The sequence below is a fragment of the Aegilops tauschii genome, chromosome 2 (genome assembly GCF_002575655.3).
Source record: "Aegilops tauschii subsp. strangulata cultivar AL8/78 chromosome 2, Aet v6.0, whole genome shotgun sequence".
NCBI classification, from domain to species: Eukaryota; Viridiplantae; Streptophyta; class Magnoliopsida; order Poales; family Poaceae; genus Aegilops; species Aegilops tauschii.
This window is the reverse complement of record NC_053036.3, coordinates 86,746,968-86,819,056: the sequence shown is the minus strand read 5'-3', so window position 1 is coordinate 86,819,056 and position 72,089 is coordinate 86,746,968. Positions and strand designations below refer to the sequence as shown.

General features: G+C 46.1%; 2 protein-coding genes across 3 annotated transcripts; both read left to right on the top strand.

Annotated features, from left to right (window-relative positions):
* Nucleotides 1-43,531: 43,531 nt before the first annotated feature.
* Nucleotides 43,532-43,979, top strand: LOC141040773 (tau-cadinol synthase-like). Its single transcript, XM_073506891.1, has 2 exons — nucleotides 43,532-43,672; nucleotides 43,770-43,979. The coding sequence occupies exons 1-2, from the start codon at nucleotides 43,532-43,534 to the stop codon at nucleotides 43,977-43,979; spliced, it is 351 nt and encodes a 116-aa protein (XP_073362992.1).
* A 4,877-nt stretch (nucleotides 43,980-48,856) lies between these two features.
* On the top strand, nucleotides 48,857-53,189 carry LOC109785764 (tau-cadinol synthase-like). Of its 2 annotated transcripts, XM_073509537.1 has the most exons (8): nucleotides 48,857-48,989; nucleotides 49,149-49,164; nucleotides 50,383-50,638; nucleotides 50,891-51,263; nucleotides 51,347-51,565; nucleotides 51,669-51,804; nucleotides 51,965-52,213; nucleotides 52,302-53,189. In XM_073509537.1, the coding sequence occupies exons 1-8, from the start codon at nucleotides 48,880-48,882 to the stop codon at nucleotides 52,590-52,592; spliced, it is 1,650 nt and encodes a 549-aa protein (XP_073365638.1). In that variant the 5' UTR covers nucleotides 48,857-48,879; the 3' UTR covers nucleotides 52,593-53,189. The 2 variants fall into 2 exon arrangements, with proteins under 2 accessions (XP_073365638.1, XP_020199945.2); XM_020344356.4 differs by lacking the exons at nucleotides 48,857-48,989; nucleotides 49,149-49,164 and having other exon boundaries at nucleotides 50,302-50,638.
* The last annotated feature ends 18,900 nt before the right edge of the window (nucleotides 53,190-72,089 follow it).

Below are 72,089 nucleotides of genomic sequence, written 5' to 3'. Positions count from 1 at the left end.
GGGCTTTATTAAGTTAAAGCCAGACACATCTGGCGTCTTCGTTCTAAAAAAAATGCACCTGCTCGGGTTTTCCTCCGCCCACCCCAAGCTAATGGGCCGGGTTTTCTTGGGAAAATCCCCCGACCCGGAACGTAAAAATGCTCAGCAGATGAATTGCTATGGTGGCTGGACATTTCTGGAGAAAAAAATGTATAGGTTCAGAATTAAAGAAAATGAGGGGGGAAAGCTACTAAACTTAAGTAACAATAAGTTCGAGGATACAACTAGCGTTCGGTAAAATAGAAAGCCAAATATGACGGCCAAAAGGTAAAGTAGTTGCTGCTTTTGAAAGCTTGTGAGCTTCAAGATTCATCTCCCGCTTCTCATGGATGGAATCAACTGAAATGAAGTCTTGCATCCTTTGCTCAATATCTTGGATCGTTACTACTGAGGGTCTATTAGACAAGGGTTTTAGGGTTTGTGGCACACCTCCAACGTGGGGTGACCTTTTCATTATATAGAGAGGTACATAATAATGTACAATACAATTACACATGGGGCCCAGTATATACAGAGTCTAACACCCTCCCTCAATCTTAACCGTGCTCAGAAGAATTCACTAGGTTGAGATTGCGCCTACAGCCTTCAAACTAAGGAAGAGGCAGCGGCTTTGTGAAGATGTCAGCAAGTTGATCTTTGGAGGAGATGAACTTGATAAGAAGTTTCTAGGCAACACGTTCCCTGACAAAATGACAATCAACTTCGATGTGTTTGGTGCGAGCATGAAAGACTGGATTTGAAGACAAATATGTTGCACCAATGTTATCACACCAAAGTACCAGCGGCTGCTTCTCAGGGATCTTCAACTCTCTGAGAAAAGACTGTATCCAAATAAGCTCAGCTGTGGCATTTGCAACTGCTTTGTACTCAGCTTCAGTACTACGGCGGGGCACTGTTGCTTGTTTACGAGCACTCCAGGCGATCAAGTTAGAACCAAAGAACACTGCATATCCCCCTGTTGATTGTCTGTCATCTGGACTCCCAGCCCAGTCTGCATCAGAGAACGTAGAGAGAACTCCAGAGGGGGCCGGTTGCAGATGCAAGCCATAAGAAGAAGTGAACCGGATATAGCGCAATATGCGCTTAACCGCAGTCCAGTGAGAGTCTCGAGGAGCATGAAGAAACTAGCAGACACGATTAACAGCATAGGAGACATCAGGACGGGTGATAGTCAAGTACTACAAGCCACCAACAATACTGTGATACTCAGTAGCCTCATCAGCAGAGAGAAGAGAACCATCAAGAGCAGATAGTCGGTCAGTAGAGGACATAGGCATAGTAGCTGGCTTGCACTGGAGCATACCAGCCCGTCGAAGAATATCAAGAGAGTACTTCTGCTGAGTAAGTGTCAAACCAGAGCCAGAGAACAAAACTTCCAGCCCAAGGAAATAGTGAAGCTGCCCAAGATCCTTCACAGCAAAATCAGCGCTCAAAGCAGAAACCAAGCGATCTGCAGCATAGTCCGAGGAGCTGACGAGGATGATATCATCAACATAGACCAGTAGATACATAGTAACTGTAGGCCGCTGAAGAAGAAATAACGAGGTATCAGCCGTAGAGGGAACAAACCCATGAGCCCGAAGAGTGGTGCCAAGACATGCATGCCAAGCACGTGGAGCCTGCTTCAGACCATAGAGCGCCTTAACAAGACGACACAGATGCTGCGGACGAGCTGGATCAACAAAACCGGGAGGCTGACACATGCAAACCTCCTCCTCAAGGACACCATGAAGGAAAGCATTCTGAACATCAAGCTGACGAAGAGACCATCCACGAGTAATAGCCAGTGAGAGCAGAAGCCGAATAGTGGTAGGTTTGACCACCGGACTGAAGGTGTCCTCATAATCAAGGCCATGGTGTTGTTTGAATCCTTTAGCAACCAGTCTAGCCTTGTATCTCTCGATAGAGCCATCAGCATGTTTCTTTACCTTGAAGACCCACTTGGAATCAATGATGTTGACACCAGCCTTGGGAGGAACCAAACGCCACATGTCATTCTTAAGAAGAGCGTGGTATTCTTGTTCCATCGCAGTGCGCCAGTGAGGGATACTCGGGGCAGGCTGAAAATGTCGTGGCTCAGCAGTAGGGTCTGACTGGGCCTGCGCCATGCAAGTCGCAAGCTAGGCAACCGTGCCATCCGTGCGTTTCTTAGGACGAACCACCCCACTTTTGCTGCGTGTATGAGGACGCAACACAGGGGGCGGAGCGGGTGGCGAAACCGACGGAGATGAGGGCGCAGCATCCGTCATGACAGACGTCGATGTAGTCGAAGGCGATGATGATGTAGACGCAGCAGGGGACGCCGACCCACTGGAGGGCGACTCCGGTCCAGGCGAGCTGGGCGAGGACCGCGCAGGCGACGTGGACGGCGGTGGGCTCACAGGCGGGCATGGCCCAGGCGTCGGTCCAGAGGACAGCCCAGGCGGTGGTGTCGGGGACACCGGTGAAGACGAGACAGCCCACTGGGCCGACGGATCGGTCAGCAGGAGCGGCGGCTGGGCCGGAGCACTGGCGCGCGACGCAGAGGCCGCGGTCGTCGGCATAGGCGGGCTCGCTGCATGGGACATGCAAGGAAGCAACCAATCGACGTGATCAGGCGAGGACAACGGAGCGGTCGGGGACGAGGGAGCCGGAGAGTCACCCTCGTCCAGGAGTTCCAGCCGCGCACATCTCCCAGTACCTGCACCATGGTTAGACAACAAAGAGGGCGAATGTGCAGCGTCTACAAATTGATCAGGCAATATAGTGGATGGGTGCACCGGCGGTGTGGAACTCGTATCAGGTTGCCTGGAACTCGTATCAGACAATATGGTATCCGACCTAACAATCTAATTTCTTCCGCTCCGCCTTCACCGCCAGCCGTCGCCTCAAGCGCCGCCGACACCGCGGTTTCCTTCCCCGCCCTTCTGCCGCCGGCCTCGGTCCGCATGGATCACTCGTTCCTCCAGTCGTCCCACGTGCGTCTCCTCAATGGCGGGACTGCGCCCGACACGGTGGATGGATCGCTCGGCCCCCTGCAGACCCAATCGACGGGGTCCCTCTTCGCCTGCCCGGTATCATCGTTGTACGCCGGCGTATCGTCCTCATCGCCCGCTGCTTCGGCCTGGTCCCAGCCACCGCCGCCGCCTCCGGCTGCCACGCACTCCCTGGTGCCCGCGCCGCCGCCACTGACTGCATCACACCCGATGATGCGTGCGGTCGCACCTGCTCCGGCTGCCTCCATCTACACTGCAATCGGCCCTGTCGTTGTCGACGTTGCCCATGTGAATCATGGCGGCTCGGGTGGCTACCCGCTGTATGCGGCCCCGTACGCCCCGCCGCCACCCGCGCGTCTTTCCTACGTCGCGTACCCTAGCCAGGGCTCGTATCCAGCTCCGTCGCCCTATGGTGCATCCTACGCGTACGGTGCCCAACACATGTACGCACCGCCCGCAGCTCCGTCTGCATCGATGCCCTCTCCTGCGCCATATGTGGATGTTGAAGCTGCTCTGGCCGCGATCTCCTCGCCGCCGTTTTTGTTCTCGCACCTCCTTCCGGTGAAACTTAAATCGGACAATTATTTGTACTGGCGTGCTCAGGTGCTACCTCTCCTTTGCAGCCATTATTTGGAGGGGTTCGTCAACGGCACCCTGCCGTGTCCGCCACCACAGTATTCGATGTTCTGTGCGTGGATCGCTTAGGACCAAGCCATCCTCTCAGTCATCCAGTCTTCCCTGGGTGAGGGTGTGGCCGGACTCGTCCTCTTTGCTGCATCTTCTCACAAGGTGTGGGACATCCTGGAGTGGAGTTTTTCGTCTCAGTCTACTACTCAGTCTATGGCCATCCGTGCCAAGCTTGGTGAGACTCGCAAGGACAATGGTACGGTGACCGCCTTCTACAACAAGGTCAAGAAGTTGGCCGACACCCTTGCTACCATTGGAGAGCCCCTTCGTGACAGTGAGTTCACGTCCTTCATCCTCGCCGGCCTCGACAGCGACTACGACTCGCTTGCCGAGGTGATTAATGAACGCAAGGAGCCTATTTGTCCTCAGGAGCTCCACAACTGGCTCCTATCTACGGAGCAATGGCTCAATGCGCGCCGCCCCAATGTCTCCATCGACACCTCCGTTAACGCTGTGTACCGCGGCAAAGGCGGCGACCGTGGCTCCTCTGCAGCCTCGTCCTCGGGAGGAGGGGGCAAGTCCGGTGGCGCGTCCCCTGCCTAGCCGCAGGCCCCACGTCCTGGCGCCTCGGTGGTCGTTGTCGACGGCCGCGCCTGCGCCTGCTATACCGCTTGTGGTGCGGCTCAGCCATGTCAGCTCTGTGGCCTACCTCGCCATGTCGCCTCCCGCTGTCATCGCCGGTTCAAGACTGACTTCCTCGGCCTCGGCAATAATGGCAAGGGCAACGAGCGTCAAGTTAACATGGCACAACAGGGTCACACTCCCTCTTATCCTATCGATCCTTCTTGGTACATGGACACTGGAGCCACAACTCACGTCACGAACGAGCTGGGCAAGCTAACTGTTCAGTAGCCTTACTGTAGGCATGACAAGGTTCACACAGCTACGGGGCAGGTATGCACATTTCACATGTTGGCCAGGCATCACTTCTCACAAACACCTCTAGGACATTGCATCTTAGGAATGTTCTTCGTGTTCCCACAGTTGCACGTAACTTACTCCCTGTTCCTAAACTTACACATGATAATAATGTTTTCCGTGAATTTCACCCATTTCATATACTTGTTAAGGATCGTGCTACGAGGAACATACTTCTTAGAGGTCGCTACCGCCGTGGTTTATATGCTCTTGATGCGCCCACCGACGTTCCTGCTCCTGCTGCTGCGTTCCAAGTCTTCAGTGGCGTTCGTGTGTCTCCTTCACTATGGCGCTCTCGCCTTGGTCATCCAGCATCACCCATTGTTTGCCATGTCCTCCATCGTCATGAGCTACCGTCAGAGTCTAGTAATAAAGTTGCCGCTGTCTGTGATGCCTGTCAGGAAGGCAAGAGTCATCAGTTACCTTTTTCTGTTTCTACACATATAGTCAAAACTCCTCTTGAGCTTGTGTTTTCAGATGTATGGTGTCCTGCCCAGCTGTCCGTTAGTGGACACGAATATTATGTCAGTTTCATTGATGCTTATAGTCGCTTTACCTGGATTTATCTTCTTAAGCATAAGTCTGATGTGTTTAATGTGTTTTTAAAATTTCAAGCACATGTTGAGCGTCTCCTTAATCATAAAATCATTCATGTCCAGTCAGATTCGGGGGTGAGTACCACAATCTTAGTACTTTGTTTGAAAAACTTGGAATTGCTCATCGTGTCTCTTGCCCACATACACATCAGCAGAATGGTTCAGCTGAACGTAAGCACCGTCATATTGTTGAAACTGGGTTAACCTTGCTCGCTCATGCATCTGTTCCGTTTCGGTTTTGGAGTGATGCCTTCACTACAACCTGTTTTCTTATAAATAGGCTTCCTTCGAGGCTCCTTCACATGAAAACTCCACTTGAACTCTTGCTTGCTCAGATTCCTGATTACACGTTTCTTAAAGTGTTCGGTTGTGCGTGTTGGCCGCACCTCCGTCCGTATAATAATCGCAAGCTTGAGTTCCGCTCAAAGAAATGTGTCTTTCTTGGGTATAGTTCTGTTCACAAAGGGTATAAGTGCCTGTAACATCCCAAATTTTCAATTTGGTATGTTACACATAGATCATCATTGCATATCATATTTTATTGCATTTTGACAAATCCTTGATAAATCCTAAGCAACTCAAGGACCCTCGGAGAGAGTTGGGGATTTTCTCAAATTTTCCTATTTGATTTTTCATCAAATAATAAGACGAGGATTTTGGTTTTAATTATTTTCTCTCTGGAAAAATATTTCATTAAACAAAATAAATGAGAGGAGAAAATATGACTTCTCCAAAACAATTGAAATACTGGAGGAAAAGTGTTAAAATCATTTATTGGAATTTATTCGGATTTTATTTGCAATTTTATTGCATTATAAAAATATTGCATGTTTTCAAAACAATTATTTTGTGTTAAAAAAATGTTCACCCTATTCTAGATTTTCTAACTAGACGGGGAAAATTTATTTTATCTTTTTTGGACTTTTATTTATTTTTCTACGAATTATTTTCCGCGGAACGTATTTAAAAAAATTAAAAAAAACTGCGCTGTGCCGACTGGGCCGAGGCCCAGCCGAAGCCAGGCCGGCCCGCCCGCGGGATCTCCTTCCCCAGCACGAGCCGCCGCCGCCGCGCCGTGTCCATGGCGGACACGGGAGCCGCCCCGCCCGGCTTGCCCCTCCCCCAAGCCGCCGGAGCCCCCCTCCTATTTATACCCCGCACCTCCCCCTCTTCTCTCACCCCGCCGCCGCCCGCTCTTGCCCGCCCCATCGCCGGAGCCGAGTCCGAGCCCCGCCGCAGCTCGCCGTTCGCCGCCGCACGCCGCCCCCTCGCCGCCCCTCGCACCCCCGAGCCCCCAAGCCCCGCGGCCCTCGCCGCCCCTCGCCGGAGCACGGGAGCCCCGCCGGAGCACGCCCCCGACGAGGTAGCCGCACCTCGCCTCGTTGCCGGTTTTGTTTTTTTTTTTTTAAAACCGTTCGTTTAAAAAAAACCTAGATCGTTTTTTTCGGTTTTGTTATATTTTGAGCGTTCACCGAACGCGTTCGTCGGTTTTTCTCTGTTAACGAACGTCCGTTCTTTAACCGTTCGTCCGTTTTTCTTTTTCGTCGGATTTTTCGTGATTTTCTCAGATTCGATTTCTGATCGAATCTTCGTTTCTGTTTAACTTTTCGCTCGTTTATCGGAATCAGGCGATTCAAGCGCCTAGAGTTTTGTCTCGAAATTCTCTTTCCGTTTAACCTACTCAAACAAGTTTTTGCTACTGTAAAATTTGACCTAGATCCAGATTAGTAAACGAAGGTTGTTTCTTTCACCGTTTGACTTTCGTTGCTTCGTTCGAGTTGATTCTTTTTGCAAACCGGAGTTCTTAAGTTGAACTTTCTGGTTGGATCTTTCATTCGAGTTTTACCTGTGCATTGGATGAGTGCTGATTGTATGCTTGTTTGTTTGCGATAGAGTACCCGGAGTGTGCCGCTTGTTACTTCGAATCGCTAGGTTTCGCGGATCATCAGCAAGGCAAGTAACACTTTGATCATACTTTCCATACCCAGTTTTATTGCATTAGTTCTATTCCTCAAACATTGCATGGTTAGGATCTAATTAAACTGTGGGTATTGGGAAGTAGTTGAGGTAGTACCTATTACCTGTTCTTTTATCAAACCCTTGGGAGTTACTTCTACGTTTGCTATTATATTGCCATGCTATGCTCGTAGACGTGGATTGGGTTTGAGAGATATTCATGACAGATGTGAGACTTTTAATAATGGTTTACCTAAGGTGGCAACTAAAACTCACATCTGGGTGGATTGAGGCACCTGGAGAACCCAGTGTTGCCTGTTTGTATAAGGACCGCCACCCAGGCTCAAAGGGATCATAAGATTATTCATGCTAGAAACTTCCGTGTGCAGCCACAAGCTATTATGGGCTCTAGCATAGTTGAGTAGGTTACAGGATCTCTTGAAGAGGTGGGCTAGCAGATGTAGGGGAAAGTAGGTGTACCGGTCCATCCAGAGTAAAGAGTGATTGTTCCTGAAAGACTGTGTCTCGGTCATCCGTTTCTCAAACATCATGCAGTGCGAGGATCAAGCGGAGGCGATCGAGTCTTGTGGGGAAAAGTGCACAAACCTCTGCAGAGTGTACAAACTAATCATGATTAGCCGTGTCCCCGGTTATGGACAACTTGAGTATCTAGTACCTGGATTATCATTTGAATCTCATCGCCATGTTACTTTTAATTAATTTTGTTGGGTTAATGATGACACTTAATTGGGATTGAGTTGGAGGTACCTTCTCAATGTTTAACAACCACCATGATAGTTAAATAAAATTTATTCCTTTGAAGTAGGGAAAAATTGGCTTTTCGCATAAAACTGTAACCATAGAGCTTTCCACCAGCCATATATGCATGTAGTATAGCATTATTATTGTTCATTACTCTCTATGTGTTACATTGCCAGCATATTCCATGTGCTGACCCGTTTTCGGGCTGCAACGTTTCATGTTGCAGACTTTTCAGACGGCGAGTAAGGTGCCTTAGGTCGTGGTCTTATACTCAGTGATGCCGCTGGAGTTGATGGACTCACTTATCTTCCAAGTCTTCCACTGTTATCGATTTTAGATGGCCTTAAGCCATGATTATCATACTTAATCTCTTTGGAGATATTCGATGTAATAAGTGTGTGATTGCCACTCTGTTATAAATCCTCCATTTGTACTGTGCGTGTCAGCATTACTGATCCAGGGATGACACTGGTGCACAACAGCACAGACCATTTGAGGTCTGGTCGCTACAAAGTTGGTATCAGAGCACACGCTGACTGTAGGACATGACCACTAAGCTTAAGCCCTAGAAAGCTTCTCTCTTCTCATTTCTGACCCCTCTCCACTTTCTACTCTTTTAGGAATGGCGGATACAAGGAGCAAGTTCATGCAACCAGATGAAGACACGCCTTTTGTTTGACACTTGAAGGAAGTCACTAAGTATTTGAGCATAGGAATACCAAGCATCACCGGAACCTACAACGCCACATTACCCGAAGAGGAGAGCTGGAAGATTCAAGTTCTCATTCCAGGAAGGACGTTTGTGCCAGTTACTGAACCCATAAGATTGGTTTTCGAAGCACCAACCTGGAGTTTAGGGAAGAGCATGGCCGCACACATCGCCATGGGACGCATTGGAGAAGTCTACCACCAGGAGCTTAAGGATACAATTTATCAGATTTGTGGACGCCGAGACGCGCAATGGGAGATGATCAGAACCAAGAAGGATGGATCAATCGCAGCTTTCATCCAGGAGCAGAACCAACATATTCGTCGCCAGGAGAACCAGATGTGCACGGACAAGGAAGAACTGAAGAAGGCATTGACGAAGATCAAGGAGCTCCAAGAAGAACTCAAGGCTACACGCGAGGATTATATGGAGGAAATCATCGCACTAGTAGGGAAGAATGACGACCTGGAGAAGAAGATTGGAGTATTCATGGGAAATCCGGTGCCAAAAGCAAAAGATGACGAATGCACTTGTCTGGTTAACTACATCATCATCGACGACACCGACTCAGAACCAAGTGAAGATGACTGGGTTGACGAAGCTGGAGCAGACATCACGGAGTCTTCAACGGATTAGAATTTCTAGTAGACCACCATATCAGTAGTAGTTTTCCCCCATTTAATAGTATAGTTCAAGCACTTTGTAATGGTAGTTAGATCGATTGTTATGCCTTGTTTGAATTGATTGAGTGATATTGATTGTATTTGTCTCATGAGCATATGGGAAGTGTTTTCTCTCTAGACCTCATTCTATTCTTAACTCTCATCTTTTCTAAACCTATCAGATGCCTCCGAGACGCGACCCCGGATTTGTTTTCCCGCCAGAGATCACCCAGTTGATTCAGCAACAGAATGCCCTGATGCAAGTGTTAGTGCAGAACCAAGGCAACAACAACAACAACAACCCACCGCCACCACCACCTGTTGATCACTTAGCCCGTTTCTTAAGGCTAAATCCGCCGGTGTTTTCCAGTAGCACCGAGCCGATTGTTGCAGATGATTGGCTCCGCAAAGTTGGAAGGGAGTTGACCACTGCAGGATGCACAGATGCGGAAAGAGTGCGTTTTGCCGCACATCAGCTTGATGGACCCGCAGCATCATGGTGGGAGAATTATACAGCCACGCACCCCATTGACACTGTCACATGGGACCAGTTTCAGCAAGCTTTCTGTACAGCACATGTTTCAGCAGGAGCTATGGCTATGAAGAAGTGTGAGTTTCGTAACCTACGCCAAGGAGGACGCACCGTAGGCCAGTATGTGGAGGATTTCAGTAACTTAGCACGTTATGCACCAGATGACGTTGCTATAGATGCTGCCAAGCAGGAGAAATTTTTGGAAGGACTGAATGATGAACTGAGTATGCAGTTGATGGTAGCAACCTTCAACAACTACCAGGAGCTGGTAGATAGAGCTCTCATGATTGAAGGAAAGCAACAGCAGATTGAAAACCGTAAGAGGAAGTATGGACAAGGGAAGTACAATTCTGGAGCTCAACAGAAGCCACGATTTGCCCCGAAACCAGGAGGATAGTTTCAGCATACCCATGGAGGAGGTAGTTCGCACAACCATAATGGCTCCAAGAATGGTAATGGGAATGGAGGAAGCAACGGACAGAACCGTACCAACCCATCTACCCCAACCAAGAGGGATCTAAGTCACATTACTTGCTTCAAGTGCCAGAAGACTGGACACTATGCAACTGATTGTCCTGAAGCCCAAAATGGAAATGGCAATGGAAGCTCTGGGAAGAAGCCGAATCCGTTCAACAAAGGACATGTGAACCACGTGAGCGTGGAGGAGGTTGAAGCTCAGCCTGATGCAGTAATCGGTAAGTTTTTGGTTAAGTCATTTACTACAACCGTTCTTTTCGATACTGGTGCATCGCATTCATACATATCAAGGGGATTTGTGAATAAGTTTAAGATGTCCACCCAAGTTCTCAAAACCCCTATGCTAGTAACCTCGCCAGGAGCAGAGTATATGGCAAGCCAAGGATGTTTTCAGATACCATTGGCCATTCGAAGGCATGTTTTCCCCTCAGACCTCATAGTTTTGGAGTCGCAAGGTTTGGATGTGATTTTGGTAATGGATTGGTTATCGTTGTATGGAGGAAACATCGATTGTGCCAGCAAGACGATTTTGCTTACCACCCCAGAAGGAAAAAGGATCAAGTATGTATCCCGGCATATGCCGAAGAGGACTCAAGTGAATTCCTTATCAGGAGTTGTACAGGAGGAAGTACCAGTGCTGAAGGATTATCCGGATGTATTTCCAGAAGAGTTGCCAGGCATGCCACCAGACAGAGACATTGAATTCTTGATTGAACTTTTGCCAGGCACAGGGCCAATATCTAAGAGACCGTACAGGATGCCCGCAAAAGATTTGGAGGAAATTAAGAAGCAGATCAAGGAGTTACTGGATAAAGGCTATATTCACCCAAGTTCGTCACCTTGGGGATCACCAGTACTTCTAGTGGAGAAGAAAGATGGATCGCTGAGGATGGTTGTTGATTACCGTGGATTGAATGAAGTAACCATCAAAAACAAGTACCCACTGCCGATGATCAATGATTTGTTTGACCGCCTACAAGGAGCTAAAGTATTTTCCAAGATCGATCTACGATCAGGATACCATCAGTTAAAGATTTGAGAGCAGGATATACCTAAGACGGCTTTCACCACCAGATATGGATTGTATGAGTATACCGTTATGTCATTTGGCCTGACTAACGCACCTGCCTATTTCATGAACCTGATGAACAAGGTGTTTATGGAGTTTTTGGATAAGTTCTTCGTGGTGTTCATTGATGATATTTTAGTCTTTTCCAAGAATGAGGAAGAGCATGAGGAGCATTTGCGATTGGTACTTGAGAAGCTCAGAGAACATCAGTTATATGCCAAGTTCAGCAAATGTGAATTTTGGCTGAAGGAAGTTGGATTCCTTGGACATGTTATTTCGGGAGAAGGAATAGCAGTAGACCCTGCCAAGGTTGACACAGTGACAAGTTGGGAATCACCCACGACAGTTGGAGAAATCCGGAGTTTTCTTGGACTTGTAGGATACTACCGGAGATTCATCGAGAATTTCTCGAAGATTGCTAAGCCCATGACTGAGCTATTGAAGAAGGACACCAAATTCAATTGGACTGAGGAATGTGAAGCTAGTTTCCAAGAGTTGAAGAAACGATTGGTTACATCACCAGTGTTGATTCTGCCAAATCAACGCAAGGACTATGAAGTTTATTGCGACGCTTCTCGTCGAGGACTTGGAGCAGTGCTTATGCAGGAAGGAAGAGTTGTGTCATATGCTTCACGACAACTTAAACCCCATGATAAGAATTATGCTACGCATGATTTGGAATTAGCAGTCGTGGTGCATGCATTGAAGACATGGAGACATTTTCTCATCGGAAACCATTGTGAGGTGTACACGGATCACAAGAGTTTGAAGTATATTTTCACGCAGAAGGAGTTAAATCTCAGGCAGAGGAGATGGTTGGAGCTCATTAAGGATTATGATATGAGATTGCATTATCACCCTGGGAAGGCTAACGTAGTAGCAGACGCGTTGAGCCGCAAGAGTCATGTCAACACCCTCATGACAGGAGAGTTACCTCAGGAGTTAGCCGAGGACCTTCGCGAGCTATGTTTGGAGATAGTCCCAAGAGGCTATTTAGCGACATTAGAGATTCAGTCTACCTTGATGGAAAGGATCAGGGAAGCTCAGAAGACAGACAAGGAGATTGAAGAGATAAAGGAGAAGATGAGCAAAGGAAAAGCCAAGGGATTTCGTGAGGATGAGCACGATACCTTATGGTTTGAGGACCGCGTATATGTGCCAAATGATCCGGAGATCAGGAAGTTGATTTTGCAAGAAGCCCATGGTTCACCGTACTCGATTCACCCAGGGAATACCAAGATGTATTTGGATCTGAAAAATACTTTCTGGTGGACCGGAATGAAGAAGGATATTGCAGAATATGTAGCAGTTTGTGATGTGTGTCAGAGAGTGAAGGCAGAGCATCAGAAGCCAGCAAGATTGCTACAACCGTTGCCGATACCCGAATGGAAGTGGGATAAAATAGGCATGGATTTTATCACAAGATTACCCAGGACTCGTTCAGGCTATGACTCAATATGGGTTGTAGTCGACCGTTTGACGAAAGTGGCTCATTTCATTCCAGTAAAGACCACTTACACCATAGCTAAGTTGGCAAAGATATACATGACCAGGATCGTATGTTTGCATGGAGTTCCGAGGACCATTGTATCAGACAGAGGAACCCAATTTACCTCGAAGTTTTGGAAGCAGCTACATGAAACATTGGGAACCAGGCTAGAGTTTAGTACCGCTTTTCACCCGCAGACAGATGGACAGACCGAGAGAGTCAACCAGATTTTGGAGGACATGTTGAGAGCTTGTGCACTAGATTATGGATCTAGTTGGGACGACAATTTGCCATATGCGGAGTTTTCGTATAACAACAGTTATCAAACCAGTTTGAAGATGGCCCCTTTCGAAGCTTTGTACGGAAGGAGGTGTAGAACACCGTTGTTATGGGACGAAGTTGGAGACCGTCAGTTGTTTGGACCAGATTTGATTAAGGAGTCTGAACAGAAAGTGAGGTTGATTCGCGATAGGCTCAAGGTAGCCCAATCCAGGCAGAAGAGTTATGCTGATTCTAAACGAAAGGAGACAGTTCACGAAGTCGGAGACCGAGTTTATGTTCGAGTATCACCACTTCGAGGAGTGAAGCGCTTTGGAGTTAAGGGAAAGTTAGCGCCCCGTTTTATCGGACCATACAGAGTTTTGAAACATATGGGAGAAGTTGCCTACAAGCTGGAATTTCCCGAAGGATTGTCAGGAGTTCATGACGTATTTCACGTCTCCCAGTTGAAGAAGTGCCACGCAGAAATGGCTGAGATACCACTGAAAGATACTGTGCCGCTGGAAGCAATTCAACTGGAAAGTGATTTGACCTATGAGGAGAAACCAGTTAAGATTCTTGAGTATGCCAGCCGAGTTACCCGCAGTAAGGTTATCAAGTTTTGCAAAGTCCAGTGGAGTCACCACACGGAAGATGAAGGCACTTGGGAGCGAGAGGAAGATCTACGGAAGGACCACTCCCACCTGTTTTCTAGCCAACCCGAATCTCGAGGGCGAGATTCATCTTAAGGGGGGTAGGTTTGTAACATCCCAAATTTTCAATTTGGTATGTTATACATAGATCATCATTGCATATCATATTTTATTGCATTTTGACAAATCCTCGATAAATCCTAAGCAACTCAAGGACCCTCGGAGAGAGTTGGGGATTTTCTCAAATTTTCCTATTTGATTTTTCATCAAATAATAAGACGAGGATTTTGGTTTTAATTATTTTTTCTCCGGAAAAATATTTCATTAAACAAAATAAATGAGAGGAGAAAATATGACTTCTCGAAAACAATTGAAATACTGGAGGAAAAGTGTTAAAATCATTTATTAGAATTTATTCGGATTTTATTTGCAATTTTATTGCATTATAAAAATATTTCATGTTTTCAAAAAATTTATTTTGTGTTAAAAAAATGTTCACCCTATTCTAGATTTTCTAACTAGACGGGGAAAATTTATTTTATCTTTTTTGGACTTTTATTTATTTTTCTACGAATTATTTTCCGCGGAACGTATTTAAAAAAAAACTGCGCTGCGCCGACTGGGCCAAGGCCCAGCCGAAGCCAGGCCGGCCCGCCCGCGGGATCTCCTTCCCCAGCACGCGCCGCCGCCGCGCCGTGTCCATGGCGGACACGGGAGCCGCCCCGCCCGGCTTGCCCCTCCCCCAAGCCGCCGGAGCCCCCCCTCCTATTTATACCCCGCATCCCCCCTCTTCTCTCACCCCGCCGCCGCCCGCTCTTGCCCGCCCCGTCGCCGGAGCCGAGCCTGAGCCCCGCCGCCGCTCGCCGTTCGCCGCCGCACGCCGCCCCCTCGCCGCCCCTCGCACCCCCCGAGCCCCCAAGCCCCGCCGCCCTCGCCGCCCCTCGCCGGAGCACGGGAGCCCCGCCGGAGCACGCCTCCGACGAGGTAGCCGCACCTCGCCTCGTTGCCGGTTTTGTTTTTTGTTTTTCAATAAACCGTTCGTTTAAAAAAAAACCTAGATCGGTTTTTTTCGGTTTTGTTATTTTGTGAGCGTTCACCGAACGCGTTCGTCGGTTTTTCTCTGTTAACGAACGTCCGTTCTTTAACCGTTCGTCCGTTTTTCTTTTTCGTCGGATTTTCCGCGATTTTCTCAGATTCGATTTCTGATCGAATCTTCGTTTCTGTTTAACTTTTCGCTCGTTTATCGGAATCAGGCGATTCAAGCGCCTAGAGTTTCGTCTCGAAATTCTCTTTCCGTTTAACCTACTCAAACAAGTTTTTGCTACTGTAAAATTTGACCTAGATCCAGATTAGTAAACGAAGCTTGTTTCTTTCACCGTTTGACTTTCGTTGCTTCGTTCGAGTTGATTCTTTTTGCAAACCGGAGTTCTTAAGTTGAACTTTCTGGTTGGATCTTTCATTCGAGTTTTACCTGTGCATTGGATGAGTGCTGATTGTATGCTTGTTTGTTTGTGATAGAGTACCCGGAGTGTGCCGCTTGTTACTTCGAATCGCTAGGTTTCGCGGATCATCAGCAAGGCAAGTAACACTTTGATCATACTTTCCATACCCAGTTTTATTGCATTAGTTCTATTCCTCAAACATTGCATGGTTAGGATCTAATTAAACTGTGGGTATTGGGAAGTAGTTGAGGTAGTACCTATTACCTGTTCTTTTATCAAACCCTTGGGAGTTACTTCTACGTTTGCTATTATATTGCCATGCTATGCTCGTAGACGTGGATTGGGTTTGAGAGATATTCATGACAGATGTGAGACTTTTAATAATGGTTTACCTAAGGTGGCAACTAAAACTAACATCTGGGTGGATTGAGGCACCTGGAGAACCCAGTGTTGCCTGTTTGTATAAGGACCGCCACCCAGGCTCAAAGGGACCATAAGATTATTCATGCTAGAAACTTCCGTGTGCAGCCACAAGCTATTATGGGCTCTAGCATAGTTGAGTAGGTTACAGGATCTCTTGAAGAGGTGGGCTAGCAGATGTAGGGGAAAGTAGCTGTACCGGTCCATCCAGAGTAAAGAGTGATTGTTCCTGAAAGACTGTGTCTCGGTCATCCGTTTCTCAAACATCATGCAGTGCGAGGATCAAGCGGAGGCGATCGAGTCTTGTGGGGAAAAGTGCACAAACCTCTGCAGAGTGTACAAACTAATCATGATTAGCCGTGTCCCCGGTTATGGACAACTTGAGTATCTAGTACCTGCATTATCATTTAAATCTCATCGCCATGTTACTTTTAATTAATTTTGTTGTGTTAATGATGACACTTAATTGGGATTGAGTTGGAGGTACCTTCTCAATGTTTAACAACCACCATGATAGTTAAATAAAATTTATTCCTTTGAAGTAGGGAAAAATTGGCTTTTCGCATAAAACTGTAACCATAGAGCTTTCCACCAGCCATATATGCATGTAGTATAGCATTATTATTGTTCATTACTCTCTATGTGTTACATTGTCAGCATATTCCATGTGCTGACCCGTTTTCGGGCTGCAACGTTTCATGTTGCAGACTTTTCAGACGGCGAGTAAGGTGCCTTAGGTCGTGGTCTTATACTCAGTGATGCCGCTGGAGTTGATGGACTCACTTATCTTCCAAGTCTTCCGCTGTTATCGATTTTAGATGGCCTTAAGCCATGATTATCATACTTAATCTCTTTGGAGATATTCGATGTAATAAGTGTGTGATTGCCACTCTGTTATAAATCCTCCATTTGTACTGTGCGTGTCAGCATTACTGATCCAGGGATGACACTGGTGCACAGCAGCACAGACCATTTGAGGTCTGGTCGCTACAGTGCCTTCATGTCCCGTCTAATCGTGTGTACATCTCACGAGATGTTGTTTTTGATGAGCATGTTTTTCCTTTTTCTGCTCTCCCACACCTGATATGAGTTCCACACCGCCGGTGCACCCATCCACTATATTGCTCTGATACCATATTAGACAAGGGTTTTAGGGTTTGTGGCACACCTCCAACATGGGGTGACCTTTTCATTATATAGAGAGGTACATAATAATGTACAATACAATTACACATGGGGCCCAGTATAAACAGAGTCTAACAGGGTCCCTTATACTCACACTTCAGATGTGTGATCGTCGCCATACAATCTATAGCAACAACAATTCACTGACATCGCAAATTAGTGGCTAAAGATAAGGCCTCCAAACTCGCCATTGCTTCGAGGGTTCCGGATCGACCAATCCTGAAAAGTTATAGAAGAAGCGCCCAAATAAGCACCAAACTCGTCTCGACAGATAACTGCCAAAGCCCCCCGGCCGCTGTTTTTACCGACATCAGCATTGACATGAAGTTTAACACTCCCAGCAGGCGGAGCAATCCATTTAGGAATCTGACCGTTCACCTTGGGTCTGTGCAAAGGAATTTCATCCTTTAAAATCTGCAAATCTAGCATGTATCTTTGGATGAATAGAAAAGTGGTTAGTGGAGACTTGAAATTGCTCTTCATGGATAGCCTTCTCCGCACCCACCAAATCGACAGGGTAACAATGAGTTTCAAAAAGGTCTCATGCCCCATTGATTCCTGAAGCTCAATAAGCCAGAGCTTAGCATCACTATGATTGCAGGCTATCATGTGTTCCACCAGTTCATCATCGACTAAGGAACAGACGCTCTTTACCATGGGGCATTGAACCAGAGCATGCTTCCAAGTGTCTTCGGCTGCATTACAAATTGAACAAACATCCAATTCTGCCATATTTAGGTTATGACAAACAACTTCTGTCGGAATCGAATTCCTAGCTAAACGCCAAGCAAAATTGCGGAGCTTTGCTGGCACCTTCACATTCCATAGCTTCTTCCATTGCTGCGTATTACCTCTAGTGTCAGAATTCCCCGGAAGTTCATATAGCCAATTTCTCGGACTCTGTTTGTTTCCATTAGAAGTCAACTACTAGGACTATACTAGAAATCAGCAAAATAAAGCTTGAAGTTTGTCTGAACACAAAACACAAAGCAAATTAAAATATTTTGCTATGATGGCTGAACATTTCTGAAAGAAAAGTAGAGGATAGGTAAACTTGACAAACATTACTTTCAAATGTTGTATACAGAACTAGATAGGATAACACTGACTGTGACCCTTCAAAAATAATAAACAATAAAAATCGACATGACCTTAGGGAAACAATGATTGACTGAGCATTTCCTATTTGGCTCTACACACGGTTCACATAGTCCTACAGAGGAAAAAAAAGACTCAACTGTGTGAGCTACAGTTTCGGAGCCACAAAAAAGATGAGCAGTTTTAGTATCAAATACTAGAAAGACACAGACTGCAAAGGTGAAAAACAAAACTGCGGTTTCAGACTAAGGCCTAGCTAACAGTAATAAACGTTCTGAAACCAAAAACAAAGAAAGGAAAATCAATGGACCCGACATGGCGTGAACCAGAATGATCGAGCACGGTGGAGCCCAAGTCCAGCATGCACGCTATCTTCAAGGGGAGGAAGGTCCTCCATGTCGGCGGCGTCTTCGCAGCCGAGCCCGCCTTCATAATTTACGGCGGCGTCTTCGCAGTCGAGCATGGTTAATAGTATAGCCAGCTACTAGCTATAAGTCAGTGACATTTCATCTACAGCTCATTTTATAGTCAATATGTATAATAATAGATTAAAAGAGTGTACTACTTTTTTATTATGTGGTCCATCTTTCATTCTCACAAAATGCCTAGGAGCACGTGTTAGAGCTGGCTCAGCCCGCTTACCTTCTCTCTCCTCTTATCTTGCCTCCAACTAAGTAGAAATATATTAATTTATTTTTTATAACCCGCAGACTCAGCTTTATTGTACTTGCTCTAAGGTTTTTTCGCCGATACGCTGACCGGAACATCGCGCGCGGCTGCTATATCGCATTAATGACAAGCTAAGCCATAACTCTATGTACAAGTAGTTGACATTGTTAGTGGAGCCGGTTCGTACGCAGCCAGAGAAGGTTTCTTTTCTTACTTCATCATTATCGATCAGGTCGGTCAGCTTCAGCTATATACTGTCAAGCTTAGCGGCAGCCGGACGTCGTCGATCGGTCGGCACGGCACGCCGAGGACGAGAGCTCGGCTGCCATGCATGCATGAATGGGCCGGATTACTAGTACTACTTTTCGCGAAGCAGACTGCGGCCTGCAGCCGGCGGAAGTTTATTGGGACTTTGACAGCCGGCGGAATAGCCTTCGTGTCAAATGCAATGTCGGGGCCCTAATTTTCACGAGTGCTGACCGGGGTGGGGAAAGAAGTGACTGGACTTGCAGCTCTGAAGTAACATCCGACGGAGCTCGTGGTTTCGGCAAGGTCGTGTTCGTTGGAATTATGTCAAACGTATTGACGATTCAGCTCCTTCTCCCAGTGAAGACGCGGATTAAATTGGATCAGAAGTGTTGTTCTGGCTGACCAGGGCCGTAGTCAGGATGTGCCCAGGCCCCGGGCCCAACCAAACACCAAAAATAATTGGATCAGAGATGTGGATTATATATTTATTTATTTTTGGAAAAATTTCAATCTATTCGTCTTTAACCATGACAGTACAACAAACACACAAAATAATACTTCCTCTATAAAAAAATATAAGAGCGTTTAGATCACTAAAAATAATCCACACGCTCTTATATTTCTTTACGGATAAAGTAATAATTATATCTGGATATAATTATAAAGCGGGGGAAACCCTTTTTCTCATAATTATATCCAGATATGTAGAGTACAAACATTGAAGCGAGTGCGCTACAATCAGTGAAGAGGTTCGCTTGATGGAGCTCAAGGCTCTCTCTAGGTAACATATATTAAGATAGGCTGATCTATAGCTGATTCTAAGCTTCGACCTGAAATACACCATGTATGAGTTGTGTCTTTATGAACCCATTTACGGGAGAAGTAAACTCTCTTAATAAAAAATAAATATGCCAGCTAAAAAACCTATAGTTTGCTTGCATCTTCTTAATTTGAGAATAAAACATGATTCACAAAATTGCATTCAATGGTGTAGCTAATTAATTAGTGTGTGTGCAGATGGGAGGAGAGTGCTACTTCTCTTCTACCAGAGTACTTGCAGAAGTTCTACCTCAAGCTGATGAGCACCTTCAAGGAATTTGAGGACGAATTGAAACCGGATGAGAAGTACCGGGTCGCTTTTAGCACAAAAGTGGTACATCATTCTCATCTCAAACCAGAAGACGACTATTTTGTTTACTTTCTATATTAATTTTCCATTATCTTTCTGTAACTCCCTGTCACAAAGTTTACTCTTTTTTTCTCATAACACCTACCACACTTGAGACTTTTGTAGTGGTAAATGTATTAAAAAAAACTATCTCTACAAGTTAAGGACTTTTCACATCGGAAGATATCCAATACACATAACTTTATGCTGCATATGCAGTATGCTCTGCACAAATATGTAACACTGTTCTAGAAACCATATACTTGAATATTATTTAAGAGTTTTAGAGTATTTGACAAAAAACTACCACATTAGGGGTTACTGTCCCATATAACTACCACTTTCAAAAAAGTGACTAATAACTACCGAAAATTTCAAATTTTGTGACAAAAACTACCAAGTCGTGTTGATCACCGTTTTAGCTAGTTTAACCGTTTTCCTGATATGGCTAGCCCACATGGCAGGCCGACGCGTGCCCTAACGGCTAACGACGCCCTCCTCACAGTCGTTAGTGCCCCGGCCCGGTCGGAACCAGCTAGGCCAGATCAGAACAGCCGACCGGCTTGGCCGAACCCCATCTCTCTCTCACTCTCCCCCGAGCTCTCTCCTCTCTATCCCTAGGCGGCGGTGGTAATGGCGGCTGTGGAACCAAACTCCGGCGACGATTCGTTTGGCGGCCAACCTCCTAACGTTGTTAGGGGTCGCGGGTGACCTGTCGGAGGTCGATACCTGGCTAGGCAGCTCTAGCTTTGCGGTGCAACAACCTGAATCTGAGCCATCCCAGGAGTTGGCGGCGGCTCGGCCACCGTTGACGACAAGAAGTGCACCTCGCGGCCGGCGCAAGCTTCCTCGTGCGGGAGGCGGCAGGTACAACATCTCTTCTTCTTTTTCAATTTTATTGACTTTGGTAATTACGATGTATTTTAGGTCAGTTTCCCAGAATGTATGATAACAGAGTAATTGCAAATTGTTAGGAACTTTAACATTGTGCATTAGTTATAATAATTCATTCAATCTTTGCCCAATATTGATGACCCAAAATGGGCAATTTGGTTCCATTTCCAAGCCAGAGATTCTGTGGTTAGAAATATGTACCAGTCAGATATATCATTTGTGACTCTGTTATCTCTTATTCGGAGTGAGGGTTGCTGCTCTGATGATTATATGTACTATGTTAGTGATGATTATAAAGGAATAGAAGGCTTAGAGAAAATATCTCTGAAGATGATGTGCAGCAGATGTTGCTCCACTCTCTAAATGAAAAGATTGTGAACATAAGAGTTGTGAGCGCAAATGAGCCATGTAATGCCGATGAAAATAGAGATTATTATTTTGTTCATCATTGCATTAACACACAACAAAGTTGCACTAAGTTGGTGGATACAAGCATGGACAGAAAGGAAGAGCTTAAGAAAAGTATTCTACAGAGAGAGGCTGACCTCAATCATTTTGAAGGTGACACTGATGTGTCAGAATTTCTGTCTGATTCAGATGGCAACGATGTGGAACTGCAAGCAGTTTCTTCCTCTGATGATGAAGATAGAACAATGGCACAGAAACTGAAGCCAGTGAGAAATACTGGTCCAACAATTAGATCACACAATGAGGTTGAGAAAATAGAAAAACCAGATTGGTTGCCTGAAGCTGATGAAAAATGTTTTCCTGGTGATTATGGCATTAGTGATGAAGAAGATGAGCCTAAAGGATCCTATAAACTACCGAGTGGTAGGAAGAGAAGGAATATGAAGTTGAAGGAAAGGGTATGTGTCGTGAAATTGTCACGGCAGATGTCCTTAGTGTCAGGACTTAGTCACGAGGCCAGCGCATCTATGTGGTAGCTTGAGAGGGGTTGGGCGGAATCGAGAGACGCAACACAAGACAAGGATTTAGACAGCTTCGGGCCCCGGGAAACATCATCCGGTAATAGCCCTACATGCTGTTTGTGGCTAGGTCTCATTATGCTCGTGAGAGAGTCGCCGGTAAGCCGGCTCTTTGTGTCTAGCCCTAGAGATTGTTTCTTGCTGCTTGTCCCTCTTGGGGTGCCCTGCCCCTCCTTATATAAGTTGAAGGGGCGGGTTACATGTGGAGTCCTATTAGGATTAGGACTAGTCTATTACAATTGGAGTCCTAGTCTTGCTTCCTTTGTAAGAGAATATTCCTTATGCTTTCCTCTTAAGCCGGCCCACCATAACACGAGCCGGCCTTCTGGGCCTTGGGCCTATTCTTCTATCTGACCCGCCGTTAGGGCCATCCGTGAGTCGCCAGGCTCGTGAGTAGCCACTCCGGCAGGTTACCAATGAAAACGCCAAGCCCAGCCGGGTCATACTTCCGGCCGGGTCATACCGCGGGGTATATCCCCGACATTAGCCCCCAGTTTAATTTGGATTTATCCATGTTAAACTGATCCTGTAAAATAAACACAGGAACAAACTTGATAGGTTGTGCTCCGGGTTAAATATTTTCCTGAATCGGCACCTGATCATCCTTAAGTCCTTGTCATTCCCTCCTTCTGGAAAGTCCGGGTCAATAGACCAATTTTATAATCAATTTGCTTGTAGAAGAAATATTGTGAATAAAGAATCCATTTGAGCCGGCCTTCAATGCTCTGACTTGACAAAAATATTGGTCTTGAAATACTCATCTGATTTTTAGCCGGCTTGAAGATGTAGACACTTGCCAATTTATGATTACCAAAATTGCCGGGTTATAAACAAATGATGCCGAGTCATAATTGTTGCCGACGCCGGGTCATGATTGTTGCAGACACCGGGTCAATCTGGTCTGCTCAAACTGAGAATTTGAAGATTTTTCTCCCTTATATGCATATCACCTGTAGCCCCCAAGTGCCGGGTTGTCATGCTTGCAGCAACCTGGGACTTGTAATTGCCTTATGCTCATAAAAAACTACAACCAATGTAGCCCCCAAGGGCCGGGTCATTATGCTGGCAGTGACATGGGACTTTGCATATTCGATGTAATCTCAATTTGAATAATGTAGCCCCCAAGTGCCGGGTTGTAAGCCTGCAGCTACTCGGGACTATTCCTTTCATTGTAGAATAAATCATATCCATTGATAAAATAATAGCCATTGCGCCAAAGCGACTTTGAAAACCTCAATCATAATATTAGTTACTGATAACCATAATAAAAATCCAGCCATGTTGGCTATTAAAAATTTGAATAACCCGGTTTGTGAAATCTTCAAATTCAATATCATAGTGAAAATCCAGCCAAGTTTGGCTATTTGAAGATTCAAATACCTTATCTGTTGATAAGTAAATCCGGAGTTTTAAATACCGGGGCCCCTTGGCCGATGGCGATTTAATACGCCTCCATTGTAAGCCGAAATTTTTATAACCCAGCGGCTTATAGCCTGTGAGAAAATCCAGAACGGATAATCATTTTGAAGCATCGATTTTAATGATGAGCTTGGACTTAAACATTTATATAAGTCATAGTTCTGCAAATCCTGCACAGAGTTTAAACAACATACGCCCTGGCGACTTAATGTCAAAAGCCAGGGCGGGTAACTACCCAAATGTAGTCTTATCCTGGACACAAGTAGATCACAAGAACCCTTGGCGGTTTACTGCAGGGCGGGTCATAATATCTTACATATGACCACTGATGTGTAAAAAAGGAGTCACAGATAAGCCTGTTATGAATCATAACTTTGAAACATAACTATAATATCATACTTGTGATATTGAATTTGCATTGTCGGTTTATATGACCTGCACAATAAGGGTGATAACCCAATCTTTGATACACGCGTGATTCCAATGGCGCAATTCAAAACATACCGGCCGCTTAAAGTCCATAGCCAGGGCCGGTTTAAACATAATCATGTATAAACAATATCATACCTGTGATATTGAATTGTACTGCCGGCTTATGATACCTGTGTAGTAAGTGTGATAACCCAATCCTTAAAAGCCAATGCTTCCACATAGATGATGATTGTCATAAGCCGGCGACTTATCATCGAAAATCAAGCCGGGTTTATATAGAAACCACTCATATACACTTTAGATGTGTTCAAAAGAGCTTCAAATAAAATCCCAAAAATTATTTGCAAAAAGAGACTTCAAAAATTTTGAGGCTTCTGATTCGAATACGATCAGAAAACCGTCCCAAAGGGGTTAAGCTAAGATTCGAATACGATCATATAGCCCCCAGTGGCTTTGGCGTTGCCGATCAAGAGGGTACCGACAGCTATGTTCTCTTTGGTTCGAATACGACCTATGTTTGAACAGGAAGCCCCCAAATGACCTTGAGGGTTGTTTAACGACGCTGATTCGAATACGATCCACGTCGGTTCCCAAGAGGGGTTGAGCTATGATTCGAATACGATCAACAAGCCCCCTAGTGAGCTCGGCAGTGTGCCGATCAAGAGGGTACCGACAGCTATGTTCTCTTTGGTTAGAATACGACCTATGTTTGAACAGGAAGCCCCCTAGTGATCATGAGAACATTTAACGACTCTGATTCGAATACGATCAGGGTCACACCCAAAGGGTTAAGCTAAATTCGAATACGATCAGCTCCCAATGGTCATTAAAGCAGGGTATCTATATTTGAGTTGTGCTTTGTAACAGACTCTCTTTGGTCCCTTTAATTTTTCCTGAGAACTCAAACTTTGCGAGAGACAACTTCTTTTTGAACCGGAAATTTGTAAACCGGATATTGAGAGCTTCAAAGCTTTGTAAGATATAAATTTACCTTGAGCCGGATGTTTGAACCGGATTTGAGAGCTTCAAAACTTTTGCGGGAGAGAGATATCTCTTGAACCGGATTTTAAACCAGAATCTTTATTTTGAACCGGCAATTTTCTGATGGCCTTTAAATTTTCATTAATATGGTAGTAGCCTCCGGAACCGGGTTATCATTCCCTCCAATGACTCGGAATTCTCGAGTCATGCCATCGTAGCCCCCGAGTCTCAAGACGACTCGAGGTGTTGGCTTGAGATTCTCCATATTTGACCATAGCAGAAGGTGTATATCATTGGCATTGATAGCACGACGTGAATCCACAGAAGGTTGAGGTGACTACGACGGGTTTATAAATGATCTCGTCTGAGCCGTGTCAGCAACTCGGCCAATGGTTCCTTCCAACTGGCTGTTTGAAGTTTAACCAAACTATAGTGGCGGCGACTTGTGTGCCTGCCCATTGAGCCATCCAGTGCAGACGGCGGCTGATAATACATGATAATTTGCCTCCAATTTGTTGGAAGAAAACCGGGCTTCCCATGCAGTGACTTGCTCATACTCAATAAACAGCTCATGCACACAGGTGCGGCCCGGTGTGTTGATGTAAACCAGGCCGCGGGAGACGGACGGTAAAGACGACCGCAACATCTGAGGCGGCACAGACAGATGAACCGGCCGTGGCGTTGTAAGCCGGTGCGGACGGGCAAGTTGTCCTCCTTGTTGTAAGCCGGCGTGGTCGCGGTTGTCTGCCACGGCGTTGTAAGCCGGCGCGGCCGCGAGAGACGGCCACGGCGTTGTAAGCCGGTGCGGGAGTCCGTTGAGTAACGGCGACCACCTGTGCCAAAAGATATTGGCGTGCCTCCATCCCCGTGGTATAATATCACTTTTTGTCATAAATAATTGCCCTGCATAAACAATATTGCAGACAGGGCAAAGATAAATTTGTTCTTTGATAGAAAACAATGTACGTTAATAAACTTTAAACAGATAGACATCACCTGATTGTCCGGATGACAGATGATCCGTTCAACGCCACGACAACGGCTCAGGCAGGCCGGCGACTCAATATAACCCCGGCTTAACACAGCAGAGGCGAGTTGGTTCGACGGTCTAGTCGTGCGAGCGATGATGACGATGTTGGCGAGTTGATGCTGCAGCTCGGAGCACAACGGCGACTCCACCCGGCGGCAGAAGTGGCTGTGCGAGGCCATGGCTAGCGGGTTGGAGAGGCGCGGCTGCGGCCGGTTCAGCGGGCACAGGCGCCGGCAGGCACGGCGGATTAGAGCAGCGGCTGCGGGTCAATGATGTCAACCCAGAGGAGGTGAGGTGCGGCTGAACCGGTGACGGGTTGGAGAGGCGCGGCTGCGGCGGGTTCAGCGGGCAGCGGCCCGACGGACACAAGCCTGGAGGCGCGGGGCAGCTTCTCTGGCGGCGGTTCGACGGATGCAGGCCGGAGTCGCAGGGCAGCTCTCTGCTTGGGGCAAGAGGAGACACAGCCTGGCCGGTTTATCGCGGCAGAGGTGAAGCCGCTAGATTGCCGTGGTGACTTGACGTTGCGGTCGGTCAAAAGGCCCGTGGCTGAGTGGGTCATGGCAATGGCTCGGGGACAAAACTGTTGCATCTCGGTGACGGCGAATCCGGGTCATAGCCGAAAATATCTCTTGAATTGTGGCGCAGTTAAAGCCGCAGGAGCACGTTCCAGGTCGGTTCACCGACAGGACTGACTGGCGAGGCGGCGATTTACCGTGCGAGGAAGTGGCAGGTCAAACAGAGGAGTCCAAGTCCATCGATAACTCGCTCCCGGGTCGTGGTTGTTTCCTCCTCTCCCCTTTTTTTCTTTGATCTAGTAGTAGTGTTCACGTGGTACTGGCCCTTTTCCCAAAAAAGAACAGTTGACGATGGATCTCACGTGGCATAGTACTAGTTTAAGTAGTACTAGTCTAGCACTTTTGATTTGGTCTTGATTGGACCGTGAGTAGATGATTGCTCGTACGCGTGCTGGCTCCCCCGTATAAAACGGCAATCGGTCAGCGAAGTATTTTGAACCGGTCTTGGTTTCGTCGGATTGCACGGCCGTTCCGGCGGAAATCAATTTTACTCGGACCGGCGGATCAATAGGTCACGTGCGATGGCGCGCACGGAACCTTAGCTTCTGTCCATCTCAAACCATGTACTACGGGCTCCAAACTTAATCATGTTTCTGATCACAAAATAACAAACTTGCCGATTCTTTCTCATCAGACGAAATCGCGAGCTCGTCGATCCCTAGATGAGATCCCTTCAAGAACTCAACACCACCGTCCGTGGGCCCCACGGTGGGCGCCAACTGTGGTGGAATTGTCACGGCAGATGTCCTTAGTGTCAGGACTTAGTCGCGAGACCAGCGCATCTATGTGGTAGCTTGAGAGGGGTTGGGCGGAATCGAGAGACGCAACACAAGACAAGGATTTAGACAGCTTCGGGCCCCGGGAAACATCATCCGGTAATAGCCCTACATGATATTTGTGGCTAGGTCTCATTATGCTCGTGAGAGAGTCGCCGGTAAGCCGGCTCTTTGTGTCTAGCCCTAGAGATTGTTTCTTGCTGCTTGTCCCTCTTGGGGTGCCCTGCCCCTCCTTATATAAGTTGAAGGGGCGGGTTACATGTGGAGTCCTATTAGGATTAGGACTAGTCTATTACAATTGGAGTCCTAGTCTTGCTTCCTTTGTAAGAGAATATTCCTTATGCTTTCCTCTTAAGCCGGCCCACCATAACACGAGCCGGCCTTCTGGCCCTTGGGCCTATTCTTCTATCTGACCCGCCGTTAGGGCCATCCGTGAGTCGCCAGGCTCGTGAGTAGCCACTTCGGCAGGTTACCAATGAAAACGCCAAGCCCAGCTGGGTCATACTTCCGGCCGGGTCATACCGCAGGGTATATCCCCGACAGTATGGTTCGATGCCAAACTACCAGACCTAAAAGAACAGTTTTGTAAGGGATTGTGCTTCACCAGTGTTTATGAGTAAAGAGATGCACTTCGGGATTTTCACATTAGGACTTTGAGGAACTTTCAATATCATATAAATTCCCTAGATAGGATTATTGTTTGGTGCTCAGAGAGAGCCCGGGGATGTGACTTTTATATCACTGCCTCTAAGATAGCTCATGAGAAAACTTTATGCATCAAGAAGTGTGATATTGTGCTCACTTGTGGAGCATGTGCAGAGTCCACAAAAGTTACTATAAAGTGGTTGTCCAGATCAGTACATGAAGCATTGAGAGAAGACATTAGAGCTCATATGGATGCATTATTAAAAAGACAAAGACCAAGTTTTCAGTGGATGTGTCAAGGAGTGTGGCATATAGGGCAAGGAGGAAGGCTGTTGATGTGGTGCAAGGTGACCACAAGCATCAGTAGTTGAGGTTAAGAGATTATCTTCAAGCTGTTCTTGATACAAACCCTGGGAGCAGGTGTATAGTGGCAACATTTGAAGATCCAGAAAACCCAACACCTAGTCCTAGATTCTGAAGGAAATATGCCCTAGAGGCAATAATAAAGTTGTTATTTATATTTCCTTATATCATGATAAATGTTTATTATTCATGCTAGAATTGTATTAACCGGAAACTTGATACATGTGTGAATACATAGACAAAACAGAGTGTCCCTAGTATGCCTCTACTTGACTAGCTCGTTAATCAAAAGATGGTGAAGTTTCCTAGCCATAGACATGTGTTGTCATTTGATGAACGGGATCACATCATTACAGAATGATGTGATGGACAAGACCCATCCGTTAGCTTAGCATAATGATCATTTAGTTTTATTGCTATTGCTTTCTTCATGACTTATACATGTTCATCTGTGTAACATCCCAAATTTTCAATTTGAAATGTTATATATTAGATCATCATTGCATAGCATATTTTATTGCATTTTGGCAAAATCCTCGAAAATCCTAAGCAACTCAAGGACCCTCGGAGAGAGAGTTGGGGATTTTTCCCGGTTTTCATATTTGATTTTTATCAAATAATAAAACGAGGATTTTTTATTTTAATTATTTTTCTCTCCAAAAAATATTTCATATTAAAATAAATGAGAGGAGAAAATATGACTTCTCCAAAATAATTGAAATATTGGAGGAAAAATATTAAAATCAAATATTTGATTTTATTCGGATTTTATTTGCAATTTTAATTGCATTAGAAAAATTGCACGTTTTAAAAACTGCATTTTTGGGCCAAGAAAATGTTCATCTCGTTCTAATTATTTTAATTAGACGGTGAAAATTTGTTTTGGCATTTCTGGATTTTTATTTATTTTTCTAGGATTTTTTTTGTTCGGCGGAATTATTTAAAAAAAATCGCCCGAGCGCCGACTTGGCCGAACCCCAGCCGCGCGGCCCAGCAGCCCACCCCGAGTCGTCCCCGACCTGGAGACGGACTCCCGCCGCCGCCCGTGTCCCTCCAGGACACGTCGCCGCCACCGCCTTGCCCCCTCCCCCACGGCACCCCCTCCCCTACTATATATACTCCCCCACCCCGCCGCCTCACCCCACCCCGTTCCCGAAGCCACCACCACCGAAGGAAGCTGCCGGAGCCGCCGAGCCCCGCCGTGGCCCCGGAGCCCGTACGCCGCCGCCGACGCCGCCCCACGCCGCCCCCGACGACGCCCGAGCCCCGCCGCCCCTCGCCCGACCCGCCGGAGCCCCGCCCGACCCCGCCGGAGCCCGTCCCGACGAGGTAGCCGCAGCCGTCGCCGACCGCCCGGATTTTTTTTTAAAACTGCTCGGTTTATTTTTTTTCGAAACCCTAGGTTTATTTTTTTAGATCGGTTTATTTTTTTGGTTTAATTAATTAGTGAACGTTCACCGATCTGTTCGTTTTAACGAACGTGTTCGTCGGTTAGTCGCAGTTAACGAACGTCCGTTGGTTTAACTGTTCGTCAGTTTTCTTTTTCGTCGGTTTTTCCGCGATTATTCCAGATCGCGATTTCTGATCAGATTTTCGTTCTGGTTTATCTTTTCGCTCGTTTATCGGAATCAGGCGATTCAGGCGCCTAGAGTTTCGTCTCGAAATTCTCTTTCTGTTTAAGCAACTCAAACAAGTTTTTGCCACTGTAAAATTTGACTTAGATCCAGATTAGTACACGAAGCTTGTTTCTTTCGCCGTTTGACTTTCGTTGCTTCGTTTGATTTGATTCTTTTTGCAAACAGGAGTTCTTAAGTTGAACTTTCTGGTTAGATCTTTTATTTGAGTTTTACCTGTGCATTTGATGAGTGCTTATGGTATGCTTGTTTGTTTGCGATAGAGTACCCGGAGTGCGCCGCTTGCTACTTCGAATCTCTAGGTTTCACGGATATTCAGCAAGGCAAGTAACACTTTGATCATACCTCTTTTACTACCCAGTTTTATTGCATTAGACCAATCCTCGAACATTGCATGATTACGATCTAATTAAATTGTGGGTATTGGGAAGTAGTTGAGGTAGTACCTATTACCTGTTTTATTATCAAACCCTTGAGAGTTACTTCTACGTTTGCTTATATTGCTATACTATGCTAGTAGACGTGGATTGGGTTTGAGTGTATCAATGATAGATGTGAGATTGTTAATATATGATTAAACTTAAGGTGGCAACTAAAACTCACATCTGGGTGGATTGAGGTACCTGGGTATTCCAGGATTGCCTGTTTCTTTTGGACCGCCACCCAGGCTCAAAGGGATCATGAGATTATTCATACTAGAAACTTCCGTGTGCAGCCACAAGCTATTATGGGCTCTAGCATAGTTGATTAAGTTGTGTGAACTCTTACAGTGGTAGACTAGCAGATGTAGGGGATGTAGGTGTACCGGTCTACCCATCGTAAGGTGCTAACGTTTCTGAAAGACTGTGTCTCAGTCATCCGTTTCTCAAACATCATGTAGTGCGAGAATCAAGCGGAGGCGGTCGAGTCTTGTGGGGAAAGTGCACAAACCTCTGCAGAGTGTACAATCTAATCATGGTTAGCCGTGTCCCCGGTTATGGACATCTTGAGTATCTAGTACTTGGATTATCATGTGAATCTCATCATGTTACTTTAATTAATTTTGTTGGGTTAATGATGATACTTAATTGGGATTGAGAATGCTGTCAACCATTCTCAATGTTTAACAACCACCATGATAGTTAAATAAAATTTATTCCTTTGCAGTAGGGAAAATTGGCTTTTTGCAAAACAGTAACCATAGAGCCTTCTACCAGCCAGATATGCATGTAGTGATAGCATCATTCTGTTCATTACTCTCTATGTGTTTTTTGCCAGCATATTCCATGTGCTGACCCATTTCGGGCTGCAACGTTTCATGTTGCAGACTTTTCAGACGACGAGTAAGGTGCCTTAGGTCGTGGTCTTATACTCAGTGATGCCGTTGGAGTTGATGGACTCACTTATCTTCCAAGTCTTTCGCTGTTATCGTATTTAGATGGCCTTAAGCCATATTTATCATACTTATTTCTCTTTTGAGATACTCGTTGTAATAAGTGTGTGATTGCTACTCTGTTATAAATCCTCCATTTGTACTGTGTGTGTCAGCATTACTGATCCAGGGATGACACTGGTGCACAGCAGCACAGACTGTTTGAGGTCTGGTCGCTACAAAGGTGGTATCAGAGCACACGCTGACTGTAGGACACGACCACTAAGCTTAAACCCTAGAACACTACTCTCTTCTCATTTCTGACTCCTCTCCACTTTCTACTCTTTTAGGAATGGCGGATGCAAGGAACAAGTTCATGCAACCGGATGAAGAGACACCTTTTGGACGACACTTGAAGGAAGTCACTAAGTACCTGAACATCGGAATACCAAGCTTCACCGGAACCTACAACGCCACACTACCAGAAGAGGAGCGCTGGAAGATTCAAGTTCAAGTTCCAGGAAGGACGTTTATGCCAGTCACTGAGCCTATAGAGTTTTCCTTTGATGCACCAACCTGGAGTTTAGGGAAGAGCATGGCAGCCCACATCTCTATGGGACGCATTGGAGAACTCTACCGCAGGGTGCTTAAGGATACCATTTATCAGATTTGTGGACGCCGAGATGAGCAATGGGAGATGATCAGCACCAAGAAGGATGGATCAATTGCAGCTTTCATCCAGGAGCAAAACCAACACATTCGTCGCCAGGAGAACCAAATGTGCGCAGACATGATAGAACTGAAGAAGGCATTGACCAAGATCACGGAGTTGGAGGAAGAACTCAAGTCTACGCGCGATGGATATGAGGAGGAGATTGCCACGTTGTTGGAAAAGAACGGCGACCTGATACAGAAGATCGGAGTATTCATGGGAGACCCAGCACCAGGAGGAGAAGATGACGATTCTACTTGCCCGGATAACTACATCATCATCGACGACACCGACTCAGACCCCAGTGAAGATGACTTTGTTGATGAAGCTGGAGCAGATATCATGGAGTCTTCGACTGATCAAAATTTCTAGTAGACCACCATATCAGTAGTAGTATTCCCCCATGTAAATAGTATAGTCCGAGCACTTTTGTAACGATAGTTAGATCGATTGTATGCCTTGTTTGATTGATTGAGTGATATTGATTGTGTTTGTCTCATGAGCATATGGGTAGTGTTTCCTCTCTAGACCTCATTCTATTCTAAATTCTCATCTTTTCTAAACCTATCAGATGCCTCCGAGACACGACACCGGATTTGTTTTCCCACCGGAGATCACTCAGTTGATTCAGCAGCAGAATGCCCTGATGCAAGTGTTAGTACAGAACCAAGGCAACAACAGCAACAACAACAACAACCCACCACCACCACCTGTTGATCACTTAGCCCGTTTCTTGAGGCTAAATCCGCCGGTGTTTTCCAGCAGCACCGAGCCGATTGTTGCCGATGATTGGCTCCGCAAGGTTGGAAGGGAGTTGACCACTGCAGGATGCACAGATGCGGAGAGAGTGCGTTTTGCCGCACATCAGCTTGATGGACCCGCAGCATCATGGTGGGAGAATTACACAGCCACACACCCTATTGACACTGTCGCATGGGACCAGTTTCAGCAAGCTTTCCGTACTGCCCATGTTTCAGCAGGAGCCATGGCTATGAAGAAGCGTGAGTTTCGCAACCTACGCCAAGGAGGACGCACCGTAGGCCAGTATGTGGAGGACTTTAGTAAGTTAGCACGTTATGCTCCAGATGACGTTGCTACAGATGCAGCCAAGAAGGAGAAGTTTCTCGAAGGACTGAATGATGAGCTGAGCATGCAGTTGATGGTAGCAACCTTCAACAACTACCAGGAGTTGGTAGATAAAGCTCTCATGATTGAAGGGAAGCAGCAGCAGATTGAAAACCGTAAGAGGAAGTATGGACAAGGGAAGTACAATTCTGGAGCTCAGCAGAAGCCACGTTTTACCCCGAAATCGGGAGGACAGTTTCAGCATACCCATGGAGGAGGTAGTTCGCACAACCATAATGGCCCCAAGAATGGTAATGGGAATGGAGGAAGCAACGGCCAGAACCGTACCAACCCTTCAACACCAGCTAAGAGGGACCTGAGCCAAGTCACATGCTTTAAGTGCCTAAAGACTGGACATTATGCCAATGAATGTCCTGAAGCCTAGAATGGAAATGTCAATGGAAGCTCTGGGAAGAAGCCGAACCCTTTTAACAAAGGACATGTGAACCACGTTAGCGTGGAGGAGGTTGAAGCACAGCCTGATGCAGTAATAGGTAAGTTTTTGGTTAAGTCATTTACTGCACTCGTTCTTTTTGATACTGGTGCATCGCATTCATACATATCAAGGGGATTTGTGGATAAGTATAAACTGCCCACCAAGGTTCTTAAAACACCTATGTTAGTAAGTTCACCAGGAGCAGAGTATATGGCAAGCCAAGGATGTTTTCAGATGCCATTGGCCATAGGTAGGCATGTTTTCCCCTCAGACATAATAGTCTTGGAGTCGCAAGGTTTGGACGTAATATTGGGTATGGATTGGCTATCGATGTACGGAGGAAACATCGATTGCGCCAGTAAGACGATTTCGCTTACCACCCCAGAAGGAAGAAGGATTAAGTATGTATCCCGGCATGTGCCGAAGATGACTCAAGTGAATTCCTTATCAGGAGGAAGTACCAGTGGTGAAGGATTTCCCTGATGTATTTCCAGAAGAGTTGCCAGGCATGCCACCGGATAGAGACATTGAGTTTTTGATCGAGCTTTTGCCAGGCATAGGACCAATATCTAAAAGACCGTACAGGATGCCCGCAAAGGATTTGGAATAAATTAAGAAGCAGATTAAGGAGTTACTGGATAAAGGCTACATTCGCCCAAGTTCGTCACCTTGGGGATCACCCGTACTTCTAGTGGAGAAGAAAGATGGATCGTTGAGGATGGTTGTTGATTATCGAGGATTGAACGAAGTGACCATCAAGAACAAGTACCCACTGCCGATGATCAATGATTTGTTTGACCGCTTACAAGGAGCTAAGGTATTTTCCAAGATCGATCTACGATCAGGATACCATCAGTTGAAGATTCAAGAGCAGGATATACCTAAGACGGCTTTTACCACCAGGTATGGGCTGTATGAGTATATCATTATGTCATTTGGTCTGACTAACGCACCTGCCTATTTCATGAACCTGATGAACAAAGTGTTTATGGAGTTTTTGGATAAGTTCGTCATGGTGTTCATTGATGATATTTTGGTCTACTCAAAGAATGAAGAGGAGCATAAGGAGCATTTGCGTTTGGTACTTGAGAAGCTCAGAGAACATCAGTTATACGCCAAGTTCAGCAAATGTGAGTTTTGGCTGAAGGAAGTTGGATTCCTCGGACATGTTATATCCGGAGAAGGAATAGCAGTAGACCCCGCCAAAGTTGACACAGTAACAAGCTGGGAATCACCCACGTCAGTTGGAGAGATCCGGAGTTTTCTTGGACTTGCAGGATACTACCGGAGGTTCATTGAGAATTTCTCGAAGATTGCTAAGCCCATGACAGAGCTGTTAAAGAAGGACACCAAGTTCAATTGGACTGAGGATTGTGAAGCTAGTTTTCAGGAGTTGAAGAAACGTTTGGTTACATCACCGGTGTTGATTCTGCCAGACCAACGCAAGGATTATGAAGTTTATTGCGACGCTTCTCGTCGAGGACTTGGAGCAGTGCTTATGCAGGAAGGAAGAGTTGTTTCATATGCTTCACGGCAACTTAAACCCCATGAGAAGAATTATGCCACACATGATCTGGAGTTAGCAGCCGTAGTGCATGCGTTGAAGACATGGAGAAATTTTCTCATCGGAAATCACTGTGAGGTGTACATGGATCACAAGAGTTTGAAGTACATTTCCACGCAAAAGGAGTTGAATCTCAGGCAGAGGAGATGGTTGGAACTCATAAAGGATTATGATATGAGATTGTATTATCACCCCGGAAAGGCTAACGTAGTAGCAGACACGTTGAGCCGCAAGAGCCATGTCAACACACTCATGACCGGAGAGTTACCGAAGGTATTAGCCGAGGATCTTCGCGAGCTATGTTTGGAGATAGTACCGAGAGGTTACGTAGCAACGTTGGAGATTCAGTCTACCTTGATGGAAAAGATCAGGGAAGCTCAAAAGAAAGACAAGGAGATTGCAGAAAAAAAGAAAAAGATGAGTAAAGGAAAAGCCAAGGGATTTCGTGAGGATGACCACGATACCTTATGGTTTGAGGACCGCGTTTATGTGCCTAATGATCCGGAGATCAGGAAGTTGATCTTGCAAGAGGCCCATGATTCGCCGTATTCGATTCACCCAGGAAATACCAAGATGTATTTGGATTTAAAGGATACTTTCTAGTGGACCGGAATGAAGAAGGATATTGCGGAGTATGTAGCAGTTTGTGATGTATGTCAGAGAGTAAAGGCAGAGCATCAGAAGCCAGCAGGATTGCTACAGCCATTGCCGATACCCGAATGGAAGTGGGATAAACTAGGCATGGATTTTATCACGGGATTGCCCAGGACTCGTTCAGGCTATGACTCAATATGGGTTGTAGTCGATTGTTTGACGAAAGTAGCTCATTTCATCCCAGTGAAGACCACTTACACCAGTGCTAAGTTGGTGAAGATATACATGAACAGAATCGTATGTTTGCATGGAGTTCCGAGGACCATTGTATCAGATAGAGGAACCCAGTTTACCTCGAAGTTTTGGAATCAGTTACATGAAACTTTGGGAACCAGGCTAGAATTCAATACAGCTTTTCACCACAGACAGATGGTCAGACCGAGAGAGTCAATCAGATTTTGGAGGACATGTTGAGAGCTTGTGCGCTAGATTATGGATCTAGTTGGGACGACAACCTGCCGTATGCAGAGTTTTCTTACAACAACAGTTATCAAACCAGTTTGAAGATGGCCCCTTTCGAAGCTTTATACGGAAGGAGGTGTAGAACACCATTGTTATGGGACGAAGTTGGAGACCGCCAGTTGTTTGGACCAGATTTGATTAAGGAATCGGAACAGAAGGTGAAATTGATTCGCGATAGGCTCAAGGTAGCCTAGTCCAGGCAGAAGAGTTATGCGGAGTCTAAACGCAAGGAGACAGTTCACGAAGTCGGAGATAGAGTTTATCTTCGTGTATCACCACTTCGAGGAGTGAAGCGCTTTGGAGTTAAAGGAAAGTTAGCGCCACGTTTTGTCGGACCATACAAAGTTTTGGAGCGTATGGGAGAAGTTGCTTACAAGCTGGAATTACCCGAAGGATTGTCAGGAGTTCATGATGTATTTCACGTTTCCTAGTTGAAGAAGTGCCACGCAGAGATGGCTGAGATACCACTGAGAGATATAGTGCCACTGGAAGCGATTCAGTTGGAAAGTGACTTGACCTATGAGGAGAAACCAGTTAAGATTCTCGAGTATGCCAGCCGAGTCACCCGCAGCAAGGTTATCAAGTTCTGCAAAGTTCAGTGGAGTCACCACACTGAAGATGAAGCCACCTGGGAGCGAGAGGAAGATCTACGGAAGAACCACTCTCACCTATTTTCTAGCCAACCCGAATCTCGAGGGCGAGATTCATCTTAAGGGGGTAGGTTTGTAACATCCCAAATTTTCAATTTGGAATGTTATATATTAGATCATCATTGCATAGCATATTTTATTGCATTTTGGCAAAATCCTCGAAAATCCTAAGCAACTCAAGGACCCTCGGAGAGAGAGTTGGGGATTTTTCCCGGTTTTCATATTTGATTTTTATCAAATAATAAAACGAGGATTTTTGGTTTTAATTATTTTTCTCTCCGAAAAATATCTCATATTAAAATAAATGAGAGGAGAAAATATGACTTCTCCAAAATAATTGAAATTTTGGAGGAAAAATATTAAAATCAAATATTTGATTTTATTCGGATTTTATTTGCAATTTTAATTGCATTAGAAAAATTGCACGTTTTAAAAACTGCATTTTTGGGCCAAGAAAATGTTCATCTCGTTCTAATTATTTTAATTAGACGGTGAAAATTTGTTTTGGCATTTTTGGATTTTTATTTATTTTTCTAGGATTTTTTTTGTTCGGCGGAATTATTTAAAAAAAATCGCCCGAGCCGCGCGGCCCAGCAGCCCACCCCGAGTCGTCCCTGACCTGGAGACGGACTCCCGCCGCCGCCCATGTCCCTCCAGGACACGTCGTCGCCACCGCCTTGCCCCCCCCCACGGCACCCCCTCCCCTACTATATATACTCACCACCCCGCCGCCTCACCCCACCCCGTTCCCGAAGCCGCCGCCGCTGAAGGAAGCCGCCGGAGCCGCTGAGCCCCGCCGCCGAAGGAGCCGCCGCCCCGGAGCCCGTACGCCGCCGCCGACGCCGCCCCTGGCCGCCCCCGACGACGCCCGAGCCCCGCCGCCCCTCGCCCGACCCGCCCGACCCCGCCGGAGCCCGTCCCGACGAGGTAGCCGCAGCCGTCGCCGATCGCCCGGTTTTTTTTTAAACCGCTCGGTTTTTTTTCGAAACCCTAGGTTTATTTTTTTAGATCGGTTTATTTTTTTGGTTTAATTAATTAGTGAACGTTCACCGATCTGTTCGTTTTAACGAACGTGTTCGTCGGTTAGTCGCTGTTAACGAACGTCCGTTCGTTTAACTGTTCGTCGGTTTTCCGCGATTATTCCAGATCGCGATTTCTGATCAGATTTTCGTTCTGGTTTATCTTTTCGCTCGTTTATCGGAATCAGGCGATTTAGGCGCCTAGAGTTTCGTCTCGAAATTCTCTTTCCGTTTAACCAACTCAAACAAGTTTTTGCCACTGTAAAATTTGACTTAGATCCAGATTAGTACACGAAGCTTGTTTCTTTCGCCGTTTGACTTTCGTTGCTTCGTTTGATTTGATTCTTTTTACAAACCGGAGTTCTTAAGTTGAACTTTATGGTTAGATCTTTTATTTGAGTTTTACCTGTGCATTTGATGAGTGCTTATTGTATGCTTGTTTGTTTGCGATAGAGTACCCGGAGTGCGCCGCTTGCTACTTCGAATCTCTAGGTTTCACGGATCATCAGCAAGGCAAGTAACACTTTGATCATACCTCTTTTACTACCCAGTTTTATTGCATTAGACCAATCCTCAAACATTGCATGATTAGGATCTAATTAAATTGTGGGTATTGGGAAGTAGTTGAGGTAGTACCTATTACCTGTTTTATTATCAAACCCTTGGGAGTTACTTCTACGTTTGCTTATATTGCTATGCTATGCTAGTAGACCTGGATTGGGTTTGAGTGTATCCATGACAGATGTGAGATTGTTAATATATGGTTAAACTTAAGGTGGCAACTAAAACTCACATCTGGGTGGATTGAGGTACCTGGGTATTCCAGGATTGCCTGTTTCTTTTGGACCGCCACCCAGGCTCAAAGGGATCATAAGATTATTCATACTAGAAACTTCCGTGTGCAGCCACAAGCTATTATGGGCTCTAGCATAGTTGATTAAGTTGTGTGAACTCTTAAAGTGGTAGACTAGCAGATGTAGGGGATGTAGGTGTACCGGTCTACCCATCGTAAGGTGCTAACGCTTCTGAAAGACTGTGTCTCGGTCATCCGTTTCTCAAACATCATGTAGTGCGAGAATCAAGTGGAGGCGGTCGAGTCTTGTGGGGAAAGTGCACAAACCTCTGCAGAGTGTACAATCTAATCATGGTTAGCCGTGTCCCCGGTTATGGACATCTTGAATATCTAGTACTTGGATTATCATGTGAATCTCATCATGTTACTTTAATTAATTTTGTTGGGTTAATGATGATACTTAATTGGGATTGAGAATGCTGTCAACCATTCTCAATGTTTAACAACCACCATGATAGTTAAATAAAATTTATTCCTTTGCAGTAGGGAAAAATTGGCTTTTTGCAAAACAGTAACCATAGAGCCTTCTACCAGCCAGATATGCATGTAGTGATAGCATCATTCTGTTCATTACTCTCTATGTGTTTTTTTGCCAGCATATTCCATGTGCTGACCCGTTTCGGGCTGCAAGGTTTCATGTTGCAGACTTTTCAGACGACGAGTAAGGTGCCTTAGGTCGTGGTCTTATACTCAGTGATGCCGTTGGAGTTGATGGACTCACTTATCTTCCAAGTCTTCCGCTGTTATCGTATTTAGATGGCCTTAAGCCATATTTATCATACTTATTTCTCTTTTGAGATACTCATTGTAATAAGTGTGTGATTGCTACTTTGTTATAAATCCTCCATTTGTACTGTGCGTGTCAGCATTACTGATCCAGGGATGACACTGGTGCACAGCAGCACAGACTGTTTGAGGTCTGGTCGCTACACTCTGACTATGAGATTATGCAACTCCCGAGTACCAGAGGGACACCTTGTGTGCTATCAAACGTCACAACGTAACTGGGTGACTATAAAGATGCTATACAGGTGTCTCCGATGGTGTTTGTTGAGTTGGCATAGATCGAGATTAGGATTTGTCACTCCGAGTATCGGAGAGGTATCTCTGGGCCCTCTCGGTAATGATCATCACTATAAGCCTTGCAAGCAATGTGACTAATGAGTTAGTTGCGGGGTGATGCATTACGGAACAAGTAAAGAGACTTGCCGGTAACAAGATTGAACTAGGTATGATGATACCGATGATCAAATCTCGGGGAAGTAACATACCGATGACAAAGGGAACAACGTATGTTGTTATGCGGTTTGACCGATAAAGATCTTCGTAGAATATGTAGGAGCCAATATGAGCATCCAGGTTCCGCTATTGGTTATTGACCGGAGATGTGTCTTGGTCATGTCTACATAGTTCTCGAACCCGTAGGGTCCGCACGCTTAGCGTTCGATGACGATTTGTATTATGAGTTATGTGATTTGATGTACCGAAGTTCGTTCCGAGTCCCGGATGAGATCACGGATATGACAAGGAGTCTCGAAATGGTCTAGAGGTCAAGATTCATATATTGGAAGGTTGCATTCGGACATCGGAATGGTTTCGAGTGATTCGGGCATTTTTCCGGAGTACCGGAGGTTACCGGAACCCTCGGGGGAAAGATATGGGCCTTATGGGCCATAGGAGGGAGGCTAACCAGCCCACAAGGGGCTGGTGCGCCCCCCATAAGGGAGGAGGCCGAATTGGACTTGGGAAGGGGGCGCCACCCCCTTTCCATCTCCTACTCCCTCTCCTTCCCCTTTTCCCCCTCCGGTAGAAGGAAAAAAGGGTGGGGTCGAATCCTACTAGGACTGGATTCCTAGTAGGACTCCCCTCTCCCTGGCGCGCCCCTTGTTGGCTGGCCTCCTCCTCCCCTCCTTTATATACGGGGGCAGGGGGCACCCCAAAGGCACAATAGACAATCTCTTAGCCGTGTGTGGTGCCCCCCTCCATAGTTCAACACCTCGGTCATATCGACGTAGTGCTTAGGCGAAGCCCTGCACCGGTAACTTCATCATAACTGTCGCCACGCCGTCATGCTGACGGAACTCTCCCTCGGCCTCAACTGGATCAAGAGTATGAGGGACGTCATTGAGCTGAACGTGTTCTGAACACGGAGGTGCCGTACGTTCGGTGCTAGGATCGGTCGGATCGTAAAGACGTATGACTACATCAACCACGTTGATAAAACGCTTCCGCTTTCGGTCTATGAGGGTACGTGGACACACTCTCCCCGCTCGTTGCTATGCATCACCTAGATAGATCTTGCGTGATCGTAGGAATTTTTTTGAAATTACCGCGTTCCCCAACAGATTCAAGTATCTTTTCTACTGTTTAGCAGCTTCAAAGGAAGGTTTTCTTAATGGTTGTAGACCATTTATAGGTAATTTTTAAAGATTTAACTGTTCTTAATTAGTGGTTTCCTAGAAGTTCTATGTTCTAGCTAATTTGTCACTTAATCCAGGTCTTGTTGGATGCTTCATCAAGTTAACCACTGGACAGCAAATACTTGCAGCCACAGGAAGGGATGGCAACAACATCTATCCCATAGCTTTTGGTGTGGTTGACAAGGAAGATGGCGATAGTTGGACTTGGTTTTTAACTCAATTGAGATGTTGCATTGGTAGTGGCAACAAATTTGGAACATACACCATCATATCTGATAGGCAAAAGGTTAGTGTCTTATGCACAAATATGTTTGATCAGTGTGGTTTTAGTACCTCTTGGAATTATTTAAGTTTGATCATGTGCATTACTAATTTGTTAATGTACAGGGCTTGCTTAAGGCAATAAATGAGGTATTCCCTGATTCACCTCAAAGGTATTGTCTTGGGCACATATATGGAATTTCTAATCAGCTGGATTTAGAGGGCAGGAACTAAAGAACTGTGTTGACAAGGCCAGCTACTCCTACACAAAACATGGTCATGAATTAGGGATGACAGCTTTGAAAGCACAATCTCAGGAAGCTTGGAAAATTGCATCAGACTCCTTCACTGCTAGGCCAGTTATATATATAGGCCTCGTATTTACTTACCAACCATGGCTAAAAACATCACTCTTTCATGACAACTTCTTTGATCTTGTCCAGCTTTTCCTTGCACCCATGACCAACCTTCAGGAGCTCAGAAATGACTTGCTCCAGCTTCTTTTTCTCTTCTTTAAGGAGGTCTCTCTCCACTTGTATCTCCTTCATGGCCTTCCTAGTGCTTTGAATGGTATCAGCTTGACTCTACAGGATGCACCTCTGTTCTTTCTTGAGCTTAAGCTTCTCCATTTGAACCTCAATATTTGCATGCTCCTCAAGATGTTGCTTCTTCTCCTTAAGTTCATTGATTGCCTGGCTTATGTAATCCATGTCATGGGATTTCTTCCCATCCTAGTAATCAAACAACTTGGATACATTATCCACAAGCTGACTGTACTGATTTCCAAGAGAATCCAACTCCTTCAGTTTTGCAACCTCTATCCCATAAGCCTCTTTGTCCTGGACTCTACTAAGGTTCTCCTCATGATACATATCCCACAGCTTGGTTAAACACCTTTGCAGAATTACTGGCCAAGGGGCATCTACCCACTCCAAAACACCACAGTTCACACCATCCTGAACATTCAGTGAAATATTAATGCTAACTAAATCCAGTCAAATTCAGTTACATAATTCATACATACGTATCAATGTTTGTCTGAATGCAGTAACAAACAAATTCAGTTAGACCAATTTAAGGTGCTGCCTACATTCAGTTCCTATCAAAGATTTAGCTAACACATGAACACCACACTAGCGTTGTACTTCAAATTTCAGTTATCAGATACTGAAACAACTAGAATATCAATGTTGTTTGCACAAATAAATATACACATGAACACCACAATTGTTTGCTCTTACCATAGTAGCACATCGAATGAATCTCCTTCTAGTGTGAGTCCCTCCAAATGCCACAAACCTACTTGGGCTCTGCCTGTGCAGGATGCACTTACGATCAGATTCAACCACAAGCCCACAGAAACTTGGATCTATCACCGTGTCAGGAGTTTGCTGCAGTACCAAGCCCATATATATCCGCCACAACAGCTCACACATAAGAACTAACATGGAAGAAATCAAGAGCATCTTCAAAACCTAACCCTAACCCTAGCATAGGAGAGAACAGAGTAAGCTGACTTACAAAATACTCCATCTGCATGTTGTTGTACTCGTCCATGTACTCGTCATCGTCGGATAACTCGTTGTTGTTGGGCCAGGAAGGCATGCTCACACCGCCGTGTCGCAGCCGTCAGAGGTGAGAAAGAAGAGGAAACAGAGGAAGAAGAGAGCGAGCGGGGGAGAGGAGTGAGTGAGTCGGTCGGCTATTCTGATCTGGCCTGGCTGGTTTCGACCGGGCCGGGGCACTAACGGTCGCGAGAAGGGCGTCGTTAGCCGTTAGGGCACGCGTCGGCCTGCCATGTTGGCCAGCCATGTCAGGATAACGGTTAAACTGGCTAAAACGGTGATCAACACGACTTGGTAGTTTTATGTCACAAAATTTGGAATTTTCGGTAGTTATCAGTCATTTTTTTGAAAGTGGTAGTTCTGTGGGACGGTAACCCCTAATGTGGTAGTTTTTTGTCAAATACTCAGAGTTTTACTATAAATTCAGTACTGATTTAGGTACTCCAAGCCCAAGTGAATAGCAAATATCATAATAGCAAAAAACACATGTATATTTCAAAGATTAATTGTCTACAATCATATCCACGACACCGCTATCCAAATCTTTTTTTAACTGCACTATCCAAATCACTAATATGTTTTCCTTTTCTCACTCTTATAATTTCAAATATTGTCAAACAACTATCTCCAAGAAGCCAAATGGTTTCATCAAAATCACAAGCCAAGATTCAATGATCAAGTGAAGGTATCTAGTGTGTGCTCAGGTGGGCCATGGGTATGTGTGTTGGGTTGCTAGTTGGTATGGGTGATACCGCAACCAAGGCGGCACTGGAATGGGCCCTTGGTTGCACTGATGCGGTCAGGGCTTGTGCAGAGGTGACGCGCTCCATGAATGATCTTGCTTCATTTAAGGTACAAAACACATCTCCAAGATTACCACCTCTCCATTGTTTATCCTTTGATCACGATGACACCCCTGATTAAGCATGCATTTGTTTGTTGTTCACAGCATGGAAAGAACAAAAATGATGTGGCAAGCTCCGTGGAATGTTACATCAGTGAGCACGGCGTGGCAAGTGAGGATGCCATTGCCAAGACAGGGTCTCTGATCGAAGATGCATGGAAGACTACGAACCAAGCACGCTTTGAGCTCCCTGAGCTGCTGCTTCCGGCGGTGCAGCGGGTCGCAAATATAACGATCAACATACCTTTCATGTAAGATGACAAGACAGATGCTTTTACGTTCAGTAGCCGTCTTGAGGGGACAATTAAGCGACTGTTCGTCAATTCTATTGAGCTCTAGACATGAGGATGTGGTTCATGAAATCATCCACCGACAGAAGCACCAGCTACCCCGTGCTAATGAAAGATGTATCATGACACTTCATATCTGCTGCACCTTGGCTTGATCATTATCTTTCATGAACAATTTACTATGACTACAATAAGGCTTGCATTATTTGCCATAGTTTGAAATGTGACAAAACGTAGCTTTAGTTTTCTTATCAGGCTTACTGTGCATTATTTGGTGTGTATTTTGTGAACAACACTATGAATTAAATATAAAGGGGCTGTCTAATCATCAGTTGACTGATTTCCATTTCAGTCCAAGTCGATTTTTCTGTCCAATGAGGCGATGACACATCTGTACATTATTTTTAGCGTGGTCCGTTGCAAAAAATCAACTGATTTCAACACTGGTCTCAGTCGGATTTGGCTTGGTGGGCCGCTCACCTCCACCCATGCACCTGCTTGGTTTTTCCCGCCCACCCCAGGCTAACGGTCCGGGTTTTCCTGGGAAAAATCCCGCCACCCCGTACGTAAAAATGCTCAGCAGATGAAAATTGCTATGGTGGCTGGACATTTCTGGAGAGAAAAATGTGTAGGTTCAGAATTGCTAGCAAGGTGCACATTGACACTAGAATCAACTACTGGGACCATACTAGAAATCAACAAAATAAGGCTTCAAGTTTGTCCGAACACAAAACAAAAAGCAAAAAATGAAATATTTTGCTATGATGGCTGAACATTTCTGAAAGAAAAGTAGAGGACAGCCAAACCTGGCAAACATTACTTTGAGCTGCCGTATACAAAACTAGATAGGACAAAATATTAATTTCTGAAGAGATGCATGGATCCCGAATGGGGCCAATAGAAAAATTATCGCTCCTAGAAGAGGGCAGCTTCTAACAAAAGTTGCTGATCTTATAGATCCAATCAACAATTGTTGGGATGAAGATTTGGTAAGACAAACGTTGTGGCCAATTGATGTCCAGAGGGTGCTTGCGACCCCCCTCCCCATGTATAACATATCGGATTTCATAGCTTGGAATTTTACAAAGAATGGACTATTCACGGTTCGTTCTGCTTATCTGGAGGAATGGAAAAAAGCAACAAGGGAGGAAATTGCAACACTCAAATGGCATGGGAGGAATAAATGTCAATACTATTTGGAGCAAGATTTGGAAATTATCTTGTCCAGCAAAAGTGAAGATTTCTATTTGGTGTACCTTACACAGAACCCTCCCGTGTTGTGTTACACTTGCTAATAGACATATGAAAGTTTCGTCCACCTGCCCATCATGTTTAAGCGGACCTGAAGATACTAAACACTTGTTATTTATGTATCAAAAGGAAAAAGAGGTGTGGGAGAAGCTGGGATTGCACGAAGCCATTAGAAAAGCCTGTGCGGTCGATCGTGTGGGAGAGGCAGTACTTGAATTTCTACTTCTGATGCCAGAACACGAGCTATCTACAGTGGGCATACAAAATGTTCGCGAACTGGTCGCTATAACAGCCTGGTATTTGTGATGGGAAAGACGTTCGCTAGTCCATCAGGGGAAGACCCAAGATGCATACCAAATTTCGATGGGACCCCGTGGTATAACGACAAACTATGTTATTGGCCAATCCTCCAGGGCAACAAATAGAATAGAGGGATGGACGAGACCCCCTCTAGGTTTTGTGAAATTAAATGTCGATACTTCTTTCGATCAAGACATGCTTAGAGGCACAGCGGGAGCTGTACTTAGAGATGACAAAGGAAGATTTATTGTTGGAGGGAATTGGAAGATGGATTGTGTGCAGATGTTTTAACAAGGGAAGCCATGGCACTACGTTTTGGCATATTACTTGCATAAAAGGTGGGAAGCAACCGACTTGTTAACTCCGACAATATGGAAGTAATTGACACAATGAAGAATGGAGGACATCCAGCGGGAGCGGCGGCAGCTGTGTTTGATGATTGTTATTTTATGGCTTGTGATTTTCCGTTAGTTAAATTTGAACATTGTAATAGGGAGGCAAATAAAGTAGCTCATGAAATTGCTAGAGTAGCTAAATTTCTTGAGACAAAGGGTTATTTTGAGAAACCTATGAACGATATTGTAAAAAAATTTATAGACGATGTAACCATTATTACTAATAAATAAAGAGGATGTTTTATTTTAAAAAAGATAGGACAACACTGATTGTGACCCTTCAAAAAAGAAATAACAGTGACTGCTGCTTGGAAAATAATAAACAATAAAAATCGACATGACCTTAGGGAAACAATGATTGACTGAGCATTGCCTATCTGGCTCTACACACAGTTCACATAGTCCTACAGGAAAAATAAAAAATAAGAAGACTCAACGATGTGAGCTACAGTTTCAGAGCCACAAAAAAGATGAGCAGTTTTAATATCAAAGAGAAAGACACAGACTGCAAAGGTGAAAAACAAAACTGCAGTTTCAGACTAAGGCCTAGCTAACAGTAATTGTATAGGTCTGTTTTGTCTGAATATTCTTAAGTATTCCCTCTGTCCCATAATGTAAGACTTTTTTGACACTACATTAGTGTCAAAAAACGTCTTACATTATGAAACGAAGGGAGTAATGAACATTCTGAAACCAAAAACAAAGAAAGGAAAATCAATGGGCCCGACATGGCGTGAACCAGAATGATCGAGCACGGTGGAGCCCAAGTCCAGCATGCACGCTATCTTCAAGGGGAGGAAGGTCCTCCATGTGGGCGGCGTCTTCGCAGCCAGAGTGCGCCTTCATAATTTGCGGCGTAAGGTGTTTTCGCCGATACGCTGACCGGAACACAGCGCGCGCGGCTGCTATATCGTAGTATTAATGACAAGCTAAGCCATGGCTCTATGTACAAGTAGTTGACATTGTTAGAGGAGCCAGTTCGTACGCAGCCAGAGAAGGTTTCTGTTCTTACTTCATTATTATCGATCAGGTCGGTCAACTTCAGCTATAGCTGTCAGCCGCAGCCGGCGGAAGTTTATCGGGACTTTGACAGCCGGCGGAATAGCCTTCGCTCATGGCACCATCACCCTGGGCGTTGAAATAGTTACCCATATGTCAATGCTAAAATGCCATCATGTCAGTCTTGTAGTTTTCCAGTTGTCCGAGTTATAGTTACCATCAAAGTGCTCTGTAGTTACACGTCAATTCAAGTTATAATTGCCACCATGGCGCTGATATAGTTTGTCATACTGCAAATGAAATCATAACGTTGGCATAATTATACGTCATCCAAGTTATAGTTATCGACATGGCAATTTATGTATTTACCTTCGGATAGCACACACGCTCTCACACAAACATACATGAACCCTACAATATGTGATGGTGTTGTTCTCCAAAAAATTGCAGACGTAAACAAGACTGGGTAAAAACTTACTCCCTCTGTAAAATAATATATAAGACATTCTAGATCACTAAACTTTTTATGGGAGTGGTCGTGATGAGGAAAGAAGTGATTACACCTGCAACTCTGAAGTAACATCGGAGATCATGGTAACATTTCAAGTGCAAGTTACACGGAGGTACGACCGTACGAGCGCATGATGGATTCGAGATGCCCAAGGGTATATTCAGCCAGGTTGTGTTTGTTGGAATTGGGTTAGGATCCTCTGCAGTACTGTACGGTGTTGTAGTGCGGATGACATGTGGGGCCAAGTCCACTGTACAGCACAGTACAATACTGCAGAGGATCCTAACATGTTGGAATTATGTCTAATGCAGTACACGTTAGGCAGAAATTGTCGAATAAAGTCGTGGATGGTTAGAGTCGATCCTCAAAGCGATCACAATATTTGTCTATGGACTGGTTCGGACGAGTCCACGGACATGGATATAGAAGTCCGTTATCCAATGATATACCTTAAATGTTCGTCTTTGTTAACATAAAAAAAAATAGCCATTCATCAAACGCAAAAGCATGTAAAGCTAACTCAGACACGCTAAAGGTACTCCTTGCCGGACTACTACTGCTAGGATTTCTAGCACTAACACAGGTCATGCAAGCAAACTCTAATGTGTACTACTATACCACATAGAGCTAGCTTCCGCCAAACGCTAGCAAGTTTAGTAGATTTCGCCAAGCTTCACTGGTTGCCAACAGTCAAGTAAACGTTGGGGCTACCGCCAAAGATGAATCACGCTGATTAGTGGTAGTGACTTCCACCACATGAAGCATGTGATTAGTAACATGCTTGCATGCTAATTACCTTCCTTCTGTCAGCTGCGGCCTTCCGTCGTTCAGACGGAGAGAAGAGAAAGATACGTGATGGCTTTTAGTTCGTCATATGGATGTTCAGACTCCCATGAAGCTCCAGCAGGTTTGCTTCCGGTTCGAGGGAAAATAGACAAGCGGACGCATCCTAAACAAATACATGCCCGTGTTGAATAGCAAAGTGTGTCCGGACAGCTCGGTCCTCACATTTGTGTTTGAGGGTCCATGTTGAAGATGCCCTTCATGCTACAGTTTTGAACACCCGTTTTACGGAACTTGAAAAATATATTATACCACCTTTTCATTTATTTTGCATAAAAATTAACAAGACTACTCTGAAAGTAGACGGCTGCGCGTGGGTCTTTGCGTGATTGACAATTCAGCTCGTTCTCCCAATGGAGGCGCGAATTAAGTTGGGTCAGAGGTGTCGTTTTACCTGACTATTCTTTGCGCAGAAAACATTAAATGGTGCCCTTCCCTGTTCAAAGACGCACTTTCCTGGATGAGTGCTCCCGCGCAGCCATGCTGTGTATATATAAGGCCGTCGGCCATTCCAGGTTTTCTCAAAGCCACACCACTACACCAGTTACCAGGCAACACATTTTCACATGGCGTCCCATGATGCTATCACCACCGCCACCGCCACCGCCGCCGTTTCAGAGGTGGCGCCTGTGTTCCATCCCACGGTGTGGGGCGACTTCTTCATCAACTACAATCCGTTACAGGCATGCTTCATCTTGTTACAGCAGTAATAACAGCATCTGGGAGCAGTAATAACAGCGTTGAGCGTAAAAAAGCGTGATTTAACGGCCGGTTAAGCGCTAAGCGCTGGCTGAGGGGCCGCTGCGCGCGCTTAAGCGATAGAAAAGCGAAGAAGGCGGCCCAAAAGTCAGGCGGGAGCTAAAATAGCCCACTTATGTGGATGAAGACTGATCCTGCTGTTGCTACTTGAGTGCTGCTGCCGCTGCTGCCATTTATCTTATATATGCTCATTGCCTCGTTCTAAGACAATATTATGCATTTATGCTTGCTGTGTAAACCACTGAACCTTATCCTTATGTGTTATCTGGCTGTTTGTTGTGGTGTGTGAACCACTGAACCTCAACCTTATGTGCTCTTTCAGATTTTCAGTTACATATGTGCTATATTTCCTGTCTTCTTGTGCATATTATAAAAAAACAGCCAAATTCTGGCCAATTTAAAAAAACGCTTAATCCCGGTTAAGCAGCGCTTAAGCTGCCATTGCTTTAAGTTGTGGCCTTCCGCTCCGCTTACGCTTACTGCTTTCTTGAACATTGGTTGAGATATGCCTGGATTCTGTTTATTGGCTCGCCTAGCTGCACACAAAAATTGATATTAGTATAATACCATCTTCATACAACTAGCCACGCTTGATTGGCATCTTCATCTTAATGCTGTTTCCAAACACTTGAAAAAACACAGGACTATTATTAAGTGATCTTATATATAAATAGTAAAATCATTTGGGAATTACCCTCTACGTGTACACTCTGTAGGGGAGTCAACCGTAATACGATGAAAAGGAAATGCGGTCGATGCTAAAACTCTAACAGTTCCCAGAGGGTGCCAAGGGTTGAAAGAGCGAGCTACAATCTTTCATAGAAAGAAAATAATAGGACTGATGCTTTCTTACTTCATCTTAATATAGGGATGATTTATGTAGCTTCCAATGAATAGGAAACAAGATGACCCATGACATTCGATAACCCGATAAAACTTCAAGATTACATTCAATCACATTTGGAATGTATGAAAAAAATACATATTCAGCACGAATAGTCTTTAATGACACCTCTTCTGCAGATTTTGATGTTACAAGTAACTTGAAACTATCATCTCATGTTTCTTATTGTTTCCCTTTGCAGTTTCTATTTATATTTTAAAATGGGTCAGTCTGTTTTCCTGTTTGCAGAATAGAAAAACGATTATGTAAAAACAATAGTAACAACTGGTGGCTGCAACTTTAACCAAGAACAATCTTTCCTTCGAACGCTATTATTTTCTTCCCTTGTCACATGATTAAATAAATTTCACCATGGACATGGTTTCAGTTAATACTGCATAACATATATTTTGGTAATGCCATGTAGATGTCAGAGGAAAGGATGACAGAGAGGTCCAATCAACTGAAGGAGAAAATAATTGGGTTATTTTCGTGCAGTGCCATAGTTGAGCAACTGTACCTTGTAGACACACTCCAACACCTGAGCGTAGATCAACATTTTCATGAACAAATTGACTCCACATTAAGAAGCACTCATGCTGGTGAATTCAATAGCTCTAGCCTTCATGATGTCGCCCTTCGGTTCCGCATACTGAGGCAGCAAGGCTTTTGGGTTTCTCCAGGTATATAATAATAACAAAAGCTCCTGAAATATTGTATTGTCTGTAAAAAAATCTTGTCGTATGTAAGTAGTTGTTGTTAAACTTGGGAGTTTTTTGCTTGATGCAATTACTAATACAGAAACATTACAAGTTTACAATTCACATCGAGTCACGTAATTAAAAGCAACATATATGCAGGCAATGAAGAAGAGAGAATCACCAATGCTAGCCATATATATGCTCATAAGATGTATCATGTATCTCTTCTTGCAGATGTATTCAGCAAGTTCAAAGACGAAGATGGGGCCTTCCATGTTAACGTAACTAACGACCCAAGGGGGCTATTAAGTCTATACAATGCAGCATACCTTTTTATCCATGGGGAGACAGAACTTGAAGAAAGCATCTCGTTTGCGAGGCGGCACCTCGAATCGATGGAAGGTAAGCTTGAGTACCCATTGGCAGAGCAAGTCAGGCGCGCCCTTCACTTACCACTGCCAAGGACCTTGAAGAGAGTCGAGGCGCTGCATTATATGTCAGAGTACAAACAAGAGCCAATGCACAACTCCTCCATTCTGGAGTTTGCCAAACTGGACTTTAACCTTCTGCAACGTCTCCACTTGAAGGAGCTCAAGGCCCTCTCTAGGTAACATAGCTTTTGCTTTTTCCATAAAATGAGCCTAGCTGCAATAATGTTTTTATAGAACACTAACAAAAGCTCACTTTCAGATGGTGGAAAAATCTTTACAGAGAAGTGGGGCTAAACTACTCGCGGGATCGTGTGGTTGAGTGCTACTTCTGGGCGTATACGGCATACTACGAGAAAGAGTATACACATGCAAGGATGATTCTCGCTAAGATAATCGCAATAATAATAATGACAGATGACACTTACGATGTCCGTGCTACTTTGGTTGAGTGTAAACAGCTCAATGAAGCTATACAAAGGTTGGAGTTGGCATGATGCTGCTTGCATCTTCTTAATTTGAGAATAAAACATGATTCTCAAAATTGCATTCAATGGTGTAGCTAACCATTAGTCTGTATGCAGATGGGAGGAGAGTGCTACTTCTCTTCTACCAGAGTACTTGCAGAAGTTCTACCTCAAGCTCATGAGCACCTTCAAGGAGTTTGAGGACGAATTGAAACCGGATGAGAAGTACCGTGTCGCTTTTAGCACAAAAGCGGTACATCATTCTCATCTCAAACCAAAAGACGACTATTTTGCTTACTTTCTATATTTATTTTCCGTTATCCACGACACCACTATCCAAATCTTTTTTTAACTGCACTATCCAAATCTTTCATCAGAAGTACTAATGTGTTTTCCTTTTCCCACTCTTGTAGTTTCAAATATTATCAAACAACTATCTCCAAGAAGCCGAATGGTTTCATCAAAATCACAAGCCAAGATTTAATGATCAAGTGAAGGTATCTAGTGTGTGCTCAGGCGGACCATGGGTATGTGTTGGGTTGCTAGTTGGTATGGGCGATACTGCAACCAAGGAGGCACTGGAATGGGCCCTCGGTTGCACCGATGCTGTCAGGGCTTGTGCAGAGGTGACACGTTTCATGAATGATCTTGCTTCCTTTAAGGTACAAATTACATGTCCAAGATTATCACCTATATTATTTATCCTTTGATCACAACGACACCCCTGATTAAGCATTTGTTTGTTCACAGCGTGGAAAGAACAAAAATGATGTGGCCAGCTCCGTGGAATGCTACATCAGTGAGTACGGCGTGGCGAGTGAGGTTGCCATTGCCAAGATAGGGTCTCTGATTGAAGATGCATGGAAGACTACGAATCAAGCACGCTTTGAGCTCCCTGAGCTGCTTCCGGCGGTGCAGCGAGTCGCAAATATAACGATCAGCATGCCCTTCATGTATGATGACAAGACAGATGCTTTTACGTTCAGCAGCCGTCTTGAGGGGACGATTAAGCGACTGTTTGTCAATCCTATTGAGCTCTAGACATGAGGATGTGGTACATGCCTGTTCATGAAATCATCCACCGACAGAAGCGCCAGCTACCCCGTGCAAACAAAAGATGTATCAGGACACTCCCAATCTGCTGCACCTTGGCTTGATCATTATCTTTGTGAAATTTTACTATGAATGTAATAAGGCCTGTGTTATTTGCTATTACTTGAAATGCAACAAAACGTAGCTTTAGTTTTCTTACCAGGTGCATTATTTGGTGTGTATCTTGTGAACAATATATGAATACTAGCAAGATGTCCGTGCGTTGCACGGAACATCAAGATGCATTTGTATGAGTAGTTTATCTTGTGAGAGAAAAGGATGAACGAGGGAAGTCCTTATCTGCAAGTGTGGAGAGAAGTGCGGGTATCTTTTTACAAAATTGCCATAGTTTGCTTTCGATCCGTCAGATATAGATCGGACGGTCTATATTACACGATGGCAGGCACACCATCATCACCAACTCGGTCTTTTATAAGAGTAGAGAAAACAGGGACGGTCTAATCATCAGTCGAGTGATTTTCATTTCAGTCTAAGTCGATTTTTCTGTCCAATGAGGCGATGACACATCTGTTCATTTGTTTTTGAGCGTGGTCCGTTGCAAAAATCAACTGATTTCAACGCTGGTCTCCATCGAATTAGGCTTGCCGGACCGCTCACCCCCACCCATGCACCTGCTCGGTTTTTCCCCGCCCGCCAACGGGCAGGGTTTTCCTAGGAAAAATTCCCCCACCTGGTACGTAAAAACGCTCAGCGGATGAAGATTGCTATGGTGGCTGGACATTTCTGGAGAAAAAAAATGTATAGGTTTGGAATTGCTAATAAGGTGCACATCGACACTAAAATCAACTACTGGGACTATACTAGAAATCAGCAAAATAAGGCTTCAAGTTTTTCTGAACACAAAACAAAAAGCAAAAAATGAAATATGAAATATTTTGCTATGATGGCTGAACATTTCTGAAAGAAAAGTAGAGGATAGCTAAACCTGACAAACATTACTTTCAGCTGCTGTATACAGAACTAGATAGGACAACACTGACTGTGACCCTTCAAAAAACAACACTGACTGCTGTATGGAAAATAATCAACGATAAAAATCGACATGACCTTAGGAAAACAATGATTGACTGAGCATTGCCTATCTGGCTGACTGGCTCTACACATGGTTCACATAGTCCTAAATAAGAAGACTCAAGTACTCAACCGTGTGAGCTACACTTTCAGAGCCACGAAAAAAGATGAGAAGTTTTAGTATCGAAGAGAAAGAAACAGACTGAAAAGTGAAAACGAAAACTGCGGTTTCAGACCAAGGCTTAGCTGACAGAAATTGTATAGGTCTGTTTTGTCTGAATATTCCTAAGTAATGAACATTCCTAAGTAATGAACATTCCAAACCCCTGCTATGATTAAAAAAACATTTCTGAAAACACCCATCATGCATAAACATACTGAAAACTTTAAACATGTGCTAAAAAACTGAAGAACATAAATCAAACCTCATCTGGTTTGTGGTGGGAGATAAGCAATGGAGTTATAGGCAGTGTGAACAACTGAATACTGACTAATGATAACTAAAGGTCTCAAGAACAACTGGTGAGTGAATAAACTGACGAAATAATAATACACAAATGAATAATAAACTGGTGAACTAGAGTAATGAGGAGCCAAGGAACTGAAGGAAAAAGAAGAAAATGAGAAGAGTAATAATTAAAGCGGAAAGAAAGGTTAAAAAGCGAGGGACTAAATAACTAAGAAGTAGGAAAGTTCCAAATTTCTAATGTTTGAAGAAAGGAAATTGAAGAGAGGATGAAGACTGAACAACGGAAAGACTGAGGACTGAGGTACTTAAGAAAAAAATGACCAAACAATGAAGAAAGAAAAAGTGAAGATTGAAAAAAGAGAAACTGGTACTGATGAAAGAGAGTGTGAACACTGAAACATGAATAAGAAATTGAGGTACTAGGAACAGAGACTTACGAAAAAGGAACCGACGGACTTAAGAAAACAAATTGAGGTACTAGGAAACCGAGGGACTGAAAAAAAAAAGGAACTCTAACTGAATAAATAACCTAAATGAACCATGCATGCATAAGCAACAGGATCACTAAAGCACTAAAAGTAATAGAACTCAAACTGCTCTCCTAAATATGATCAGTAAATATGAGCTGCACCGTTCAATCCGATTATGATCCTGCCCCTTCGTAGGAATATATGATTGAACTTTGACTCGCAACTAATAAACATGAAGTGGTTTTGATCTAACTCGAGCTATTAGAGGGTAATAACGAAAATTATTTTTGCAGGGGAGTGAGAGCAACCAGCTTTTTACTGGTAGTCTGATCATGTACACTTAGATTATCAATTTTCTGAGCCTGCTGAGCTGTATGGTTGGCTTGAGACGGCAATGTTCATGCAAGACAACACACGGCCATACCATAGTGTGAGGAATTTGGATGAACTGGGATTGGCCTTGAGAGTTACAACTTACAATGCTTGACTCAAATCTGGTTCAGCTGAAATATCCTTCCACAAACACGTTTTATCTGCCACTACATCCACATTGAAACTTGGGTAGCATGGTCTCCTTTCGGTCTTGTGATTGGCGCAAATAGTTTGAGTTATTTGTCAACAAACATCATCTTTTGCATACAAGAACGAAATGTCATTCATATCTCTTAAGCCAACTGAGAAAAAAGAGTGAAATAAGCACGTTGGCATAGAAAAAGAGTTTGCTTCTCACCAACTGAACAATGGCAGCTGATCTCAGAAACTGCAGTATTATTACTATCTGCAGCACATACCATGCACGATTTGTAGTGAAGAGAAATTGGAAGCAACTTCTCACAGATACGAAAAAAAAACTTCAAAAGTTAGAATCTATGTGCAAGCAAGTTACCCAGACCCGTATCAACAGCAACAACAATTGTGTCAGCCAAAATTGGCAAACTTTCTGAATCAAACTGCAAGTTGAGACATCAGACTTAGAACTGAACTAGCACACAAAAATAAATCAACAAAAAGCTAATGCCAAGAAAATAGAATACACAATGTGTAGAGAATCCTAGGGACTTGCTAAAAAACATGACAACTAAACAAAAAAGTGGAAATGAAAGACTTGAGTCAGAGATATAAGAGAGGGTCAAAATATACTGAAAACAAAGAATGACAGATCAGTCATGACACACACCAGGAACCTTGCACACCATAATGGAGTGCTGAAACCAGTTCTTGCCCTTCTCTGCTGAAAGTTCAGGCAGTGCACCGACATATCTAGCAGCCAGTGAGAACAATAAATGATGCAGCCACAGTAACTATGGTCTATGGTCTATATACAGTTTGGTGAATTTAGACTTTGTTTTCACTTAATTTCGCCAGAAAAGGCACACCAGACATTGCTCAAAATTAACAAATTTCACCAGGCAAATGCTCTGCGAGTAGAACACCCACACAATCGTCCCCAAAACTGTTCTACATAAGATCTCACCGCAGAAGGAAAAAACCTCTACAGCAAAACTAGATCTGAAAGCCTAGCTGAGGAAAAAGTACAGACCATGGTGCTGAAATCAAAACGAACAAACAGCCTGCCGGCCGATCCACTAATTGGACCAGAAACCACACGATGGGGGAGGTGTGGAGATGGGGGGAGGTGTGGCACACGTCTACGGTCTCGCCGGCGGCGAATGCTGCTTTTCCGCCCCCATGACCAGGCTTTCTCGCCATAGTTGCCCCCACCATTTCCTCTCCGCTCCCTCCACCCTTCACCGAACAACTCGCCCCCCTGGCCTCATCACGCGAAAACGAACCGACACGCGGCTGAACAAGACGTACCCCCATTGCACCGCCACCGAAACCGGGTCTCTATTTTTTTGCAAAGAAAACGTGATAACCCCACCCAAACCGCCTACGCACACGGGCCCCAAAAAGACTGATAGGCCAGCCCAGACACACACGCACTAATTTACCAGTCGACTGAAATTAGTACAGCTTCTGTCTAGGTCACTGGCCGGGCAAAAAACCCAGACCGAGACGCACCCCTCATTCTGACAACGGACGTTCGGGCTGTCTAACACTTCTCAAAGCCTGCTCAAATCTGAGGCGGGTTTGGGAAAGGCCCGGGCACGTCTGTCACGTCGGCCCTGCTTACGGTGGCCATTCTGACCCCACATATATCGCATAACCCCAGTCCAAAGTCGACACACTCCACTCCACTCCACTCTCTCTCTCTCTTTCTCTCTATCTCCACCTCTTCTCGTCCCATCTGTTTTCAATCTATGATGAGCGACGACAGCAGCGCTGTCTCCGATGGAGGCTCCGAAGACTTGGAGAGCCTGCTGCGCGATGCGGAGCCACACGACGTGGAGGAGATCGCCCTCTGCATGGCGCTACGGCGGGCGCGACTGGCCACACATGGCAGTGACCACGTGACAAACGAGAGCAAGCCGCTCACCGCAAGAGCAGCGATGCCTTCCAGGCAGCCAGTTTTTTCATCGGTCTGTCAGTACTTAACAATAAATAGCTATCAAATTGATGCTATTTTAAGACTATTTATTGATATTATGGCGATGTTTAGTGTAAACTCTGAACCGTTACACCCCCAAAGCTGAGATTCTAGGTCCGCCCCTATTCCAAGGTAGGGGATGTGGAAGGTGGTCACCGCGCAGGAGAGCATGGCGTTGATGGTGCCGGCCACCTTGGGAGCGCACTAGATAGGGGTTCCCGAGCACTTGAGGAAGTGAAGGCTCCCAGGGATGAGGCGGATAAGGGTTGTGTTGAGGAGGGCTCACTCAGTTGTAGTACTGATCTTCGCGTGGCCATGGAGTCAGGTCCCCATGACGCGGCGGTGTGTCACGTCGGCGAGGAGGAGTTACTCCTCGATGAGGTGGAGAAGTTGTACAGCCTCCGAGCCACATGAGGATTGTGGATTGAAGCTGCCATTGTTGGGGATCGTTGCAGAAATTAAAAAATTTCTATGCATCACCAAGATCAATCTATGGAGAGACTAGCAACGAGAGAGAGGGGTGCATCTTCATACCCTTGAAGATCGCGATGCGGAAGCGTTACAAGAACGCGGATGAAGGAGTCGTACTCGTAGCGATTCAGATCGCGGTTGATTCCCATCTAAGCGCCGAACGACGGTGCCTCCGCGCTCAACACACGTACAGCCCGGGGACGTCTCCTCCTTCTTGATCCAGCAAGGGGGAGGAGAAGTTGAGGGAGAGCTCCGGCAGCACGACGGTGTGGTGGCGGTGGAGCTCGTGGTTCTCCGGCAGAGCTTCGCTAAGCGCTACGGAGGAGGAGAAGGTGTAGGAAGGGGGGAGGGCTGCGCCAAGAGAAGGGTGCGGTTGCCCTCCCACCCCCCCCCCCCCACTATTTATAGGGGGAAGGGGAGAGGGGGCCGGCCCCCTAGATCCATCTAGAGGGAGGGCGGCGGCCCCTCGGGGGGGCAGCGGCCCCCTTAGGGTTTCCAACTAGGGGGGCGCCCGCCCCCGGGGGGGCAGCGGCCCCCTAGGGTTTCCAACCCTAGGCGCCTTGGGCCCTTGGGGGGCGCACCAGCCCACTAAGGGGCTGGTTCCCACCCAACTACAGCCCATTAGGTCCTTCGGGGCAGGTGGACCCTCCCGGTGGACCCCCGGAACCCCTTCGGTGGTCCCGGTACAATACCGATAAACCCCGAAACCTTTCCGGTGACTGAAACTGGACTTCCCATATATAAATCATCACCTCCGGACCATTCCGGAACTCCTCGTGACGTCCGGGATCTCATCCGGGACTTCGAACAACTTTCGGTAACCACATACAATTCCCATTACAACTCTAGCGTCACCGAACCTTAAGTGTGTAGACCCTACAGGTTCGGGAACTATGCAGACATGACCGAGACATCTCTTCGGCCAATAACCAACAGCGGGATCTGGATACCCATGTTGGCTCCCACATCTTCCACGATGATCTCATCGGATGAACCACGATGTCAAGGATTCAATCAATCCCGTATACGATTCCCTTTGTCTACCGGTATAGCACTTGCCCGAGATTCGATCATCGGTATACCGATACCTTGTTCAATCTCGTTACGGCAAGTCTCTTTACTCGTTCCGTAACACATCATCCCATGACCAACCCCTTAGTCACATTGAGCTCATTATGATGATGTCTTACCGAGTGGGCCCAGAGATACCTCTCCATCATACGGAGTGACAAATCCTAGTCTCGATTCGTGCCAACCCAACAGATACTTTCGGGGATACCCGTAGTGTACCTTTATAGCCACCCAGTTACGTTGTGACGTTTGGCACACCCAAAGTACCCTTACGGTATCTGTTGGGGATATAACTACTGGAGTCACCCGCCCAGGAGGGGCCGGGTTATGTTCTGACGATCATCACATGAAGCCCAATATCAAGCTTGAGGATGGCGGTTCAGTAATGGGCCTAAGGCCTAGAGGCGGCTTAAGGCCCGTAGTGATAAACCGCCGTTAAGGCATGACTTGTAGTGTAAGGCAAGAATAGTTAAGAGTCCGAGCCGGACACTGTTTATAAGCCGGCCGGGACTCTGAGAGCCGCTGGCATTAACCTCTCTATATAAAGGGACGACCCAGCGGCGGTTCAGGACAAGTAAGATCAGATCGATAGCCAGGCATAGCGGTTTAGCTCCCTGGTCATCGAAACCCTAAGTAATTCCACCTCAACTGGAGTAGGCTTTTACCTTCACCGTAAGGGGCCGAACCAGTATAATCCTCGTGTCCTTTGTCCCATTTAACCCCTTTAAGCTTCCTAGTTGCGATGGCTCCACGACTAAGTCATTGCACGAGGACATCTACCGTGACTATTCCACGACAGTTGGCGCCCACCGTGGGGCCAGCGCACGGTGGATTTGAGTTCTTGAAGGGCAGCTTCGAAGGGCTCAAGGGATACGCTGTGGGCTGGATGACCAAGAGTCGTCGCGACAAGCTCTACATCGACGACGCAGGCTGGGGCCCCGACGCCGGCTCAATCGAGTACGGGTACCGGGTCCCCTTCGGTGGAATCCACGTTTTCATTGGCAAGATTGGCGAGCCGGGCCCTGAGCCGGACATCTGCACCGACCTCGTCGAGACGGCTCAGCGTGCGAGACCCGCCCGGACTCTGCCTGCCTTGAAGCGTGCTTTCGTGGGATGCGTCCATGGAGGACTCTCTGAAGGATCTGGATCTGGCGATGAGACGGCCACCCGCTCTGACGGCGAGTCGTCCACAGGTGAGACCGACTCGTTATATCAACTTCACGATGGCAGGCTCAGGGGTTGTTCCGATGGCGACAGTATTCCGGACCCCTTTGAGTGGCCGAGCCGGGTTGGAATCTTCATGGCCGGCACACAACCTGTTCAAAACTCCGCCGCTGGGGCAGGAGGCCCTGTGCACTCGCCGGCTCAGGTGCTAATGGATCTCACAGATAAGATGACGGCCATGTTAACCGCCACGGTCGTCCCGGCGGATCAAGCTCAACATGATGCAGAAGTGGCACAGTTAAAGCTGGATATAGCACGGGCCAAGGAAGATCTGGCAGCGGAAGGAATCAGGATGGCTGCAGAACGGGCGGCTCTGGACGCCCAGACTCAACTGATTCAGGCGCAGTCTTTCCGGCTCACGATGGATCGGAACGCATCCAATGAGATCATGAGAAGGAGGCATCAGAAGGCTCAATCTCGGCTCCCTCCGGTTTATGATCCTCGAAACCTCTTCAACACGCCCGGTGCAGGGCCCAGTAACCCGCCAGAAATCACAGCACCCGGGGCTGGAACGCCGGTTCAGCCGCAAGTGATGGGGCCTCCCCGTGTGAATACTGCCCTACCTCAATACGTGCCAATACCACCGGGTCATTATTCTAATCTGTTGGAAAACATGATCGCTGCAGCGGCGCGACTGGCGGCTCTCCCAGTCGAGGGTGACTCTCCAACGGCGGTCGAAACCCGCAGGGTCAGAGAACTTCTTCAGACGGCTCTGGCACAACAGGAGGCATATTCATATAGCCGGGACAGGATTCATTCAACTCCTCGCCCAAACCAGAGCCCAAGTTATAGCAGACACATGGTTTCAGCGACCGGCTCAAGCAACGTCCGGCGCCGTGACTTGCCAGCTGGCCATGGCCCGGCGCATAATGGAGCCTTTAATGCGGTAGATCAAGACAGAGCGCGTTAGGAAGCTGAGCAGGCGGCTCAGATGACGGCTTACCGACCTTCTTCGGTTTACCCGACGGCTTCTATCGAGGCGGGCATAGCTACGAGGGCCGGAGGTGTCCCTTGTCTGGTGCCGGCTCTCCGTAACGAACGTCTGCCCAAGGATTTCAAAGGACCTAGGAAGGTACCTAATTATACGGCTGATTTACAGCCCGGAGCATGGATTGAGAGCTACGAGATGGCTATGGAGTTGCTGGAGGTCAGCAAAGCGGCAATGGCCAAATACTTCACCATGATGTTGGATGGGACTGCCCGCACTTGGTTGAAGGGACTGCCACCCAATTCCATCGGGTCATGGGCAGAGCTAAAAGCTCGGTTCATCCAAAACTTCAAAGATACATGTAGGCAATCTATGTCAATTGTGGATTTGACTAACTGCAAGCAGCAAGAAGGCGAGTCTACAACCCATTCGGTACGCTGGGTCAAAGAGATAATACATTTGTCTGATAAGATGGATGCCGGCTCTGCGGTCTTGATGTTGGAGCAAAATTGTCGTTTTGCGCCCCTGCAGATGAAGCTTGGGCGGCTCAAGCGCGATTGCAACGATATGGGTACGCTGATGGCGGCTCTGGTCAAGTACGCCGACTCTGATAGTACCAAGGATCCCGCGTCTGATGAGGAAAAGACAGGGAAGGGAAAGAAGAATGGCAACGGCAAGGGCCCTCAGCATAACCCGGCGAGTCAGGGAGGTAATAAGCGTAAGGCCGATGATGGTATGGAGTTTGTGGCCAACACCAACACGCAGGGTAACAATCACCGACGTAAGGGGAGACAGCCTCCATGGTCTGGCGGGTCTGGCCCGACGCTTGAACAATTGTTAAATGAGCCCTGCCCAAGGCATGGCTCTAGGGAGAAGCCGGCCACTCATCTATGGAAAGACTGCGCGATCATGAAAGCTTTAAAGAATTCCAACATGTTCAACGGTAACAATGGGCAGGGTGGCGGCTCAGGTGGCGGCGGTTTTCATGGCCCGGGCGGCGGCTCAAATTCCAATTTTCAGAATTCTCAAGGTAATCAAGGTGGTTTTAACCAGCAATCTGGCCAGGGTAATCAGCAGCAGCAGCAGGGGGGTTACCAGACCCATCCAAAGCAGCTCAACAGTGGGCAGTATCATGTATTTACTACCAGTTTGTGTAAGCGAGACCAGAAGCTTCCTAAGAGGGCTGTGAACGTTGTTGAGCCGGCGGTTCCACGTTACTTGCGATGGTCTGAGCAGCCTATTGTATGGAGTAGGGAAGATCACCCACCCCGGGTTGATAATCCGGGTCACCTGGCCTTGGTGGTGGCTCCTCAGGTTGGTGGGTATAAATTCACTAAAGTGCTCATGGACGGAGGCAGTAGCATCAACATCCTCTCTTATGAGACCTTCCGTCGTATGGGATTAAGTAATAAACGTAAGGTTGATGGCAGTATGGAATTTGTGGCCAACACCAATGCGCAAGGTAACAACCACCGACGTAAGGGGAGACCACCTCCCCGATCCGCCGGATCAGGCCCGACGCTTGAGCAATTATTGAATGAGCCCTGTCCAAGGCACGGTTCTAGGGAGAAGCCAGCCACTCATCTATGGAAAGACTGTGCAATCATGAAAGCTTTCAAAAATTCCAACACTTTCAATGGCAACAATGGGCAGGGCGGCGGCTCAGGCGGCGGCGGCTTTCATGGCCCGGGCGGCGGTTCGAATTCCAATTTTCAGAATTTTCAAGGTAATCAAGGGGGGTTCAACCAGCAACCTGGCCAGGGTAATCAGCAGCAGCAGGGGGGATATCAGACCAATCCAAAGCAGCTCAACAGTGGACAGTATCATGTGTTTACTACCAGTTTGTGCAAGCGAGACCAGAAGCTTCATAAAAGGGCTGTGAACGCTATTGAGCCGGCGGTTCCACGTTATTTGAGATGGTCTGAGCAACCTATTGTATGGAGTAGGGAGGATCACCCTCTCCGGGTTGATAATCCGGGTCACCTGGCTTTGGTGGTGGCTCCTCAAGTTGGTGGGTATAAATTCACTAAGGTGCTCATGGACGGGGGCAGCAGCATCAACATCCTCTATTATGAGACCTTCCGTCGTATGGGATTAACCGATAAAAACCTCAGCCAGTCCAATACTGTTTTCCATGGCGTGGTGCCTGGTAAGTCGGCGTATCCAGTTGGTAAGATCGAGCTGGAAGTAGCCTTTGGAGATGAGTACAACTCCAGGGCGGAAAAACTGACTTTTGAGGTGGTCAAGATCAGAAGCCCGTACCATGCTCTATTTGGGCGGCCGGCTTACGCCAAGTTCATGGCACGGCCGCGTTATGTATATTTGCAGCTCAAGATGCCGGGTCACAACGGGACCATTACGGTTCATGGCAGCCGAAAAGTAGCTTTGGAGTGCGAGGAAGGTGACGCTGCTTACGCTGAATCTGTTTGTGCGACAGAGGAGTTGAAGTTTTATAAGGATAATGTTGACCCGGCAGATATGACGTCTCTGAAAAAGCCAACCACGGAGCATGAGCCGGTAATGAAATTTAAGTCGGCCGATGAGACTAAGCTTGTTAACTTTGTTCCAGGTGACTCATCTAAGCAGTTCAGCATCAGCGCCAATCTGGATCCTAAATAGGAAGGCACGCTCATCGAGTTCATCTGTGAGAACCGGGACATCTTTGCATGGAAACCTTCTGACATGCTGGGTGTACCGAGAGAGCTCGCTGAGCACACTCTCAATATTGATCCAAAATTTAAGCCAGTCAGGCAATTCCTCCGGCGGTTTAATGAGGAGAGGCGGAAGGCCATTGGTGAGGAAGTAGCTCGGCTCTTGGCGGCCGGGTTCATTGTGGAAGTCTTTCATCCAGAATGGTTAACTAACCCGGTGCTCGTACTCAAGAAGAACGGCACCTGGCGTATGTGCGTGGATTATACGGATTTAAACAAGGCTTGTCCGGCTGATCCTTTTGCCCTCCCTCGTATTGATCAAATTATTGATGCCACGGCGGGTTGTGAGCATTTGAGTTTTTTGGATGCGTACTCTGGTTACCATTAGATCAAAATGGCTGTTAAGGACCAAGAGAAGACGGCGTTCATTACTCCCTTTGGAGCCTTCTGTTATGTGTCTATGCCTTTTGGGCTCAAGAGTGCACAGGCGACTTACCAGCGTTGCGTGCAAAATTGTCTTCATAATCAGATTGGGCGCAACGTTCATGCCTATGTGGATGATATTGTGGTCAAATCCAGAGAGAAGGAGACCTTGATAGATGATCTAAGAGAGACCTTTGATAATCTCCGGGTCTACAAGATGATGCTTAACCCGGCCAAGTGTGTTTTTGGTGTTCCCTCAGGCAAGCTCTTGGGTTTTCTGGTTTCTCACAGAGGCATTGAAGCTAACCCGGAGAAGATCAAGGCAATCACCTCTCTGGCTAAGCCGGCGTGCATAAATGATGTCCAGCGTCTGGCGGGTCGCATCGCTGCTTTGAGTCGATTTATAAGCCGGTTGGGCAAAAAGGCCATACCACTGTATCAGATGATGAAGAAAACAGATGACTTTGTCTGGAGTGATGCTGCTAATGCTGCTTTTGAGGATTTAAAAAGACAGTTAGCTGAGCCGCCAGTCCTTGCTGCTCCTGTCGATAAGGAGCCCTTATTGTTGTATGTAGCCGCTAACACACGAGCCGTCAGTGTGGCCGTCGTGGTGGAGCGCAAGGAGGCGGGTAAGGAACATCCGGTTCAGCGGCCGGTTTACTACGTCAGCGAAGTACTCATTGAGTCCAAGCAACGGTATCCACATTGGCAGAAGCTTGTTTATGGGGTGTTCATGGCAAACCGGAAGCTTAAGCATTATTTCCAGGGCCACCCCGTCATTATGGTTAGTTCTGCTCCTCTAGGAGATATGATCCAAAACAGAGAAGCCACCGGAAGAGTTGCTAAGTGGGCCATTGAACTTGGGCCTCATGATTTAAAGTATGTGCCACACACTGCTATCAAATCTCAAGCATTGGTAGACTTCATCAACGATTGGACAGAACTGCAGACGCCTGAGGAGAGACTAGATAACACATACTGGACTATTCACTTCGACGGGTCCAGGCAGTTGGAGGGCTCGGGGGCTGGAGTCGTTTTAGCTTCCCCTCGAGGTGAAAATTTTCGTTATGTGTTATGGTTGATGTTTCCCTGTACTAACAATGCAGCTGAGTATGAGGCCTTGCTCCATGGTCTTCGGATGGCTAAGGAGATGAGCTTAAGCCGGGTGAGATGCTTTGGCGACTCAGATTTGGTGGCTCAACAGGTATCAGGCAAGTGGGATTCCAAGGACCCCCTCATGGCGGCTTATCGCCGGGAAGTTGATGCCATCGCCGGGCATTTTCAGGGTTATCAAGTGGAGCACATTGACCGCAGAAAGAACGAGGCGGCTGATGCCTTAAGCCGGCTGGGCTCTCAGCGAAAGCCGGTGCCGCCTAATACTTTCTTGGATATTCTGCATAACCCTTCTGTCAAGTTACCTACAGAGGAAGATTTGGCTATTCCTGACCCAGAAGCACAGTTGGTGGCGGCTCTTCACGTCATCCCAGATTGGACAGTGCCATACTTGCCTTACATGACCCGGGGAGAATTGCCTGAGGATGAAACTTTGGCCAGACAAATAACCCGGCGTTCTAAGTCAATGATAATTATCAATGGCGAGCTGCATCATCGCAGTGTTACTGGGGCCTTTCAGCGTTGTGTTTCCCCTGAGGAGGGTCAAGAAATTTTACGAGAGGTTCACGAGGGGGATTGTGGCCATCATGCCGGCTCAAAATCCCTTGTGGCGAAAGCTTTTCGTCATGGTTTTTATTGGCTGACGGCTCACGCTGACGCAGAGGAATTAGTCAGTAAATGTGACGGTTGTCAGAAGTTCTCAAGACGTGCTCACGTGCCGGCTCAAGAGTTGAGGATGATTCCAATCACTTGGCCGTTTGTAGTCTGGGGGCTTGATATGGTTGGGCCTTTCAAAAGGTCCAAAGATAAGAAGACCCACCTCTTGGTGGCGATTGACAAATTCACAAAGTGGGTTGAGGCAGAGCCAGTTAGTAAGTGTGACGCAGCCACGGCGGTTCAGTTCATGAAAAAGGTGATATTTCGCTTTGGTTTTCCACAAAGCATTATAGCTGACAATGGTACCAATCTATCTAAGGGCGCCATGGCGGATTTTTGTCAACGAGAGCATATTCGGCTTGATGTTTCATCAGTGGCTCACCCTCAATCCAATGGTCAAGCTGAGAGAGACAATCAGGAAATCTTGAAGGGCATCAAGCCCCGGCTTTTGGTCCCTTTGCAACGGACGTCGGGTTGTTGGGTGGAGGAGTTACCTTCCGTATTATGGAGCATCAATACTACTCCTAACAGGTCTACGGGTTACACACCTTTCTTCAAGGTTTAGGGAGCTCAGGCGGTCCTCCCTAGCGACATCCGTCATGACTCGCCTCGAGTGGCGGCTTATGTTGAGGCGGATAATGAGCAGGCGTGTCAAGATGCTCTTGACTTGTTGGACGAACAACGTGACGTAGCAGCAGCTCGCTCGGCGATTTACCAACAAGACCTGCGCCACTATCACAGCCGCCGGGTTAAGTCCAGGACCTTTCAGGAAGGTGATTTGGTGCTCCGGCTCATCCAGGATCAAACAGATGCACACAAGCTATCCCCACCTTGGGAAGGGCCCTTTGTGGTCAGCAAGAACTTGCATAACGGGTCATACTACCTCATCGATATTCGAGAGCACAAAGATTCACGTAAGTCGGAGGAGGAGACCCGCCGGCCGTGGAATATAGCTCAGCTTCGGCCTTATTACACCTGAGCCACCGGCTCTCATAATGTACATATTTCTATAGCCATGTATATATTATGATGAATAATAAAGCAGGACCTCTGTCCTTTTTTCCCCTCCAAAGGTAAATGTGTCATTGTTATTTCATTATGATATCACATGATCACTTGGAGGCTGATCCGGCTTATGATCGTATTCGAATCTAGCCGTTAAATATATGATCACTTGGGGGCTTCCTGTTCAAACATAGGTCGTATCCGAACCAAAGAGAACATAGCTGTCGATACCCACTTGATTGGCATATTGCCGAGCTCACTGGGGAGTTCCTTGATCATATTTGAATCATAGCTTAACCCCCTTTGGGAACCGACGTGGATCGTATTCGAATCAGCGTCGTTAAACAACTCTCAAGATCATTTGGGGGCTTCCTGTTCAAACATAGGTCGTATTCGAACCAAAGAGAACATAGCTGTCGATACCCTCTTGATCGGCAATGCCAAAGCCACTAGGGGCTATATGATCGTATTTGAATCTTAGCTTAACCCCTTTGGGCGGTTCTCTGGTCGTATTCGAATCAGAGGCCTCCAAATTTTTGAAGTCTCTTTGTTGTAAATAAGTTCTTTTGATTATATCTAACGTGTTCAAGGGTGGTTTCTATTCCACCGGCTTAACTTTGGTCAATAAAGTTGATCACACATGATAAGCATCATATTACATAGTGGGGTTTTTACTCATTATTCGGATCACATAAACCGGAGGTCTACTTGAAGGATCACAGGTATACTGGAATGGTTGTCTCAAGGATATAATGGAGAACCGGTTTGTTATGATTTCGGGTTATATGTAAAGTGTATGACTCTCCATGCGGTAAGCCGCCAAGGGACTTGTGATTTGTTTTTCTATGCAGGACAATTAAAGACAGCTCTTTAAACATAAGGAAAACAGAGGATCAAGCATAACCCGGAAGAATATAAAAGGGCGGCTTAAACAATGTTGAGCGCTACACACGTGCGCGATGGCACGACAAAATTAAGTGTTTGTCCTACTCTATTACATGACTCCCCGAGTCTAAAAGGTGAGGCATCGTCTTTTCAGACATAACCATGAGCCGCCTGAGAGATCAAAGGCGTTGTTGGCCTGAGGTTTCCGGGTCATCCCTCTCCGCTCCTCCGGCTGTTTCCATGACCTGGAAGGTTGATGATTTCCAGTCAATGCCACTCAAGGCTTCAAATTGAGCTTCATCATCAATTAACCCGGCCGGGTCAACTTCAGGGGAGAAGGTATGCTTACGAGTTGGAGGAATCAGGTTGACTGCTTCATAGCATGGTGTTGGGATTCTCTGATTCTCCGCGTCATAGCCCGGTTGATATTTTGTAAGATCTGTGTCATTACCAATCAGTGTGGCCACAGGGCGTACGCTCTTCACGCAAGCGGCGAAGTCTTTCTGGTCAAATGGGGTGCCGTCCTCCTTTAGACTGGGATACCCAAGGGCGATGTCAGCCGGGTCTAGCTCAGGTAGAAATGCCTTGGCCCGGCTCAGAGCGGCTATGGCTCCGGCTCTTGCAGAAGCTCGTCTCAACTCTTGGAAGCGCTGAGGAAGTACGGCAAGCCGCTTGAGTACATCCGCCAGATGAGTGGGAACTTCATTTGACAGAGCCACAATGGCTAAGGCACGTTGTGACCCGGTGTAAAGTTGCTCCACCAAGGTATAAACCGCCTTCAGTTTTGTCAGCATGTTTTGATTAAGATTGGAGCTCCTGGGACCTGCATTGCAAAGTCAGGTAAGCTGATGACAATTGAACTGGCTAAACACTTACAGAGTAACTTACCAAAGATTGTGGAGACCATCTGAGATACATGGCGTTTTAAGCTGGATAGCTCGGCGGTTGTTTTAGCAAGAGTGGCCTCCGCTTGTTTGGCCCGGCTGAGTAAAGCAGTTTTTTCATCTGCCCAGGATTTTCTCTCTGCTTCAAACTTCTTCTTCAGTTTCTCTTGAGCAGATACACTGAATTCAAACTTGGAGTTGGCCTTTTGGGTTTCATTTTCTTGAGTCTTCAGGCGTTTCTTTAAATCAGAGATATCCGATTCAAATTGCTTGAAGGTGGCCTGTATAAATTCCGGGTCACGGTTAGGATGATTATAATGCAACATTAAGTCCCAAGCACTTTGCAAGCAAAGACACTTGGCACTTGGGGGCTAATGTATGCTGAAGAGCTCTATTTACAGTGGCGGTTCATGCAAATAAGTCCCAAGCACTTTGCAAGCAAAGGTACTTGGCACTTGGGGGCTAATGCATATTGCTGTTCAACTACTTGATTAAAACAAGGTAAGGACCGGTTCAGATATGCTGATTAAACCGGACCTTGAGTGCTGCCAGGTAAGCCGGTTTTCTTGCAGTGATTACTAAGCCGGTATTAAGTCTACAACATATTTTATCATAAGTAATAGACTTGGGGGCTGGCATGGTAAGTATAACTATGGAGTAAGAAAGAGAGTTATACCTCAGATTTTTGCTGTATTTGTTTCACCATGTCAATCTCCAGATCCCAGCTGTTGTGCACTTGATTCACATAGCCAGAGACAATATCTTCGATGCTCAGATGAGCATAATCACTGATGTCCAACTTGGCCCGGCGGCGTTCCAGAAGTTCTTCCTTGGCAGAGCACTTGGCCAGCACGGTAGGTCGTCCCGGTTCGACAAACTCAGTCCGGGTGATCTCAACGTCCGGATCATCTGGATGAGCCGAGTTGGGGATCTCCGGGTTCTCAGAACCTCCCATAGCTTGTTCAACAGTTGGAGCAGTGGTGGCATCAGGAGATGGTACAGCCGGCGACTCATCAACTGAGGCATCAGGAGCAGCCGTTCTGAGTTCCGGCTCAGCCAGGACCGGCTCTTCGGTCGGCTTATTTTTCTTCGCCCTCTTGCTGGGCTTCACTTGTACACTGCAAGTCAAAGGGTTAGTGCAAGAACATGAGTAAGATAAGCACAAAATCAACTGATCATCATTACCCGGGAGCGGTTTTGAAAGCCGGCAAGCTGGACTGCATTGAGTCACCGGAGGAAGGCGAAGTTCCCTGGTAGTTTGAGTCAGAAGAATTGAGTGGTTGACGAGGGACGCCCAGAGGCTACTCATGGTCCGGCGCTTCCTTGATGCTTCGGGTAAGCCGGAGGAGAGGTCTGCATCCTTGCTGGTCCGGGTCTGCCTCCGACTCTCATAAATCTGTCGCTTCAAAAGAAATTGAGGATCTTGATAAGCTAAAGGATGTGAAAATCTTACTTTCCGGGTTACTCTTCGGACTTTTAGTCTTGGCAAGGGCTCCGAGTCGGAGGAAATTATAGTTACCTCTTCAGTCACTTCATGACTCGTTCCGGTGTCCTCCTACTGATAATCCATGTCAATAAGATGGTTAAAAAGGAGCCTAAAGAGTCAAGGGCTACCTCTGACTCGGAGGTGTCTTCCAGGTGAAGCAGGTCCGAGGCGCTAGGTTTACTCCCCTTCTTGCGGGGAGCGGCTTTCCTGGCGGCTTTTTTAACCTTTCTGGCTTTCTTAGCAGCTTCATGGTCATACTTGACCTTCCAGAATTTATCATTAGCCTGTAAAATACAACAAAGGTTAGTGAGTTAAGACAAAATCGTTAAAATGGAAGGTGAAGTATCCAGGTCAATGGTTTACCGCTGGAGCCGGGTTAGCCTTGCAGAAAGGGCTTAAGCCCACTCTCCCGCAATCTGCCAGGCTCTCGTTCAGAAGAGACTTGGTTGTATCATCAATGACGTCCTCAGGTAAGTCATCTGGACTGTGCCGAAGAGGATCATCCTTCTGGCCCGTGTAATCACACATCAAGCCGGGGCGGCGGCTTAAAGGAATCACCCGCCAGGCAATCCAGACCCGGACCAGATCAATGCCATTTAGACCGTTCCCCAGAAGAGCTTTGATTTTGTTGATGGTGGGAGTAAGTGGTTGACGTTCAGCTTGAGATAACTTGTCTGGAAAGGGGTGATTTGACTCCAGACGCAGGGCGCGAAAGCCGGGCAGGGGGTTCTCATCAGCCGGAGAAGTGTCTTGGCAGTAGAACCATGTCTGGTTCCAGTCTTTCGGGTGGCTTGGCGGCTCAGCATAAGGGAAGAGACAATCTCTCCGTCGTTGGATTGAGATTCCACCGAGTTCCAAGCTAGGCCCGTTGGCACATTCATTCTGGCGGTTCAGATAAAATAACTCCCTAAAGAGTAGCAAGCTGGGTTCTTCTCCGAGGTACACCTCATAGAATACTTGGAAGTGGCAGATGTTTGACACGGAGTTGGGTCCAATCTCTTGAGGTCGCAGATCAAAAAAAATGCAGGATATCTCTGAAGAATTTGGAGCCGGGTGGAGCGAAACCCCGTTTCATGTGATCAGTGAAAATGACAACTTCCCCCTCCTTGGGACGAGGTTTCTCTTCTGACGGGTCAAGAGCACGATAAGACATGATCTCTTTCCTTGGCAGATAACCCGTCTTTACAAAATCAGCTAGGATGCTGTCAGTGATGTTGGATCTAACCCAGTTGCATGTGATGGGTGCTTTGGGAGCCTTAGGCGGCATTGTGAAAGATGGAAGCCTATGACAAAATAAAATTTCCGGTTCAAATTTAAGCCGGAGGAAGATTTCAGTTCAGTATTCAAGATGGCGGCTTATGAAGGGGCCTCATGATATATGGCTAATTGTGTGAGGTTATTTAAGCCGCCGTGCATATCATGGGCAATTAAGTTATTTAACTCTATTATGAATGATCCGGAAATTTCACAAAGCATGGCCTCTTTTAAGCCGGCGATATGAGCCGCCATGGCTAACAGATGCAGTTTTCTGCCTAAGTGTTGCACAAACAAGTTTCACAGATTGCGGGGATTATTTTGGATCAAACGATCTTCCAGAAAAGAAAAATTTCTAGACCTAAAAACTGATACAGAGAAGTTCATAAGCTCTAAATGAGGTCTTTTTGCAAGCAAAAGGGATCTACTAGTATTGAAAATGGGTGTGAAACGACTACCGCCGAAGTTATGCACTACTCTTGGATCAAAGGAGGCCGTTGTGGAAGAACTGCGAAGGAATCGCGAAGAACCACGAAGAACACAGAAGAACTCGCGAACCCTAATGCGGATCTAATATACGGGAAGGCGAGGACTTATTGGTGCTGATGAGCAGCGGAGGTGCGCCGCGGTTCTCTGGTCAAGACAGGTCGATGCAGCGGCCTTGGTTGGTGCAGACGGGATGCGCGGCGGCGGAGCTCGGGCTCTAAGGCGTCGAGAGGAGGAAGACGATGGAAAGGGAAGAATGACGAAGACCTAAGGGTCGGGCCTACTTATAAGGGACGGCTGATGAATGGGCGCGAGAAACGAGGAGGCTGAAGACATGATTATCCAGCTGCAGAGATGCCTCGGTTTTCGGGACAGTTATTAAGATAAGGATCCGTTGAGATACGTTGAGCAAAACGTGCATTAATGGCGGATGACGTCACGGCGGGTTA

What these genes read in the sequence shown, in the direction of transcription:
- LOC141040773 (XM_073506891.1), top strand. Translation starts at nt 43,532, where the DNA reads ATGGGTATGTGTGTTGGGTTGCTAGTTGGTATGGGTGATACCGCAACC. An exon ending in ATGATCTTGCTTCATTTAAG is followed by an intron (nt 43,673 to 43,769) that starts GTACAAAACACA and finishes TGTTGTTCACAG; the next exon opens with CATGGAAAGAACAAAAATGA.
- LOC109785764 (XM_073509537.1), top strand. Translation starts at nt 48,880, where the DNA reads ATGGCGTCCCATGATGCTATCACCACCGCCACCGCCACCGCCGCCGTT. An exon ending in AGGCTTTTGGGTTTCTCCAG is followed by an intron (nt 50,639 to 50,890) that starts GTATATAATAAT and finishes CTCTTCTTGCAG; the next exon opens with ATGTATTCAGCAAGTTCAAA. An exon ending in GAGCTCAAGGCCCTCTCTAG is followed by an intron (nt 51,264 to 51,346) that starts GTAACATAGCTT and finishes GCTCACTTTCAG; the next exon opens with ATGGTGGAAAAATCTTTACA.